Here is a 72,089-nt window from a genome sequence, read left to right as displayed (position 1 = left end):
ATAATTCCACGCATCCAGGCGGCTCCTTCTCCCTCCGTGGACTTGTGCGGGTAGCGGCAGTGCTGGTGATGATTGGCTGGCACAGTTCCCAGGAAGTGGGAGAAGAGTGAATGCTATGCGTGGCCCTGCCCCCAGTGGCTCGTGACACTCATCGGCTTTTCTGACAGGCGTAGGCAGCCCCTGTCAGGACCTGCCAGAAGCCACGCAGCTTGGAAGAGGCTTGTGCTGCTGGCTGTCTTCGTGCAACAGCGGTTCTTCAGTTCAGTTCCCTGCCGGCCGCCCCCCTTACAGGACAGCATGGCACCACAGCATAGAGAGTTACATATTGCTATGCACAGAGTGAGTAGCTGCCACCTCTCCTTTCTGTCACTAAAGTCCCAGACCCCTTTATTCCACCATCAGTGTTCACAGCACCAAATGCTCAATAACACCCCCCTCTTCAAACAGACAGCACTCCGATACCCCCCCCCCCTCCCCAATCAGGTTGCCTTCTCCTCTCTCTTCTGTCTATTACTTATAGATTGTCCTGTTCAGCCAGGACTGTGGGTATACATGTTTCTGTAATTATCATAAGGTACCTGCAGACGCTCTAAAGATGGGCTTTATGTAGCAGAATGCAAGGTGTAGGCACAATTCCGCCAATTCAATGTATATTTTAAAAGTGTCAATAACTTAAAAGACAAAACCAATCTGTTTTGCTTTTGAATGAATGGCACTTGAAAAATATACACTGACACTCCAGAATTGCAACCCATGGCTGCATCTCATGATGCAGTATATAAGGGTTTGTGGAGTTTAACATAAATGTATAAGGTGGTACACAAACATAATACAGTATATTTATGTTATATCTTGGAATGCGCCATGGCCTTGTGCCAGCTAGGCCACAACCCATTTAAAAAATGGGACGCGGCCTCTCAGGAGCTAGGCCACGCCCATTTTGCATGGCTTCGGCTCTTTGTCTTAACCAAACATATTTTTTTTTTGTCTCTTTGCCGCTGATTGGTTGGCCACTACTGTACTCGACATTAGTATTATATGTCAGGAGCACAGGTGATCTAATACTACATCCTAGGAGATGATTGCATGCAGAAGGCATCTATATTTTTCTAAAAAGGCATATGAAACCCAAATGCATTCAGAGCATAACCTCACAACATCATTTAGAATAATAAATGAATCAGAAAAGACCACAGAAAACCAAAAAGAACTAAGATACTGTTATACATGTTGTGGGGTCCCCTGGACTCCTGGGAAATCGCTGCAATCTCCTGCATCCTACCCACTATCTAGTTAAATGGGTGGCATCATTTGAGTCATCATGGCCCGGTACCCCAGTGCTGGAGGACACAATGAACAGTATTATGCTGTGGAGGGAGTGCTGGGACAAACAGGAGTGTCACCGTGTCCAGTACAAAGTAATCAAACCTAAGGTACTATTAACTATTTCTGACTTTATGATTGATGACGAGTACTTTATTTCAGTAGGCTTAGAGTGCCGTGGAAAAATGCGCCGCTAAGGGCCTTATTCATAAATATGCACAAACACCTTGGTTTGATATAGCTCCAATGTATGTGGGACTACACATGTGAAAAACGAGTCCTGTGAGATCGCATTGAGTGCCCCCAAGCCACAGCATGATTGTCATGCTGCAGCCCTTTACTAGTAGGGTGACACTGCCTACGTTTCCAGAAAATGCATTGGAGCGTTGTTGGTGTTTGTCAAATCACACTTAATTTTGCAACACAAATCACACAAATTACCTTTAATGGGAGATGCCAGTTCCCCCACACATCTGTTAAAAGAATTTCACGCTACTGCGCAGACACCGGTCTTTCTGTTCATCTGGGGTAGCTTCATGTCCTATTCCAAGATGGCTACATAAATTTCTACTTAGCATGTGCAAGAGTCATTTTGACTTTACTGTGTGAGGCTGTATTGTGTAACTGTATGGGAGACAGAAGTCTCTTGCTTAGCTAATGTGAGAGCCCTGGTTATTACCTGCTGTATATGTTCCAGCGGGATGCAGTTAAAATCCCGGCGGTCGTGATCCCGGCGTTCAGAATCCCGACGCCGGAATCTCGACCGCCGAAATGCCGACACATTCTCCCTCCTGGGGTGTCCACGACACCCCGGGAGAATAAATTAGTGTGCCGAGCGTAGCGAGGCACCGGGCCCGCTGCGTGGCGAGCGCAGCGTGCCCGCAAAGGGGGGCGACCCACGTCCCCCCCTTGTCGGCATTTCGGCTGTCGGGATTCCGGCGTCGGGATTCTGAACGCCGGGATCCCGACCGCCGGGATTCAATACTGAATCCGTTCCAGCATCCCTGCACCGCTACCCATTTGCAGTACACTGGTAAACTGTATGAAACCCCAAGCTGCTCTCCATCCTGACTAGTGTATATCACATTGAGTATGGCTGTACCTCCTATTTACTAATAAAACAACATCACTGGTTAAGTATCTGGGGCCAGATGCACTAAGCTTCAAAAGTGATAAAATGGAGAGTGATAAACAGCCAGCCAATCAGCTCCTAACTGCCATGTCACAGACGGTGTTTGAAATATGTCAGGCAGGAGCGGATTGGTTGGTTGTTTATCACTATCCATTTTATCACTTTTGAACCTTAGTGCATCTGGCCCCTGGTCTGTTGATAGAGTGAGTCTTCCGCTGGTGTGACTCTGGCATTGTGCATGCACCTACTGCGCATGCACAAGTCAATGGGCAAATGGGCACAGCTCCATTTACACAGTGATTTCTGCTGCTGCAGCAATGAAACAGGTCCTCAGAGATGTGAGGTTAATTGTATGGGTGCAGAGTGCTCAGTGCTGGCCATTATACTGTAAAGTTATTAACAAACACACAGTTCCTGAGAGTAAATACACTGTATTCCTCCTTATCTTAGTCTCCGAGGCCTTAGACATTAATTCCATGGGGTTTATTTAGTAAGATGGGAGTTCTGTTGAAGATGGTATGTTGCCCAACCAATCAGAATCTATTATTATTATTATTATTAAATTTTATTACAAGTGGTTTGCAGTGCCGTACATAGGGCACATATTAGAACAATACAGCATAATGATCACCACATAGTTGGCCATAAATCATACAGTAAGTATTGAAATTACATTTCTATTTTCCACACTGAATTAGGCAATTTTTGTACTTGAATATTTACTAAGATGAGAGTTCTATTTCATATGGGATGGGAAACCAATCAGAATCTACTTCTTATTTATCTATCACCTTCTAGAACAGGGCTGGGCAACACCGGCCCTCCAGATGTTAATGAACTACACATCCCAGGATGCTTTGCATTAGTTTTGCTATGTGGCCATGCTGAAAGTGATGCAAGGCATGCTGGGATGTGTAGTTCATCAACATCTGGAGGGCCGGTGTTGCCCAGCCCTGTTCTAGAAGATAATAGATAGTATATAATTGGTTGCCCATAGCAACATCCCATGTAAAACAGAACTCCCATCTTAATAAATTGCACCGATTGTATCTTATATATGCCTACATCACGGCCTCTACTTATCATAATGGGCCCTTCAACATTTTCAGCTTTGGGCCCATTAGGCGCTTAATATGGCCCTGCGTATAGGCTGAGTGACTGGGCCTAAGGAAGGGAGGCAGCGCCCTGCGGGCAATAGCATACAGTACGTTCTAAAGGGAGCAGTGGTAAAGGGGAAAAAACAGCGGGTTAAGGAAGTTGGAGAGACCCGACGAGCCAGAGATGAAATAGGTTAGTGTTAGTGTTATTTCGTAGGTTTTGATGCAATGGATGTTAGGGGGAGTCTAATAGAATGAAGGAGAACATTCTACAGAGCAGCACAGGAGAAGTCTGGAGTGGGGAGGTGGCGATTGCTGGCTGACCAAAAAGAGCGGGAAGGGGCATGGTAGAAAACGTGGTTGGAGATGTAGGAAAGAAGTGTAAGAACTCCTAATTATTACAATGCGTTATACATACTGAAGGATTTCCTAGGTGTCCCAGTCACACTGTCGGCCTATTTTGAAAGTTCTCTAAAGTATATGCAATTTTATACCGCTTTTTTTAATCCTCTTCTGCAATGTGATCCATTTCATTGGTGTATATCTTAAGGGAGCAGACCCTTAGATTTGTTCACTTTAATCTGGTTAAAGAGCACTTTGAGGATCATAACTCCATCCCCATCTGTTTAGAACCTGTTATGTTCTACTGTGACCGTAAAAGTTGTCGATGCAATTAATCTTTCAATTAATCTTCAATTAGCTATATCATTGCGTTAGCAATGCAAAAATAAGAGAAAATGCTGAGGTACAGCAGACTGGAGGAGTATGTAGGTCTCTGGTCTCCAGCTGTCCTAAAATATGATGATTATACACTACAAATGACTTTTCAATAATGTGCTTTCAGTTTGTATGAGCTAAATTGCAATGCCAGCATTAACATTTGCAACATAATCTCTTTCCCCCACCTACTGGGCTCTGGAGATTCGATGCATCTGGTTGCCCTGTTCCGTTCTCAGCATCTACAAATTATAAAGTGCACATTTCAACAAAAGCAAAACACAATTACACAGCATATCATCCTGCCCTTCCGTCTCTACCTCCAGCCGAGCTTTATTTTAATTTTAAATCCGACTTTAATGTACCTTGACAGCATTTGAAGTACTTTGCACAACGCAGCTACAGAACATAGAACATACAGTAGGATATTTGATATTACTCGGGCACCAGAGGGTACCTTACTTACAATATATCCAGAGGCCCTTTCCCCCATGATATTTACTGATGTTAATTTGTCTGTCAGTTTGAATTCCTTTTGAATGCATCTATAATTCTTTAACCCTTTGAGTGTCAAGGGAATTTGTCAAAATAGGTGTGAAAATTGGCAAGCAACCAGTTTTATTCATTATCATATAGGAAATATAATCTTTTCTTACACAACATATTTTATTTGAATTTATATAACAAATGTGAGCGACGTTGGCATTTTTAGTGGATATTTTCCACATCTCTCTGAGCAGTGTTAAGCTGTGTACACACTGTGCAATATATTGCTCAGTGTCCCGTTTTCATCAGCGACCAGTGATGGTCGCTGATGAAAAGGAGACTCTGCCGGTGGAGCCGTAGGGGGAAATATGGTAGCTGCTCGCAGGAGGGCTGAACCCGGGCACATGTTGGCTCAAAATAATTAAAAACCCCATGTCAACCTTTTGACTTTCAACCTTCCCCATGTCGACATGATGCATGTATAGACCTAATGACCCTGTCAACCTAAGCACATGTCGACCTTAGATGTGTCAACCTAACGACCATATACTGAGCAGCAAGGGCTTCATGGAGATAATTATACAGTTGATGTATTTTCTCCTTGGCATAGTGTTTGCTCCAAAACACACAGCAGTTTTCTCCAAAACACACCACATGTTCTGATGTTACACAAAGGCAGTAGTTCTTCTTGATGATTGTATATTGCATTAGATTGTAAGCTCTCACAATCACAAATGGGTGCTGGATGACTGCCCGACAGTTGGGATTCCGCCGGTCAGTACTCAGACATTGGAATCCTGACTGTTTAAATGCCCGACAGTCAGGATCCCGACTGACAGGGGCTATTCTCCCTTGTCTTCCAATTGTCAGACCTGCCATACCACACCCCTCACAAACAAAGCCCTTTCCTCATGTGATAACCCCCCCCCCCCCTCAATTATACCACCATCTCCTCCTCCTCCTTGCCAACAGTGGCAGTGAACCTTTAAGCTCAGCTTTCTGGGTGATTGTGATGGCATATGCAGCAATGGTTACATACTGTAGCTTGTATCCCATATTATGAAAATATAGGGTACTTATTTCCTAGCACGGCGCCCACGATCTAGATTGTATGTGTGGGGCTGATATCTCAAGCATCTCATGCATCTTATGTGTTTGTGCGGCATAAGATGCATGAGATGACGCAATCGACGAGATTTTTACATTGGAATCAATGTGAAATGGTCCCTGAGAGCCAATTTTACATTTATGGGTGAAATGGCCCCCCCCCATTGTTAACGCCACCCCACTATTGACGCCAACCCGAAGCGTGGCGAGCGCAGCGAGCCCGCGAGGGGCGGCGGTACGCGTCCTCCGACCTTTTCATACCCCCACTATTCACGTCGGCGTGGAGTTGACTTTATATAGTGTGGAGAGCGCAGCGAGCCACCGCGCCCGAACCATGGCGAGCGGACGCGGAACACATGTGAAGTAGTCCGCGGGGCTCGCCTCGCTGCGCTCGCCTCAACTCCACGCTGACATAGATAGTGGGGGTATGAAAAGGTCGGAGGACGCGTACCGCCGCCCCTCGCGGGCTCGCTGCGCTCGCCACGCTTCGGGTTGGCGTTGATAGTGCTGGTGGCGTTAACAATGGTTATTGGGGGCTCACGATTTTTTATCTTATGGATGCATAAGATCCATGAGATGCATAAGATGAGATCCATACAATTAAAAAATAGTTTCAATTGTATTGATTGTATGCCTTAAGTAAGGCATACAATCAATGAGACGGGCGCCGTGCTAGGAAATAAGTACCAAATATAGGGCCTTATTCTGATCGGTGCGGATTTCTCCGCATGCGGTCGTCCCGCCGATGGTTATCGTCTGCGCGTGTGCAGAGGTCACTCTGCGCATGTGCAGGCGATTTCGCCGCACGTATTCTTTACACGCCGCACAGGGGGCGTAGAGGGGCGTGAGGGGCTACTTAGCCTCATTACCCTATGCATACGCCCCGCGTTTCATGGGCGTTCCCATGCAAACGCGGGGCGTATGCATGGTAATGAAGCCGTGACGCGTGTGTAGGGGGCGGGCATCTGACATCACCGGATGTCAGCTGCCCGCCCCCATACATGATTTCACACGGACAAGTGTCCGTGTGGTCTTGGGTGGCGGGACCTAGTGGAGCGTGCGGCCCTGCATTCGATGTTCGGCGACCATCGAATGCAGGGGCTGCTCCCAAGACGGAGGAGGCGTATCCCCGTCCACTTTCATGCGGATCGCCACATATCCGCGTACGGACGGAGGTGGCGATCCGTATGGAAGGCGGGGATTCGCCTGCACGGTCGTGGCCGCATATTCTGATTGGCCCGCACCGATCAGAATAAGGGCCATAGTGTTCATTCAAGCACCCTGCATCTTCAAAAACCCATGTAGTTCTTATTTCCTCTGTGGTTTTGCTTTCTGCTTTTGGGCTTCTAGCAGATTCTGATCTGTATGCCAGCACTGATATACAGACCAGTCTGTGCTAGAATCACTGGAACAGAGAGAGATATCCCAGGCAGGAAAGAGGAACTGCAGAATGCCATGAACAATAAAATATACAATGTTGCAAGTCTTTTACAATTCTTGTTTGTTTGTGCTGCTTCTGCACTTAGGAATCCTCTATGGACCATATAAATAAAGGTCAATATCAACGCATGGCAATTAGCTACTTTACAAATGAGCACACATAGCAAGGGGATTTCCTATACATAATTATTTCAGACAATCACAAGTCTACTGGGAAGATAATGTATTCAAGAAATAATAACAAATTGCTTACATGACTACACACCCAGCTATAAAGGGTCTTGGCACTGTCCATAGCACAGGTTCTCAAACTCAGTCCTCCGGACCCCATGCAGTGCATGTTGTGCAGGTCTCCCCACAGAATCACAAGCTCCACCTGTGGATTTTTAAAATGTGTCAATGAGTTATGAGTACTCAGGACTGCGCAAGGCTCCTGTAACAGGCTTCACCTCCAAACATGCTTGCCTGTAAGCCCGGTAAAATGGCGGGGCCATCGCGGGTGAAAATGGCGGGGCCATCGCGGGCGGGTCAGTCACCCATGATCTCCCTCTAAGCAGGGAGCCGGATCAGGTCTTTCCCCAGGGCTCAGGAGACCTCTCTATAAGAAGGTCAGAGCGCTGTGCTGAGAGACCAAGCTGAATTTCTCAGCACACAGAAATCTGACAGGACGCGCTTCTGTCAGCCTCTGAAAGCTTCACACTGTGACCTGCACGAACTAGGAGAATATTAATAAAAAAACAATCCCCTAGCTTCTCCAAAAAAAAAAAAACGGCTGCAGTCCGCAGCCCATCAGCATAGCACCCACTCCTGTGGGCACCTAAAAGGAACTGAGGAATGCTGGGATGCAGAAGGGAGGAGCCTGCCTCTCAAAGATGTTAGCATCAGAATCCGCTTTATTGGCCAGGTATACTTTCATATATGTGATTTGAATTGCTGTGCAACAGCCGTTAAGGTAACAGTTAAAAAGTGACATTACAGATATACACAACACATACAGGTATAGATGCAGGTAACACCTACGTGCCAAGCTGCACAGTGCCTAGGCAGCCAACAGCAACGCCACTGGTCATTGCAACAGCCAGGTAGGTAACAGTTAAGCAGGGACAGTACAGTTTTAGGTTGCTATGCAGTGTTCGAGACAGGGGAGACACAGGGGTACATATGGCTGAGTGGCACAGTTGCTAGGCAGCCATTTGTGGCGCCATCTTGATCATGCTGCTCAAAGGCAGCAGTAATAATAATAATTTTATTTGGTACAGCATACAGACTTTGCAAAACAGTGGTTGCGGAGGTACATGGTAAAAGTCATGGTAAAGAAACAGTAAACAAAAAAGTAATACATAGCTTTCATCAGCTTAGAGGCTGAGAGAGATGGTAATTGGTGAAAAATAAAAATAAAATGATGCAATGTGCGGGTGTAAGTCCAAACTCATGCTTCAGCTGACATGCTTACGATGCAGGCTAAGATGGCAGGCAAGCCTTTGAGCAGGCTTCCAAATATTTCCAATTTTAAAGGAAAGTTTGGGTCAGCTGGTACAGGAGGAGGGGATGGTGTTTGAACAAATTGCTCAACAAGCTAATTAATGGTGGGGGAAGTTGCAGGCTCCCAGTAACAAAACAATTTACAAATGCAGACTGTTCTTTAAATGAAAAGCATCAGATGTTCAAATTGGGATTCATGTACCTGTAAAATAGGAGAGGAGATGATTTTAAAACTTCTCTCCAGTCAAACTCATGCTTCAGCTGACATGCTTATGATGCAGGCTAAGATGGCAGGCAAGCCTAGGTGCCTGGCTCCTGCGGACCCTCCTACATCCCAAGGTTGAGCCATGTCACCAGGATGGATGAAAGAGAAATAAGCATTGTGACATTTTTAAATCAACATAAGCTGCACTTACTAATGTTCTGTCCATGCAATCTTAACCCCTTCACGACATATGACGTATATATACGTCATATGTCGGTTGCGGGGGAATCAAGCCAGCTCACGGAGTGAGCTGGCTTGAAAGAGAGCAGGTAATGGCTGTATATTACAGCCAGGTCCCTGCTCTCACGGCCACGAGCGGCGAGTTCGCCGATCGTGGCCGTTTAACCCTTTAAGCACCGCGGGCAAAGCGCCCGCAGTGCTTAAATAGCTGATCGGAGGGGGGGCGCCCCCCTCCGGCGCCGATCGGGGCCCCCCACAGCGAGATCGGAGGGTGCCGATCGGTTGCCATGGTAGCCAGGGGTCTAATGTAGACCCCTGTGCTGGCCGTGTATGCATACCTATTACATCCTGCCTCAGGCAGGATGTAATAGGAAGTGCATAAAATCACTACGTTCAGCCATAGAGCTCTATGGCTGAACCTAGTACAGGCGATCGCGCCCCCTAGTGGTCAAGTACACTAGGGGGCCTTGTAGTAAAAGTAAAAAAAAAAAAAAAAAAAAATAAAGTTTAAAAATAAAAAAAAAATAAAAAAATATTAAAAGTTCAAATCACCCCCCTTTCCCCATTTCCCAAATAAAAATAAATAAAAAATAAAAAAAATAAACATATTTGGTATCGCCGCGTTCCTAAAAGTCCGATCTATTAAAATATAACATTAGTTATCCCGCACGGTTAAAGGCGTAAACGGAAAATAATCCCCAACGCCAAAACTACGTTTTTTGGTCGCATCGCGTACCCAAAAAAAAATAACTAAAAGAGATCAGAAAGTCGCCCATATCCCATAATGGTATTAATTAAAAAGTACACTTCAGCCCGCAAAAAATGAGCCCTCACCCAGGTCCGTAGGTGGAAAAATAAAAAAGTTATAAGCCGCAGAACATGGCGACGCAACGCAAATTAGAAAAACCGTAAAAGTTGCGATTTTTTTTTTTAGTGGTAAAACATAACGAAAACTATATAAGTTTGGTATCACCAGAATCGTAACGACCCATAGAATAAAGATAACCCATCATTTTAAACGAACTATGAACTCCAAAAAAAACGTAACCAGCGCAAAATTGTGCAATGGCGTTTATTTTTTTTTTTACCCCACATTGAATTATTTCCTGATTCCCCAGAATATTATACGGTATAGTAAATGGTACCATTACAAAGTACAACTTGTCCCGCAAAAAAAAAGCCCTCATGTGTCTATATAGCCGGAAAATTAAAAAAGTTACGCTTATTTGAACGCGAGGAAAAAAAAAAAAAAATTACCTTAAAAGGCAATGTCGTGAAGGGGTTAAGGAATTCACAATATAGTTAGTGTGGTTATGATAAACATCACATAACAAAAATACAGGTGACCTTTAGTTTACAATGACATTTTAATTTGGGGTAAAATAGGTGGTTTTGTGCTGATTAACTTTTTGGCCAGTATTCAATGCCGGTGCGAGCGGCCGGCGAGGGGGTTAAACTGCGAGGATCACAGAAAACCAGTGATCCTCGCAGTTTAACCCCCGCGCCGGCCGCTCGCACTATGCAACGTTCCGGGGGAATCCTCGCAGTCACAAAACTGCGAGGATTCCCCTAAACTGCGAGAGCCGCGGCTAGTGCAGCAAACTCGCTGTAATTAGCCTCGGCTCTCGCAGCTTTTGGAGGCACATTCGCAAATTCCCCCTCGCTCAAAAAACGGAGCGAGGGGGAATTTGCGAATGAGGGGGGGTCAGTTGAATACTGACAGGGTGAGCGGTGACTGCGAGCAAAAAGTTCTGCTCGCAGTCACCGCTCGCCCACGGCATTGAATATATGCCATAGTCACAACATATATGTTTTGAAGATGCTGACCACAGACGCTCAACCATCCACATATTGCACTGAGCAGCTTAACAGATATGTGCAAAATGGTTGAGGACTCTGCTGGGCTTACTTACTAAGAGCTTGGTTGTAAATCAGACACTTCTGAGCGTGTTTATTCCAATGTTTATTCCCAATATTTGAGTGCAAAGTGAAGTTGTCAAAATAGGTGTGAAAATTGCCAAGCAAACATTTTTATTCATCATAATGACCTGTAATGTCACCTTATATAGGAAATGTTATATTTTATACACAACATTTTTTATTTGAATTTATCGAACAAATGTGAGCAACGCTGGCCTTTTTGGTACTTGTGGAGTATCACGGCTCCCATCGTATGGCATCGTATGCCATATGTAGTGGCATACGATGCTTACCGATTTTTGATCATTTTTGTTCAAAAATCGTATGCCATACGATGCGATGGCACCCGATTTTGCACGGAAATGCATCAAAATGCATTGAAATGTGTAATAAACATGTTAATTGGCCCCCAACTGTCATTTTTCACTGTGTACCACCCCCAATATCAACGCCAACCCGAAGCGTGGCGAGCGCAGCGAGCCCGCGAGGGGCGGCGGTACGCGTCCTCCGACCTTTTCATACCCCCACTATACACGTTGGCGTGGAGTCGAGAATAGAAAGTGTGGCGAGCGCAGCGAGCCACTGAGCCTGAAGCGTGGTGAGCCCCGCGAGGGGACGCGGATACCTGTGAAGCCCGCGAGGGCACACGTATAGCTGTGAAGGTATCCGCGTGCGCTCGCCACGCTTCGGGCTCGGTGGCTCGCTGCGCTCGCCACACTTTCTATTCTCAACTCCACGCCGACGTGGATAGTGGGGGTATGAAAAGGTCATAGGACGCGTACTGCCGCCCCTCGCGGGCTCGCTGCGCTCGTCACGCTTCGGGTTGGCGTTGATATTGGGGGTGGTACACAGTGAAAAATGACAGTTGGGGGCCAATTAACATGTTTACTACACATTTCAATGCATTTTAATGCATTTCAGTGCAAAATCGGGTGCGATCGCATCGCATGCGATTTGATCGTATGCGATGCGATTTTTTTTGCATACGATCAGCATACGATCAAGGTCGTGGGAGCCGTGATACTCCACAAGTACCGCCTTTTTTAGCGGATATTTTGCACATCTCTCACAGAGATGTTGGCAGTCAAATGGTTAAAAGGGCAACACTTCTACTAGTTGTGTCTTGGAAGTTAATGCTCTTTTTTAAATCTTCCTCTCAGAAGTGTCGGTTTTACATACCGACTTTTTGGAAATAAACCCCTGGATATCTGGAAGTATCTACGCTTTAAAGCCCGTGACTATTAATGTACGATAGGCAAACGGGTAACAATCTGTTTTTGTGAAATCCATTTTGTTTTAAACCAGATAAACCTGACAGCACATTACATATACACTCTGTTATCAAAAGGCACACTTCACAATAATAAGTAAAAAAAAAAACCCAGATAAGGATAAAATAATAATTTAAAAGCTTTATTTAGCAAAGAAAAACACATGTAATGAAGATTTTGGCAATTAGCAAAAAGGCATAAGAGGAAAAAAAGGCACTTGAATGTACTGTTATGTCAGCACTGACTGAATTAAGCATATTCAGTTGAACTTTGAAAATTAACATTTACCTTTGTTCAGGTTAATAAAAGGTGTGATTTGTTAACAAAGTGGTACTACAAGTTCACCCACAAGAGGGCTCACTTACTGTACACATTTAAACAGCATTAAATAGAGCAAAAGGGATCTTAGCCCAGATCTAAATAAGAAAAACGCTCCTGGTTGGTTTTATAATCCACAGAGGTTTCAATAAACCGTTTATGCACACCGTCGGTTGGAATTAAGTGTGTTTCCAACATTCTCACTCTCCTCGTAGATTCGATTGACTAAAAAAACAGGACCAGTCCGACTGCATTGCAATTTTTAGAAATATCCTTGTATCAAATTGTTCTCGTCAAGTCTCAGCCTCACTTGTGACGAGACTGAGCTTCTGTGTTAGATCAGCAACACTGTCCTCTGGTGCCTGCTGAGCGCCTTTAGCTTCCTCCCCCAAATGTTTTTCTTTTATACATATCTTCAGGCACTTGTCCAGTCGCTTGATGAATACGTCAACATCTTGTTTTTTAATGCCAATGGCTGAAGCCGCATTCAGGTAAGCACACGGATAGTCATTACTGTGAGACATGAAGCCTTTAAAAACGTATCCGTTAACGGTCTGTGAAGTGCCGAGCGGCACCACCCTGGAAGAGAAGTAAGAGGAGGGAAAGGTTACTTCTAGGAACGAAATCCTTCCTGTATTCTAAATATAAGAAACATACAGTTACAGAGTTGAAGTTTAGTATCATCTACTGTGGTTAAGTATCTCACGGAAGGAAAAAAGTATCAAGCCTTGGGGCCAGATGTATCAAGCTTCAGAAAGTGATAAACAGCCAGCCAATCAGCTCCTAACTACATTACAGGCTGGGTTTGAAAAATGACAGGTAGGAGCTGATTGGCTGGCTGTGAATCTCTCTCCATTTGATCACTTGTTGAAGCTTGGTACATCTGGCCCTTGGAGAGAAATATAGATACACAGTCATATTGTACAAAATATTTCTGAACATTAGATACCTACTGCGTAACAACTGCTCTTTACAACACACTTATTTTAAATAATACATGTTTACTGAAAAAATAGGCTCTACTGTACATAGGAAACCTAGACATTGACATTGCAACATCGCTATAATGAGGTATTTGTAACCAGATTCAGAGGTGGGTGCAAATGTTGCTGCACCTTTGTACGCACCTGCGCTGCAATATGCTGGTGCCAGAAGGGTCAGGTATAGAAAAAAGATGCCCACTGCTGCCTTCTGTGATCCACTGTCTGCATCTGCAGAAGCAGCATTGGCTCAACATCACAACCTAGGTTGCAGCATTGGACGTCAGAGCCTGAACTGCCGCATCCAGTGAAACTGCCTCATAGGTCTCAGCCACCGAATTTGCCCTGCCCAAAAAACATTGCCGACTTATCTATATTGCAGAATTATACTCACCTGGGTCCTAATTCAGACTTGATAGCAGGGCACATTTGTTCTCAAAATGGGCAAAACCATGCTGCACTGTAGGTGGGACAGATGTACCATGAGTAAAGGGGCATACACACTGGGTGATTTAAGCCACATTTCTAAGCAATCCTACTAGATCGTTTAGAAATGAAGCACGGATCGCTCCCGCGTACACCCTATAGCGATAGTGATGCGCTGTCCTGCTCTTTCCTTCTTAGCTTTCAGTGGTTTTGCCTATAAGCATAGGCAAAACACTGCTCCATACAGATCACAGCACACATCGCAGGTGCACCCCGTGTGTGTGCAGCGATATGTGCTGAGCGATCTATAGTAAGGCAGCTCACTCAGAGTGGGGCACCTGTCGCACTGTGTACAGTGCTTTAGATTTAGGTGGGGTGTGTTGAAACTGAAATCTAAATTGCAGTGTAATAATAAAGCAGCCAATATTTATGCACAGAAACAAAATGATGCCTGAAGAAGCAGACATTTTGTGAGGTGTATATTAAAAGCTCTCATATCACAAAGAGCAAATTATATTAGTAGTATGCCACCCAGCTGCTTCATTCTCCCTGTGTCAACAGGTGGAATGTATCAGACATTGCCCATAGCAGCCAGTCAGCTTTTAACTATCATTTATAGAATGTACACAATAAATATTACCTCAAATCCGATTGATTAGTATGGACATCTCCGCTCATTGCACTGTTTTATAAGCATGGCCCCTTTTTTTGCTCAACCCCATTCAAACTTCTAATTAAATAGGTTCCTAGAATCACCTACCTTACATAGCATCTACAGCAGGCATGGCCAAACTCTGGCCCTCCAGCTGTTGTGAGACTACACATCCCAGCATACCTTGCCATAGTTTTAGCATTCCCTAATAGCAAAATTGTGGCAAGGCATGATGGGACTTGTAGTTTCTCAACTGCTGGAGGGCCATAGTTTGGCCATGCCTGATCTACAGAAAGTATGAGGTAGATTTAATAATCAAATGTTGGGACCTCCTAATTTCTCGGTGCAACATGATCAGGAATTACAAATTCAAATGGTTTTGTGCCAGTGGCATATCTATAATGGGTGCAGGGTGTAAAATATATATGGGCCCCGCGGTGCAGGGGGCCCACACACCGCACACAGTGTACCATTGTACACTGTATCCGAAGACTAAATATACACATAAGACTCTGGCAGGGGGACATCATTTTAATTTCTGCATATTATGGTATATTCCTTGGGGGAGGGAGAATCATCCACAGATCATTACCAAGGGACATTCCCCTGAGGAAATGACTGAAAACTGCTTCCAGAGATCAAGGTTTGTGTTTAACCCCTTCCCGACATTTGACGTACATTTACGTCATGGCCGGGATGTACTTCCCGACACATGGCATAAATGTACGTCATGCCTTTGAATTGTCACCGCGTCTACAGACGCGGTGACAGAGGGACGATGTCTGCGGTCCCGGACAGCAGACATCCTTCCTCATTGCCCAGGGGGGGGCAGCGATGCCCCCCGTCATGGGCGATCGCTGCGATTGGCTGTTCAAACGTGAACAGCCAAAAGCAGCGTTTAATGTGTGATGTGTAACATTTAGACTCTGCTGCCCCCTAGTGTCCCAAAAAATTAAAGGAGGTTGAAATAATGATGTAATAATAAAGTTTAGATATGGTTTATGTTAGTTATTAACTATTTTGAGTGGTATGATTAGTTGTCTCACAAGCAGAAAATTTTACATTTTGCAAATAGCAAAATGTTCAATTTTTTTACGACATTTTGGTATTTTTCACAAAAAAAAAAAAACTATCGACCAAAATTTACCACTAATTTAAAGTACAATGTGTCACGGGAAAACAATCTCAAAATCACTGGGATAAGTAAAAGCAAAAAAAGTTATCCCCACTTAAGTGATACATGTCAGATTTGAAAAAAAGGCCTCTGTCAGGAAGGCAAAAACAGGCTGCGTCGGGAAGGGGTTAATAATGGATGAAGCCTTACATGAGAGAGAGAGTGGAGCTCCTTGCTACTTGTACCTATAGATAACATGCTGCAGAGTTACAGAATAGCCCTACGGTGTCCTGTATCCATTTACCAGCACTGAGGTAGGAGGTGTATCAGCTGCTGTGTTTCCCAGCAATACAGAGACATTATCACCTCAGCTAAATATGATCTGCAAGGCTGCTAGATGCGCAGCGATGGCCGACCCGTGGATACAGCACTTCTGCTCAGAGCTGGCTAGGGGAACAGAACAATCCCGAGTAATGGAGCATTTCGCCCTGAAGTACGTTTCTGAGGCCATCAGAGAGCAGGGAGCCGCTCAGTCTTGCAGAAAGCAACACACTACAGCAAGAGGCAACTCCTCAAGATCACAGTCAAATGTTTCCTTTGTATTTAGAAGCAGAAGTTAAATAATAATCAGTGGATTATGTAATTATAACTCAAAAAGTCCAACTATAGGAAAAAGATGTCTTATCTGAAAAACGATTGTAGTTAATAATACACACTTGTCACATGGGGAAACCGGAGACTTATGGTTTTACAATTATTTATTAATTCTTATTAGAAAAAAAAAATCCTTTCTTATTTGTTTTTCCATTAATAATCTCTTGGAGGGAACACACTGAAGAGACGGCTGGGTAGAGCTGTAGTTCCTTCATTTCTTTTTCTGGGGCGTCAAGAATTCCTGACTGGTCAGGGCAGCAACGACCTGGGGCCTATAATCTTCATCAGCATTCCTATTAAGCACGCATGGCAAAGAGGGTTGTGTTGCCGGCCACAAGGGCGTGGCTTAATGGCACACCCCATTTCTCTGCATGCCAACTGAGCAGAAAGCCAGACTGTCAGTCACAGTGGCAGATTAATATACACATGGGCCGGAAGCTGAAATGTACCAGGGGCCTATTGTGTACTACTGCAGGGGGTGTGACCAATGGGGCAGTCCCAGATAGCGCCCATCTTCAGCCACTTTATATAGTGCTATAATAAAAAATAAAAAAAGCTTATTTTTTTGTGAAAGTGTATTAAAAGTATTGGCATTTAATGTATGAGTGTTCGTTAAGCATAGTATTGAGAAAAAAAAAGGGGGGGGGGGGAGAATCCATAATTGTTCACTGATATTGCCATATTTCAAGTGTTCATGCCACATTTATAGCAACTGTAGTAAATGAATAACTAAACTGCCATAACTGCAAAAAGTCAAATCAAGTTTTAAATAAAACAAAATATCTTAAAGTTTTAACATTTTAAAAAAGTATATCTTTATAGCCCTAACAGTACAGGTGTTTCAGAGGGGTGTGGCATGCACACCCCTGTGGGTTCGCTGCTCTAGCCACAGGTTCTATTCTCCCTCTATGGGGGGTTGTGAACCCCCACAAGGGAAAATAGCCTGTTAGTCAGGATCCTGACTGTCGGTCATTTAGCAGTCGGGATTCCGTTGTCGGAAAAATAACAGTCGGAATCCTGACTGTCGGAGTATAATAGTTTAATAACAGTGCTGCTATAGGGGATAATATAAGCCTGGTGTAGCCTGGTGCTGGTTACAGCTTTTTTTCGAGGACCCTACAACACTGCTTGTTCCCTTGTATTCGCTATAAGCAGACCATGCTGTGACTGCTGGTTTCCTTTTTTAATTTATTTACTTATAATTATTTTAGTTGCTAATCATTAACATCAATCGTGCTTCTTTTGCGATTGAGTTTTACATACTAATAATATAAAGATGCCTCTTTGCATGTATTAAATACATTGTAGGTTTATCATTTCTTATTTTGCTTTCCTTTTTAGTGTGTTTAGTGTTGATTCTGTGGCTGGTTTGGCCTACATAAGATTTATTAGTACTGTGGAACTATGTATCCCAGCATGCCTTGCCACGGTTTTAGCATGTCTTGACAGAAAAACTGGCAGTGCATGCTGGGATGTGTAGTTCTCCAGCCGCATGTAAAAAAACATCTTACAATGAAATATCATGCACAGCGGATGATGTTGCAGAATGGGCTAAAGCAGTTATGGGACCTTACAGCTTTGCCTGCATACTTTACTGCACAACTCTCCACCCATCACAACAGAATCTGTACACTATTTTCAAATTGGCGTTGACAGCAGATTCAGATGTGTGCAGATTAGCTATGGCTGTTAGATGGAAGCAGCAGACAGCGCTCTAATATAGTAATGGAGCAGGTGGTGCCATGCGTCCTACATGCATTACTGATCTGAGCTGCATCCCACATGCAGTGGCATCTGGGCTACCGATCGGAGGATCCTATGGATGTGCAGAGTAGCACCCTAGCTACCCAGTGAAAGCACCCTTGTCCAAACTCTCCATGGGGCACAGATTTAACCCTTTGAGATCCGCACCACAAAAAAAGCAAAGGAAAAAAAAAATTCTTTGAATTTTTTTATACACTGAGGATAATGGGGCAGATGTATTAAGCCTTAACAAGAGATAAATGCAAGGGTGATGAAGAGAGAAAAATGTCCAGCCAATCAGCTCCTTACTGACTTTTTTCAAACACAGCCTGTAACATGGCAGTTAGCAGATGATTGGCTGGACGTTTATCTCTCCTTATCACCCTTGCATTTATCTCTTTTTAAGGCTTAATACATCTGCCCCATTATTAACAACAACCAACAACAATCAATAGGTTTTTTTTTAAATGAGACCCACAGTTTTTGAGATATATAGGCCTCCACCACTTGAGAAATCCGTTTATAATAAACTTTTTTTTTTGGTGCGGACCTCAAAGGGTTAAGGGCACTGCTCAGTGGGAGTCTGCTGCATAGGGCACACTGACACCTTGTTATGGGGCTGATACACACAAATACATACATACATACATACATACATAGACAGGGGCCAGACTTTACACCGAGCTGTGGGAAGGTGCTTTGGGTATGCCTGCGGGTTTCTCTACAGCTGCCTGTCCTTCTCTGCCGGGCAGCTCATACTCTGTGGTACACTCACTCCTGATGTGTCGACATCTGAAATTCTGTAGAATGCCAACATCAGGTTTAAGCTGTAAGGGTGGAGGGTTAGGCACTAGGAGCTAGGTTAGGGTTACAAACTAGGGGGAGGGTTAGACTGCAGGAGAAGAGGCTCAGGTTTAGGCACTAGGGCAGTTTTCTTACTGGTAGATAATACCTGGAAGTCATCATCACCTGACCTCCGTACCCAGTGATAGCTGAAGCACCAGGACAATTTTGTGAAAAAATAAAAAAAAATGTAAAGTTTAGAAACTAGGGAATATTTACTAAAAGGTGCCGATACACTAGTGCGATTTGGGCACTATTCATCCCATTCCGGTGGATCGGCCGATAAATTGCATCAGAGCTGGAGATCGCAAGGCCTGCGTTATAGATATAGCGGATCCTGCTGGGATCGCATATGATACATTGTAGGCAAAAGGACCACAGACAATGCATATTATGCGATCCAGCCGCCTGGGGATCTGCCTGGTGGTTCAAGGTGGATTCTATGCGCCTTCCCTCCTAGTGGCCATAGTGTATGGGCGACCTAAAGGTTCTAAAGATGAAAAGTAGTGGTGTTACCCAATTATATGCTACAGCAGCTATCATATCTCCATTGCATTCTAGAAAATGATAGACATAATCTGATTGGCTGCTATGGGTATCGCCATCACTTATTGGTTTTCTTTAGTAGATGTGCCAGACTGTTCACATTTTGTTTTGAACATAGCTATAATAACCTGCCAAACAAAAAAGACTATCGAGAGGACTCACAATACACTTTTAAATGGGGGAAATCATAATGTACTGATGAAGAATGAAATAAACAACAATCATCTAATAGGACAATATTGATATTTTATTAATAGATTTGCGTGCAAAAATAAGGTGTCGTGATCAATTGAGAATTATTATTTATTATACTAAACATCATTATTAATAGTTTGGGTAAGAATTAGTTGGAGGAAGGGAATAAAATAGCAAATGTTGCCCCCTTGTAAATGTTTCGTACATTTTTAAATAAGTTTTTCTTCGCTGTACAGATTACAGATTATCAGCATGTCATGTGATGCAAGGGAGGAGGATAGTTTACAAAGCAGACTAGACTCATTTGCAATGTGACTGTGGCTGCCATGGAAATAATATTTATGTTTAGAGATAAACTAACCCTACCTTCTTTTATCATGGGCGTTATGAGCCGAAGGACGTGCCAGGGAATAGATTAAATAGGTCAGTGGTTCTCAACCTCGATCCTCAAGGACCCCCAACAGTGCATGTTTTCCAGGTCTCCACAAAGAATCACAGGTGAAATAATGAGCTCCGCCTGTGATCTTTTAAAAATGTGTCAGTGAATAATGAGTGCACCTGCCAGGTGACCTTGAAAAGTGCACTGTTGGGGGTCGTTGAGGACCGATGTTGCAAACCACTGGAATAGGTCATACAATTGGCTCACATTTAACCATGTGCTGCAACAACCCTTGTGTGATGTACAATCAATATACAACATTTCCGCCATAACATAAATAATAATATAATAATGGAACGTTGATTAGATCACGGTCATCTCTGTGAAAGTAGGATACAATTAGGGATGTACAGGCAGAATTGTGAAACAAGCCCCTATGGGTAAGACAGCACTCACCTAGCACCAGACACCTGTCTAGTAAAGAGCATGGAACCAAGCTGTGTGATGGCTTCTCCACCTTTCGCATTCAGATTCCCCAAAGACATTGCTGCATTGTGAGACATAAAAAAAGGGACGGAATGATGTATGCTGGGACACTGTTCCCTGCCAGCTGCTACAGATGGTAATTTATCAGTTGTTACTACAATTACAGAAATTGTGCCAGGAGAAACAAAACAATGCCATACAATACAGTTTGCTTACACAAAGTAGAGTTCTAGAATAAAGAACAGAAATGGGTCTGTGCATCCATCTCACGTTACTATGGATACAATGCTTCCATTTACTGGTCTTCATAAAAAAAAAAAAAAACCACACACACAATACAAAAACATAATAAACAAAAGTTGCTATACTACTAATCATGTTAACTAAATAAGTCAACACAAAAAGAATAACAAAGTTATCAATTATCTCAAAGCACTACAAGGACTGTAAATTTTCTTTTAATACAATCACAAAACTCAGAGAATTGCATTTTATAGGAGAGGGTACATTATAATCATCAACACTTCTCTACTGGGGGTGCCGAATGATTAATTCCACTTGGTTCCTTGGGGGATGTGTAAACCCCTTACTATATATATGACACTGTATCACTACAGCACAGGTGAGAAATACAGTTCATATAACGGAGCTTATTTATCAACGTGCGAGAAAACTTGTGCATGAAAAAACACATTGTGTATGATAAAGGGTGCACCAGCCAATCGGCTCCCAACTGTCATTTTTCAAACACATGACAGGAGGAAATCGCATGACCGAGCACCATTTGTCATTCGCTTCTCGGCCTTTTGGCTAAGATCAAGTGTAGTATCTGTTCTTATCAGTTGGGTCTGGAACGCCCCCTGGCAGAGAATAGAGAAAAGCTGTACCGTAGTATCCTGCTACTGAGCATGAGGTGAGCAATCCACCTCATGTTCTGGGTAAGGGCTAGGGAAAGCTGAGTATCAATGCCCTGCTAGGGAGGGAATACCATTCTTTACCTGGTAGGGAGGGGAGAAGCATCGGGCTTTGAGATGGGGCTCTTGTTCAGGGGTCTTTGCCTCTGTGGGAGAGTCACTCGAAAAGCCCGGTCTAGTATCCACTCCCAGGAAGAAGGGAAAAGCTGGGACCGAGTAGATTGCTCTCTGGTCCGGGGGTAACATGTCGCCCTCGGCCAGGGAGACAGCGAAAAGCCCAGCCCAGTACTCAATCCCTGGGAGAGGTGAAACGTCGGGACTGAGTAGGTGGTTTCTTCTTCCTCAGGTGGTCTATTTGGGCCTCTGCGGGGGAGACTCACCGAAAAAGCCCGGTGGAGTATCCATTCCCATGCCGGGGGTCGGAAAGGGCCCACTGGTTGAGCAGAGAAACACTTGGTCGGACGCTGACTGGCTGGCTGCTTGGAGTCCGAGGCTGCACTGTGCCCCCAGGGAAACTCGGGGGTGCCGAACATGCACGGGTGATCCCAAAATCACCATGCACTAGTATGGCACTAGCACTGCGCACTTTCCCTCTAGGTATGCGCTTCACGTCCTTACCTCGTCCTTTTGGATGGGGTAGGACAATTTTTCACACCCCCACCCTGGCCTTCTGGCTGGGGTCCTCTTTATTATTTATTTCTCTTCTTCTTCACGTTCGTGCACTTTTCACGTTTTCTGTTTTCTGTAGTGTGTCACTTTTTTTGGGTTGTGTGGTCGTCCCTTACGGGCCTTCCATTTCCCCAACGTGCCAAAGCTCTCGCCTTTTGGGGAGAGCTGCGGTCCCCCCGAGGACGACCCCGAGCCGCAAGGCGGAGGGAAGTCCACTGCGGGTCTCTCCAAACCATGGGGTGCGGAGGACCCACCGTCCTAACCCTTTCGGGGGTTGAGGAATGAGGGTCTCTCTAAGCTTCGGCGAAGAGGACCCACCGTTCCCTATTTTCCACTCGTCGGCCTTATGGCTGAGAGGGGTTAGGGGAAAAACGGGGCCCGTCTCCTTCGGGAGATAAGCCCACTCGATCGCACGGCCGCTTTTGCACGTGTTTAGGCACAGCACTGGTGGTAGGGAGCACACCTCGGGCTCCTGAGTTTCTTCAAACTCATTTGTCATTCGCAAATATTTTTTTAAAATCGACCACAACCCGTTTTATCACTCGTTCATATATGAGCCCCAATGTTAAAATATTGTCATCTATGTTTAAGTTATAAAAGAATAAAGTAGGAAAAGGGGATGAGCTTAAGGGAAGGTGTTGGGAGGGGGGTGTGTGGCCTACTATTACTACACATAGATTAAGGCAGCAAGATAAAATTGAACGAGACAATCTCAGATATAAATTCTTGGCGCAGAAGGCTATGTGTCGAGGTATAATCAGAATATTTACAAAATAGCGGATCTACTCCGATAAACAACTCAAGCGTTATACCCAACATAAAATGAAACAGTGTTATTGCTAATGTGCAGAATCCCAGGATATTCTGAGACAACTATTACCTGGCAATTGAATACTTTATTGCATTAATAGGCTTATTGTCACGCGGAACAAAGCAGGAATCAGAGACCATTTGTACTATGCACTCACACTGCGCCATAGAGAAAAGAATCCATTGATTGTACAAAGCCATTATGTACGGCCTAAGTGCTTACAGTAAGTATCCCTTTGTGCTGATAATACAGATTCATTGTAGGCAGAAGCAACTTACAGAGGACACAATGTGCCTAATAGAAAGTTCATTTCACACAACCTTGTGATGTATCTCAGTGTGTATCAGCAATGTGATATTGCAAACTGATCTGCCGTCACCATTTCATTTAGAGATAAGAGTGTGCATCCTCCAACACTGCATTGAATGCAAAATATACAGAACAGGCTTTATTATTTTAACATAAAAATAAGCTTTCCCTGAACCTTGCTTAGATGACTATATTTTGGATTTCCTAAGAGTGTTATGTATTATTTGCATATAATAATATAAGCTCTCTCTGCAATATCTTACATGTGCCAGTCCAGGCTCCGCACAACTTTCAAGATCACAGAGATGATGGCAAGGAGGGTATCAGTTAGGGGATTCCAACATAAACCTGGCCTCAAGGCAATAGCTTTCCAGAAATGGGTGTGGTAGAATAGGTCAACAGTGCCTAGGTAGGTCGCAGCAGCATTGTCATGTGATGGTTGACGCGGAAATGGTCGACACAAGTTTTGAGGGTGTCAATTTGTACATTTCATTACATGAAACCCTAAATTAGTGTACCGCTTCGCTCGCCATGCTTCAGGTAAGCATGACTGGCCTCATATTCACTTGTCGCAATATCGATTGACTGGCAGCATGAATAATTCATTTCGGATTGGCTGTTCTACTGTGTGTACTCCTTTCTGGAGTGACGACCATTTAAAAAAAACATATAGAGGGCCCAAATGGCCAACAACAGTCTTGGAAAGGATTTATTGGCTGGCAGCATAAATATTCATTTTGGATTGGCTGTTTTACTGTGTGTACTAACTTCTGGAGCAACTACCATTAAATAAAAATGTCTTGAGGGCTAGAATAGCCAACATAGGGCTGTACTAGCAGCAGTGTTGGAAAGGATATAATTATTAGTGCTCAGTGGGTAAGGATCCCAAAGGATCTGTCTGCTGGTGGTGGCGTCGGATGGGTCTGCTGTCTTACTCCAGGGTGCCCTGTCTGCCACATACCTGGTGCTGCCTGGTTGACCTATAATTGGGTGCTGCCTGTCTGCTCTATCAGTCCTGTGTGGCCATGTAGAAATCCAGTAGTGCTGCCCTGTGTTACTACTTGGATGCGGCCACTGAGATAATCCTCCACCATTTTTCAATGGTGACAGCATCATAGGCAGGGACAGTAGACATGTCAGTAATTGCAGTGGGTGTGTTTGGAAAATCTAGTTTCCGGAGAAAATAAAGGAGGAGATGTTGCTAGGTCATGTTCTGCTTGTGCTGACAGTTTTCTCACCAACATCTCTTTGCACCTCTGCAGATTTAAGTCCATTGGAAAAGAAGATACACGCTTATACCTAGGATTAAGCACAGTGGCCAACATACAGTGATCTGATTTCAACAAATTGAGCACCCTTTTTCGGTCCACCAACAACATCTCCTGCACGCCCCTGTCACTTAAACAAAAAAAATTCAGCACCACTATCAAATTAATTGTGTCAGCAAAACATGGCACTTGTTGGAATTTTACCAGATATACTGCCCTCGCCACATTGGTGGCATTGTCAGATAGGGCAGCACGGACTTTGTAATGGTTACCATTACTCCTCACAGAACTGAGGTCAAGGGTTAGATATTCCATCAGGGCCCTAACTGAGTTTGTATATTCTCTTCATGCTTGTGAAGGGTTTCCTCTGTGTACTCCTGTTTTCTCCCACAATTCAAAAAATATACTGGGAAGTTATTTGGCTCCCAACATAAATGATCCCTACAATGAATGTGTTTGCGTAATACATGTGGTAAGGGAATATGGATAATAAGCTCCACTGGGGCAGTGACTGATGTGAATTTGTGATGTGAATCTTTGTAAGTTGCTGCGGAGAATGTGTGTTCTATATAAATAACTGGTAATGAATAAAAATAAATAAATATCACATATGCCCAGTAGAGTCCAAGTGGGGTAAGCCATTGTGCAATTATCAGCTTTCTCCTCTTACTGCCACCGGTGATACCCAGCGTTGCCTGCCTAGGAATGAGTTGGTGTTTGTGAAATGCTGCTGATGTTGGTGGTGGTGGGCTGTAGCCCTTAGTTTGTCCGGTTTTACTTGTCCACATGTCAGTGGTTAAGTGGACAGTGGGTACAATGGCATTTCTGAGTGAGGACACTAATAACACTTTTTTAAATTTCCTTGTACAGTCTGGGAATTGCTTGTCTAATGAAGTACTGTAGAATCTAGAACGGGGACACAGTACGTCAATCAATCCTACTGCACTAATGGTGGCACATCTTATGCCAGCATACTATAGGTGTTATAGCCTCAGTATTACTGCTTTGCAACTGGGTGACTGCCGTCATACTTCATCTTCCTTGTTCCTTGAAAGCTTGAACTCGATGAACTGACTTCTTTTTCAACTTCATAAGCTATGTCACTATGAGTCAGTCATGCCTATGACATTGCTTACAGGACTACTTCCGATCCTGATTGAGGAGGCAGTTGATGATGAGGGTGTTAGTGGTGTGGATTGCAGGCGCTTGGATACAACTGAGAAAAGGGAGCTAGGTGTCGCTGGACTGATTACGCTTTCAGCCAAAGTTTATGAATTTGACAATTTCTTTTGAGTTTTGATGAACGTGCTGCAAGTGACATATACTTCCTTTCCCCTGCTTACTATGGCTTTACAAAGGCTACATATGGCTTGACAGTTGTAGCCTGGATTTGGGTAGAAAATAAATAATTCCAGACAGAAGAGGTGGATTTTTAGGTCTTTTGCCCAGGCATGACAATGGGCTTTTCATCACATGGGCAACAACTGTTGCTTTACTTAAACAAACTACATCCCCTCTACTTTAGTCTACACTGCAAATCACCCCATTTTGTGTAATTTCTTCTACGGTTAACCTATTCTACCCAGGGCAATCCTACACAGTGCACCCAAGATGGCTGCCTCACCTGGTACCTTGTTAGTGTGGAATAAGCAACTGGTGGAAGTTATTTTTCAAAATGCCTGCACCAATCCTGCATTTTGCTTACTCTCAAGGCTTTTCTCTTATGTCTATGTGACCTACCTATTGCTGTACTTCCCAAATCTCTGTATTATGTGCATCGTTTTTATGTCTTTATAGAGCCTTGAGTTCTGTTGGAGAGAGTGCGCTATATAAATAAAACTTACGTACATTCCCATCATTAAAATCCTCATTGTCAACATTCTCATTAGCGCCAGCTACACCAATATCCTCCTCATCCTGCTGTACTTCTACATTAACATCCTCAATCTCACGTTGACTGGCGTTGCTCCTCCCAACACTTGCATAGGATGTGCAAATAGTGAAAAAAGCCTTCTCTTCCCATACCGTATTGGTGGAGTCAAGCCTATACATCGCAACTGCGGACACACTTGAACTCTCCTTGGGGATTTGTGATATCTTTGAAAACATCTTCATGAGAAGCTGAACCACCATTCCATGAACATAGGCCAAGGCCTTAGCCTTTCCTTGCCACTTTGTGTTGTTAATGGCATATTGCCAATTTTACGTTTCTCCTCAAATAATGTTAATTTTTTGTTTATTATTTTCAACATTTTTTTTTTTTCATGCCCTCTACAACATTGGGCCTCGGCCTTAGCAGGCGACGTTGATGGACTTGAATAGTCAATGTCATGACTGGTGGCAGCAGCTTCAGCACTAGTAGCAGGAATTAGTTCCTGATCTTTTAATTCACAGGTCTTCAACCTGTGGCCCTCCAGATGTCGTGGAACTACATTTCCCAGCATGCCCTGACAGTTTTGGCATGCTCTTATAGGACAAAATGTGGCAATGCATGTTGGAACATGTAGTTTCACAACATCTGGAGGGCCATAGGTTGAAGACCCATGTTTTAATTGTTTGTCCTCCAATACAAAGCACACCTAGACTTATACAGCAGACGCAGCAGCACCCCTGGACTGATATGGCAGACAGAGCAACTCTTTTTTTTTTTTGTGGGGGCCCAAATGAACAAATTATTTCAGCCACAATTGTGGCAGACCCTGTCCCTGATTGGTTTCTTAGACTGTGCATGTCCTGTTAATTCAACATAAGGGTGGGTGGGAGGGCCCAAGGACAATTCCATCTTGCACCTCTTCTCTTTGCATTATGTGCCTAGTTTTAAAACTGCCATGTGTTTGTGCCACCCACTTAGTCATCCAGCTAGCTTTGTGCAACCTTTTGGCCTAAAAACAATATTGTGAGTTGTTCAGAATAGACTGTAAATAAGTGGAAATGAATGTCATTGAGGTTAATAATACTGTAGGAACAAAAAAACAAAAACAAAAAAAAATCCTGTGAAGTTAGCGGTTTATGATTTAAAAAAAAAAAAAAAGAAAAAGAAAAATACAGATCCAAAACCCAAAAGATAGGATTTGGCAAAGCTAATCCAAAACAAGAAAAGTTTCTGGTGCACATCTCTAATAATTATACATACATTTTAATTATATCACAATAAAACATACATTTAGTATTAAGCCTATTTAAAAATGTCCATTGCACTAACACAAATTGATATACCTTACCTAATGAGATGGGATTATGAGGAGTTTTCAACAGCTGCTCGTTATATTTTCCTGCCAGGACCGTTAGCTCATTGGAGAGATACGTAAACAGTTCCTAGAAGAATCATTATTTAAATACTTACAAGTTATAACATAGGAGGCTTTTAGGCAACAAATAATATTCATGAGTATTAATGAGAGAGAGTAAGCGTTTCTTATTGTATCCACCATTTTTCAATGCAGATTTATCTATTAGTGTGTTCCCAGCTTCAGTTGATGTTGGACTTCCAGGACTAGAACATACATTTACAAATTAATATAAACTAATCAGCCAGTAAATGTGGTTTAATCCCTGAAAGCCCAACATCAATGTAGATTGATTTTAAATTGAGCAGCACCAACCAAAAATTGACCTTTAATAAATACAGTATACTCCGTGCTCTCAACGAAAGAGATTAGGGACACACATTTATTTAGCCAGGACGGATATAAATCACTGCATTTGCTACATTGTATCTACAAGCATATATCTAACAATTAGAGGGCTGTTAAAATTGAGGTATTCCAAGTTCCAGTGGTTCTAAGGTTAGTGAAGAGAAGAAATACGATTAACCGCGACTTCAAAAGATTCGGCAACCATTTCTTTTTATAAATTAAAAATAATTAGTAACGATACAAATCGCTTGAAGAGCAGTATAATGCCCAGGGCTTTTCAGAACCGCTTTTTCTTTCCCAATGCATTACTCCTACTAGGGCACTTCTCATACAGAATCCAGGAAAAGTTTCCAGACCTATGAGTTAACAGGTCTGAGCCATCCCGCGATTATGCCATTTAACGTGGGTTTCTTTTTGAGCGTGCTCAGGCTCGAAAAGAAATCCTTACTAGCCATAAATACAATTACTGCATCTAATTGAATTCCCCTCTAAATACACTAGGCCAAGATATCGAATGCAGCCTCACATTCTATACCTAGGCGGCTCCACGGCAGCTAGCTCTCATGCGATCATTTTGCATATGATTTATCACGTGATCCCAAAGGGTCATATCATATAAATGTACGTACACCGTAAGACTGATCAACAAGTGCATCTCATTTTTACATCAAAGCTACCACCACTGTATTAAGGCAGAACTCCGGCAGTTGGATCTGGAACATTTAGGTTTTTGTTACCACCCTCCCAAAGAGAAGAAGCATTTGCTATTGACAATACTAAGCATTTTGGGGGTTATTGTAGTTCATTCGGTCCTATGTTGTGCGCAGGCACGTTTCTGCGCATGTGCAGACGTAGGGTGCACGCACCCTACATGGAGTGCGGGGGGCTGAGAAGGGTGGGGGCCACCGGGCTGCCCCATTACCACAGGGGAACACCCAGCGTTACATGGGCGTTCCCATGAAATTACTGGGCGTTCTCATGGTAATGAGGTGACGCGGGTGTGGGGGGCTGGCAGCTGACATCACCGGATGTCAGCTGCCCGCCCATATCTGACCCAGCGTGCACGCATAGGTGTGACTTGAAAGTCACTTTTATATGTGTGAACCTTCCACAACTTTCGATGGTCGGCGACCATCGAAAGATGTGGGAGGTTACCCACGGCATACGAATGGATTTTTTATGTTTGGTGGATTTGCAAGGCTGCAAATTTGCAGCCTTGCGAATCAACCAGAAGAACCCCCTTTTGTTGCTACCTTCACATACCTTATGTATGGTAGGTCAAGAATTAGGTTGGGGCAGGTATGGAATTCCCAGAGTATGGGGCAGACTGTTTGGTAGGGGTCCTCAGTCTCATACTTGGGAGGGATACAATTTTTTTTAATTTAATATATGTGGTGTGAGTTTCTAGGTCTATGAAAGTAGCATTGTAAGCTGCACTAGGTAGCTGGTCCCTCTCTACAGTATACATTGTACAGATACACCAGAATTTTACAGTTAATTTTATCATCATCATCATCATCATCATTAAGGCCGATACACACTGGGCGAAACTACTGTTTCAGCTCAAAAGCCGCCCAGTGTGTACGGGCCAGCAATGAGCGCTGATGTACGTTCCCGCATCATTGCCGCTGCTTATCTGCTTTCCATAGACTCCTGCAAACAAGTTATTACATGTGTGTGTTAAGGGGGGGGGGTGGGGGGTGTTGGTCTACAAACCCACATTTAATATATGGAAAAGTGCTTTACCACTGTGATTGGACAAATAAAATGCAGGCTCACACTCAAGATTTATATACCTTTCACACTATCACCTAAACGTGAACATGCATTAACAACACCACGCCATTAACGATATAGTGCCTACACACTCCTTATCGTGCATATTGTAAAAACATATCTTATAGTGTGTACGCAGCTAAAGTCGGAAATAAGCATTACTAATCTAAGGGGAATGGGTAAGCTGTGCAAGGAATAGCTCTGTGCTTCAAGCCCAGAGGTATTTAATTGAATATCACCCCCCTGTTTAATCAAATTTTCACCATAAAAGTGTGAAAGAGTGTATGGGTTGCCCTGAGCACTAAATACAAGTGAGGGAATTTTAACCGGGCTTCTTGTTACAACCCCCACAAGAAGCTAGGAAAAGTTTTCTTCCTGCAATTAACGCACAGGGTAAACCCCACTAAATGAATGGAGATTTTATTGAATTGGGATTTTGGGGGTTATTTTGGTTCACTCTTCTGACAAAATCCTTCTCAAATGGACAAAACCATGTGCACTGCAGGGGGGCAGATGTAAAATGTGCAAAGAGAATTATATTTGGGTGAGTGATTTTGTTTCTGTGCAGGGAAAATACTGACTGCTTTATTTTTACACTGCAATATAGATCTCACTTTGAAGTAAAACCCCACCCAAATCTAACTCTCGTTGCACAAGTAACATCTGCCCCACCTGCAGTGCACATGGTTTAGTCCATCTAAGACGGATTTTGTCAGAAAGAGTGAAACAAAATAACCCCCTTAGTTAGGATATGTCCCTAAATGTGAAAGTCCCACATACTGTAACCTGTGATGGTTCTAATATGTTGCATCTCACTACACGCTATAGATACTGGTGGCCTGAATCTTAAATAGGCCACAGTAAATGGGCATTTAGAAATCAATCACAATGTGCAGCAATAATCTGACATTCAGAGTAGATTTACATATCTCTTGGGCAAAACAGAGTAAAACTATACATGACACAACCATTGTGCAGTCTACAGTGACACCCAGAGGAACAGACTACAAGCTACATGAACACTATGCTGCCTAGACATTTCTATACAAACACATAGGCCCTTATTCAGATCTGATCGCAGTACAAATTTGTTTGGAAAATGGGCAAAACCATGTGTACTGCAGGTGGGGCAGATGTAAAATCTATAGAGAGAGTTTGATTTGTGTGAGTTATTTTGTTTCTGTGCAGGGTAAATACTGGCGGCATTATTTTTACACTGCAATTAAAATTTCAGTTTCAACACACCCCCAACCAAATTTAATGCTCTCTGCACATGTTACATCTGCCCCACCTGCAGTGCACATGGTTTTGCCCATTTTACAAACAAATTTGTACTGCGATCAGATCTGAATAAGGGCCATAGTGTAAAGGCCCCTGGGTAGTGCATTCTAGGCCAAATCTTGACTCTGACAATTAAAATAATTTGTACGGCAAACTTTTAAAAAGGAGTCAATCTGTAATTAATTCACCTGCAAAACTGGAAAGCATGTACCTCTCACAGCCACGGAGGACCGGCCTTTACAGTTATACTGACAAAACCGCAGAAATTAGGGGTACAATGCACAGTCCCTTCTTTTCTTCCTTTTTGCACATTCTTCTGGTCATCTGTATGAGGATTACAATCCTCATACAGAAAGTAATACACTGAACTAGGTAGCCTATACTATATGGAAAGTAAATTACATCTAAGGGTGGCTATTCAATCCCCAGCTATTTTTTTTGGCAGGTGAAAAATCTGCCTTTTTCACCCATTTTTAAAGGCAAATTCGACTTGCCCTATTTAATCCTTGTGCCGATTTCTTCGTTTGCTCGAAAAATCCATCAGCGAAAATGAAATTGGCTGCGAATTTGCGCGGTTTCCATAAAAAAAAAAAAAATGAAATGGCAAGGCCGAAATTGTACTTTACCCATGATTGCTTACATTGAGTAGAGCAGAAAGACAGATGCTATACATGTAAAACACAAGACTGCTGTAGGATTGCTACACTTTATCACAAGGGGCCGGACTCATTTCTAGCTAATCAAAAAAAGCAACTTACTGGGAAAAACCATGCAGCACTGCAGGCTGAGGCAGATATAAAGCCTGCTATATATTATTTGACTTCTCCAAGGAGAGAAGATGCAAACGATCCCCCTTAAACTGCCCGGCAGCTTCCTAGGTGGCAGGACCGCATATGAAGCGTTTATTTATTAACAGTTTCTTATATAGCGCACACATATTCCGAAGAGCTCTGCAGAGAATAGTTCAACATTCACATCGGTCCCTGCCCCAGTGGAGCTTACAATCTATATTCCCTACCACATGTACACGCACACACAGACATTCTAGGGTTAATTTTGTTGGGAGCCAACATACAACACATGTAATGTAGCTGTATAGAATTAAGGCAAAGATACAATGGGGTGATTGGCACATAGAAGGTGAGACCTTTGGTTATCGCTGATGGAAGGTGATTGGTTACATAAATATTACACTAGGTTTAATCAGATAGTGAGCAGATAAAGATGTACTTGAGATTTTCTACAGCTGACTAACGATGAGCGTACAGACAGTCGCCATGGCGCCAGCCCATCTATAATACACGCTACGTATCAGAGGAAGGGAATATCATTCAAGTCCTCCACATCAATCACTTGAACTTTTTTTTTCTAACTTCTAGCTGTAAAAATAACTCCCCCCCCCCCCTCCCCGCCTCCAAAACACATGTATGCATCCAGTTTACTCTAACATATACAGGCGAGCATTCAATTTAATGCAGAAGAGATTAATAGAGCTTTGGGGCTTGTAGCATTCTTTTTTTTTTTTTTTTTTCAAGGGTCAAATCAATAACAGGCTTTATTCCAGAGATACATCTGTGGGTGACTTAATAGCACCCCAAGCAAACACATACAGTAGTTCAAGGATTCAGAGAAATGAGATGGCAAATGCATTGATTTTTATGTACTATATTTAACTCAATTTGTACACCTCTTCTGTGATGAACAATTGTGAGCGAGCCGGCGCGCACAGGACACCTGCATACCAAGCAGTGGCTGCTTTATATTGGTTGTAAAAATCTGCAAAATAAATCAATGTGTAACGGCAGAAAGGTGCTGCGGAGGTAAAGGCTAGATTTGATTGAAGAAATAAAAACAAATTATCCTTTGTATTGTTTTTATAGCAATTGATTCTCAATATGATACAATATATGTTTCAAGGATAAACAGAAGAAGTGAAGGTTAGTGCTAGATCTGGCCACTGAAGCAGCAGATTCTTAAAGGCACCTTGGGACAAGACATCCCCACATTCCAATGCACGCTTCACTAATCTGAGCCAATTTGGCAACCCCTACTTTATCTCCGCTGCTATATAAAATGAGGGATTGTGATAGCTGGGAGAGCAAGGTGCGGGCCAAGTCAGACTGTAAGTGTTGCATTGCTCAGACGCAGAGCAATGGATCTTTGAAATCTAAAATAAAGCGGTTTCCTCTTACTAAGCAGAGGAAATTACTGATCTTGTTCATTGAGCCTCTACACCGGGCATGTCCAAACTGTGGCCCTCCAGCTGTTGTGAAACCACACATCCCAGCATGCCTTGCCATAGGTTTTGCATTCCATAATAGCAAAACGGTGGCAAGGCATGGTGGGACCTGTAGTTTCACAACAGCTGGGAGGGCCATAGTTTGGAAAGCCCTACTCTACACAGTTATCACCGCATCAGTTTATTGAACAATGACCGCACCTTGATAGAGCAGCAACTGAGTAGCAGAACCCCTGAGGAAAAAAAAAAACTGTGCTATGGAAACGCAACAAATATCTTACTAACCAATTAGTACTGTCCCTGCTGTTATGGAAGTTCTCAACCAAATGGTACAGTAGGAGAACTTTGTGAAACTAAAGGTGACCGTACACGGTGCGTTTTAAACTAAATTGCATTGCATCTATATCACAATGTATGTGATGTGCTAAAGCGCCATGCATTTTGAACTAGATGCAATCTAGTTCAAAATGTATGGGCAGCACACACTTTATGTGCTGTGCGTGAGAGCAAGTATCGCATCACACCCGTACATCGCACCGTGTATGGGCACCTTAAAGTTTTCAACCAAGCGGAATATCTAATTAGCCCTGTTAGATGCCACCTGTTGGGGATTATGCTTTTCTTCCCTCATAACTAGCCCTTAGAGACCCATTTTTCTGGGGAAAGTTAATTATTTTTAAATGTAAAGCTTTAAAACAAATAATAATTCAGTGAGGAATGGAGTCAGGGGCTTTTAAAAGGACTTCCTCCCATTCTGGATTAGACTATCAAGAGAATCTAAATCAGTACAAAGTGGTTAACCCTGTGATTCATACTGACAATGTTAATATTTATTTACCCCAAATTTATTTTTACCTCCTGTCAATTAGTGTATCAGGAGGCTGATAAAGATAAACTCCAATGAAACTAGCAGTGCCATTAAAAAATAAATACACTCCATGTAGGCCTAGATGTCAACCATGGTACGCTAAATTAACAAGACACCTACAAAAACTCTCATGTAAAGTTGAACATCAGTGACATAAGTCTTGTACTCCAAGCTATTTCCTCACACTGTATAAGACTTTCTACCACCTTATCACTAAGCAAAGGACACTGCCAAACAGACATATTTCCAAAGTCTCATCTCTGTTTAAGCCTCTAACCGCAGATGCTTAATACTGTACATTTAACTCATTGTCAACCCTCTCTTACCCAACCCAACAGACACTATAAATGCGCATGATCTTACTTCCTACTTGTAGATAACCTACCTAAAACCTCCGATGCCTTCTCTTTATTTGATCCAACAAATGAAGATGAATTATCAACACTCTTCTCATCCTACTCTACTCCCGCTCCTCTTGCTCCTATACGCTCACATATAAATATACCTCTGTCTCCTGTGCTCATACCAACCAAAACACGTGGACTCCAAATGAGTGTCCTGCTTCACTCGACATACCTCCCAACTGAAACTTACATAGATGGTAAAAGTATGAAAAAAATATTCATTAACTCCCTCCTAAAACTTACGATGACCATTGCCATTTCAACCTATCGTCTGGATACCCGTCCAAGCTACTGGAAAGACTCGCCTCACACACTTTTTTAAATCTTCCAAATTATTGCACCCACTTCAGTCAGGCTTTTACTACCAACACTCCACAGAGACAGCACTGACTAAAGTAGTGAATGATCTGGTCTCTGCGAAGTCTAAAGGCCATAACTCATGTCTTATTCTTCTAGATCTCTCTGCTGCTTTTGAAACGGTTGAACACTTTCTTCTTGCACTAGCATTACAACCCATAGGTCTTCAGGACACCGCCCTTTCTTGGTTGTCATCCTACCTATCTAATTATTCTTCCAGTGTCTGCTTCTCTGGGGTGTATTCAATGCCTTTGGCGAGCTGCGACAGCGAGCAGTACTGCTAGCTCGCCGTCACGGGTCAGCATTCAACTTACCCCCACACACTCGCCGTTTCCACCTCCCTGGAAAAACCCAGCGAGGTGGAAATGGCAAGCGCGGCCGTTAAAATGGTGAGGGTCGCCGCTATGTGCAGCAGGCTTGCTGCATTAGTGGTGAACCTCACAGTTTGAGGGAATCTTCGCCGGCGAGGATTCCCCCGGAACATAGAATAGGATGAGAGGCCGGCAAGGGGGTTAGATGGCGAGGATGGTTTGTTTTTTACTTTGATGCATGATATAAAGCAATGATTACCATTTAATACAATAAACAGGAACTGTAGTAGTTTTGGGAGTTGCTCATTTTGCTACATTCCATTTTATATGATGGTATTGAAATATATCATGCTTGCAGTACGGATGGTGTAATGGTTAGCATTACTGCCTCACAGCGCTGAGGTCATGGGCTCGATTCCCACCATGGCCCTAACTGTGCATAGTTTGTATATTCTCCCCGTGCTTGCGTGGGTTTACTCCGGGTACTCCGGTTTCCTTCCACAATCCCAAAAATATACTGGTAGGTTAATTGGCTTCCAACAAAATTAACCCTAGAATGTCTGTGTGTGCGTGTACATGTGGTAGGTAATATAGATTGTAAGCTCCACTGGGGCAGGGACTGAGGTGAATGTTCAAAATATTCTCTGTAAAGCGCTGCGGAATATGTGTGCGCTATATAAGAAACTGTTAATAAATAAATATTTTGCTTTATTTATTTTGCTGGAGGTTTCAGGTGTCACAAAGGCAAAGAGACGACTTTCAGGAAAATAGAACAATCACTGCAGCAAAACTCCAACAAAAAATATTCATATAAAAAAAAATAAAAAAAACACATTTCTGTTTATAGCGCAGCTTACCTTCCTTTCTGTTAGGAGATTCTTATATCCGCTTGCACCAAGTGACAGCAGCGTTATTAGGACATCCAGAGATGGAGAGGCAGATGCTCTCCCTGGGTACATTTTACTAATCTCATCAATAAAAGAGCTGTTAAAACCAGCTATAACAGCGCCACCCACTGGAACCATGAAATTCTTGTCTAAGCTCTGCACAAAAGCATCGATTCTGCCCTTGCAAGCACCCTGGACAAACAAAAGAAAAAAAATTAATTAACTCAGTTACAGATGCATAATATTGAGGCAGCATCAGGACATATACAGGCAAAAACGTATGGGGAATCACAATGAATGCCTTTTCAAAACAGATACACAATAATGTAATAATAAAGAATAATAATTTCATTTATATAGCGCTCTTCATCCAATAGGACTAAAAGTGCTTAATAGATAGAATAAACATAAAACAATACAGAAATAATGAAGCACTGAAAAGCTTTGCATCAAATAAAGAGAGCATGGAGATACTAAAAGAACAACTATGGAAATGTTGAGGGAACAGGAAAAGAAGAATTCTAGAGTGGGACCTGTTCCAACTGTACAGGGAAGGGAGTTCCATAGAGTCACAGTTACATACTAGTTTATGTTGAAAAAAAAAGACTTGCGTCCATCAAGTTCAACCTTTGAGTCGTAGCAACATGGCTAAACGCTTGACTGCCAGATGAATTATGGGAAATTCTAGGTACTAATAAGAGACATCCTACCTACCTAGATGAAAGATCTACAGGTCGCAGTAATCGAGCAGGGCAGTATGGAATTAGAAGCTGTTTCAGCTATCTGGGGCACTGCTCATTAAACAAACCTTGAAGACAATACATAATAAATCAAATACATTGAGGATAGATACCAGAAGGTATCTAAGGATAAGACAGTAGGAAGTGAAGAATTAAATAATAGACAAAGGAGGTTTGACTTCAAAGTGCAGGGTTCTGGGTGTCCAAACCTTAACCAAGTGTGCTGGGGTATCAGGTAAAGTGGATGTGATGGGCTCAATACAATAGGCTGACCAGACAGCGTTCAAGGTAGCTAACATGCAGGGAAATATGATATTTTGTTGTGTCCCGAATTTCTTTTGTTTCTGAGTAGGACATACTGTAAGATATGGCAGTTTGGAGCCTGAATACCATGTACCGCTTTCCTTAGATCTTTGGACAGGACCAAATTGCAATAATTTATTGCAATTTGGCCCAATATGATGTTATAGAACGTTACAAGAGAAAACCAGAGCGCTATTAACCCCTTCAGTTAATAACTTCTAATTATCTGGTTAAAATAAAATGCTTGTTAAAACATAATGCTAACCACAATTCAACTACAGTATTCAGCTACTGAACGTACGTACTGTACGGCGAGCCACAAGGGTTATTTACTGTATGGTGAGGATCACCGAAAAGAAGTGCAAATGGGTCATGAGATTAAATAATATATGTCCAGAAAAATCATTGGCTGTAGAACAGCAGAAGCCAGCAAAAAAAAAAGCAGTATCAGGTCAGGAATCTTTGCGCACCACCACCCTGGATCCACGCCACCATCTATTACCTTTTGTAAAGTTGTGGCGAGCGAAGCAGAGCGAGCCACAAGCCCGAAGCGTGTCGAGTGAAGCGATCCCACGAGGGGACAATCTTTTACCTCAAAAAATGCCTCTAGAGCAGATTTGTAATGGTTCCCTCACCAAAAATCCTTACGTAGCGGCAATCGTAACTGGCGAAGCGGTGGCCGAAAAAAGATGAGGAAGTACCGAAAGAGCTGCTACAGGCGGCCATATTACATTTGTTGTTCTATTATTTGTACACTGTATGTGTTCCTTAATTAAAATGATTATGCTTTTAACCAAAGTTACTGGAAAAACTCCCAACCAAATAAAAAATAAATAAAATCTGAAATTGGCAGTTAAAGACTGCGAAAGTGCTAGTGAATTCCCTCTTGCTGATATTTGACAGTTTAGCTGTGTAAAACTGATCTCCTTAAGGTGGCCGTACATCTACAGATCGATTGTCAGATTGGGCTGGTTGGAACAAAAACCTGGTAATAGCTGAATTACAGTTTTTGGCAGTTTTCTAGCATTTCAAAGCAAATGGTCAACTGTCATTTGCTCTCATCCATTACCAGGATTTTTTTCCAACCAGCCAGATCTGACAATTTATCTGCAGATGTATGGCCAGCTTTAGATTACACTAAGGGGTGTTACCAATAGCAACCAATCAGATTCTTGCTAGAATCTTCTAGAAGGTGCTAGATAAATGATAAGTAGAATCTGATATGGGCATCATCGCTATTTCTACACACATGTAAATATACCCTTAATTATTTCAATGGTTACAAATTTTGCCAAGAAGAGTGTATGTTAATTACAACTAAAGCTGGGCATATGTTATGCAATTATCTGTAGATTATTAGCTTCAGAGCGTATGATAGCAACCATGATGGGCATAAAAATTCTTCAAACATGAATGACAAATCTGATCATTGATTGGCTGCACCTGTCAAGTGTATGCACAACCATGGCCGACTGCTCAACATTTCCTGGTCCTTCACGGGAACGGAACAGGGAAATGTACCCTCAGCAGTGGAGGAAAGCAGATATCGTGGTCAATTCATTGTGAATTATCGCAGTATATGGCCACAATATCTGTTGGTTTCAGGCTGTCTGCACATTGAAATGAACTGATTTAATCTTTAAGTATCAGAGACGTAGGAACTGATGAGGTTCAACTAGTCGGGGTGGATGGGGGCACACATTATGATTTGCAGAGCTTATTAACCCTTTGTATTACAGTATGGTTTGTCCTTGTGCAAAGTTACTTGGTGATATGTGCTTTACTCTCACCTCATAATCAGGTACATAAGTCTGCCCTGCCTGGAGCCTAACATGCTTTGCTCCCAAATTACAATCTGCCCCTATGTGTTTCAAGAACACATCAGTGAGTAGTTTTATAAAACAACCCTTAACCATCTGCAATGATGCCACGATAGGCTAGTGAATGAATGAGAGGTGTCTCATGAATGTTAGTTCGGCCTTACCCTATAGCTGCATACAGTACTGTGCCGTACATGTAAGCAGCATGTGTTTACCACATATTGTATAATAAGGGCACAGATTAGGCACATTACCTGTTGGATAAGATGCATACACTTTGAAGACTGCACGCCGTAGGCATTGTTGACTATATGTGGAATATCATACTTTGCACAGATCACTGCCAATTCTTCCAGCCTAAAAAGAGCACAAATAGGGAATTAAGGACATAGCTACATGAATTACATATTAGTAGGTCAGGCATTCTTCTAGAACAGTGGTCAGGGAACTCGGTCCTCATTACCCCACACAGTGCATGTTTTGCTGGTAACCCAGCGGGGTGCACAGGTGTACTAATTACTCACAGACACATTTTATAAGGTCCGCAGGTGGAGCTAATTATTTCACTTGTGATTCTGTGAGGAGACCTGGAAAACATGTGCTGCGTGGGGTAATGAGGACCGGGTTCCCTGACCACTGCTCTAGAAAATACCATCAAAAACATGTAACATGGACTGCAAGAAGTTTTCCTAAGGCTGAGGATGTCCTCACATATGGGGTGTTCTTTATATCACCAAGACTCCGTTTTGGGAATGACTGGAATGAAAAAGTATCTGGGAATATTGCTGAAGGAAGGATCGGGTGTGTGTCAATTTTGCTACGCAAGTATAGGACAGTGATGACTATCCCGTGACACTTCAGCTTTTGTTGAACTACACATCCCAGCATGACCTGCATATCGGTTTTAGCATGGCCAAATAGTAAAACGGTAGCAAGGCATGCTGGGATGTGTAGTTCAACAACAGCTGAAGTGTCAAGGTTAGCCACCACTGGTATAGGATATACTGAAATATTGCTATTGAATGATATATACAAATACATGGGGTGATTCTGGTTCCCTCGCCATTTAGCGAGTTTTGCCCTGTCCCCATGGTGATTCCCCGATGACGCTGGTGCGGGTACCTGACGTCAGTGGATGTCAGCGGCCCGCCCTGTCCTCGCACAGACGCTCGCAGCTCTGAGACACCATAGAGGTGTCGCAGATCTGCGGGCGCTGAAGAAATCCATACCCAAGGCTGCAAATGGATAATTATGCAAATTCTCCATTCGCATGTCTGCGGGGGTTCGGGAATGGGAGGGGGGGGGGGGCAGTTGACGGTGCTGGCGGCATCTGGGGGACTTGCAAGGCTGCAAAATTCCCACCCTTGCAAGTCAACCAGAATAAGGACCTGTGTGTAGGATTATGCTACTAATGGGTGAGAAAAGTATATTATTTTATACATACACATTACACCCACATAGTGGGCAAGAAATGCAATTCTCGGAGGAGTAACATGAGTAGTGAGAGAGTATAGTAAGATCTTATTTCTGGCATATAATGTGGATTACATATTGCTTTAGTGCATTAATAGGGAGTATGGTCTATTAATTAATATCAGTATGTCATATTCTTTTACACTCAGATAAACAAAGACATTACTTTGGGAACCAGCTATGACCACATTTGCAATACAGATGACTGAACTCTATTTTGTCTTAATCAAATAGTCTTCCACGACAGTGCAGAGGGTAACAGCAAACGTGTTACCCAAAGCTTAATAATGCTAATATATGGTAATGAGAGGCAAATAGCTACAGGGACATAGGTTGATGGTCGTAGTGGGAGGCTAATTGGGAAACATAGGAAACAATGGTTAATTAAAGAGTTGCAGCTATAACCCTTGTGTTACTGCGCTTGCTGCGGAAGGACGCTTTCTTTTCAGCAATTTAGTACTGCTTGGTTTCCACCCTTTCAAAGCCAAACTAAACCGCACATCTTACTTACAATGTGATGGACGTATGCTTTTATTTATTTATTACCAGTTATTTATATAGCGCACACATATTCCGTAGCAGTGTACAGAGAATATTTGAACAATCACATCAGTCCCTGCCCCAGTGGAGCTTACAATCTATATTCCCTACCACATGTACACGCACACACAGACATTCTAGGGTTAGTTTTGTTGGGAGACAATTAACCTACCAGTATAATTTATACACACAAGGGAACGGGTCATTTTGTCATGATGGATAAGACTTTCTTTGAAATAAGCATTTTTAGAGTCTATGGAGGGTATTCAATCCGGGATTCCGACTGTCAGAACATCATGGAATCCCAGGCCGTTTTCATGTGATCCAACAGTAACAGTGGGGTAAATGTATGAAGCAGTGATAAGGGAGGAGAAGTGATAAAGTGACTTTTTCAACGTCCAATCATCTCCTAACTGTCCTTTTGAAACCCAGCCTGTAACTTAACTTTTTCAGTCCAATTTGTTTTTGCAATTCAAACAGTCTGGTTTAAATGTAAAAAAAAATTCTATTGAAAAATGGTCTACATTAGATGTTGAACGATGTTAATGTTCTTATTTTAAAGTGGCTCACCATAGTTTCTGCTACTAGCCCTGGGGCTGTTGAGCACAATTAGACGTTGGACCTGAAAGTGTTAACATTCAGAAGCTGATTGGACGGTGATAAAGTTCCAGGCACTTTATCACTTCTCCTCCCTTATCACTGCTTCATAGATCTACCCCAGTGTCTGAAAGTGCATGGATCGATGAAAACTGCTGTGGATTGTCGAAAAATGGCTGTTATTTTGACAATCCGCAGCCGTTTCTGACAAAACCGATCAGACATTGCAAAAAAAAAAGTCGGATCTGACACCCTTCAATGCAATACAGGATGACTGTCACCGGGAGCGCACTCCCGCGACCAGCGGTCACTCCAGGGACTTCCCCTGGCAGTCAGCTGTTTCCCTGCCTTATCCCCCGGCAGTGTCTCATTTTCATCAGCGAACATCTCTGGTTGCTGATGAAAATGGGACACAGAGCAATATATTGCTCCATGTGTACAGAGCTTAAGGCCATCTATACTAAAGAACATTTGGTAGTTATACTAAGACAATGAATATATTAGAGAAGTTTTACAAGTTAAGAACAGACACCAGTGGGCTGTGAATAGTGCCAGGAGTGTTCAGATCAGCATGCTGTTATGGTGGAGAATGCTGGTACTCTTAGGTGCTTAGTAGGGATGGCCATCAGCCATTCATGATTTGAAATCACTGATTGTTTATGGTCGATGTAGAATAGTTTTGCCACCTATGGGGGGAGAACCATATGGTTTCCATCCGTCAATGTCAAGCATAAACAAATAGAGTTTTTTTTCGGTTTTTCCTACGGGCCAGGACACGGAGCATAGCACCACCCCTGACATATGTGACGCCCTGCCCCCATTTTTTGATTGGCCGCCAGGCCAATCAGTCAAAGAAAATGGATGACCATCGATAGGTAAAAACATTGATGATCTTCCATTCCATAGTATGCCACTATCGATTGACAGTTGCACTATTGCCATCGATGGCAATGATGGGCATCCCTAATGCTTAATCGTGAGAAATGGCATTCTCCGACTTAAGTGTCCCGCCACAATCCTGTTTGCGCTACGCTTGTGCAAAAAACAGCAACACGGATCTAGTTTTGTCGGATTTCTGCTCGCAATTCTAAAAACTTTTTAACAACGGAAATTATTTCCTGTTCAATTGAATGAAAAGTATAAATAACTGAAAAACAATCTCTGCAATGGACATAAACCAAACTTTACAGAGATTACCATGGAGGCCATACCTGTCAGGCACACGAGGAGCGAAGCAGGACGTAGTAGAGTGGACACACAGGATATTCTCAGCTCCGAGTTCATGGATTCTAGATTCTACACTGTTCAGATCAGTGCGTAATTCATCTCCTTCCAGCACATTCTCAATCACTACGGGCTCAAAACCTTAATAAAAGACATTGCACATAGGATCATAAGAGAAAGAACTAGAATTTGACAATGCAATTAATAATCATATAGGAAAGCTATTATGTCTGGTATGAAAGGCATAAGTAATAATTTTGAAGAGAAAACTCCCCAGTATGTTCTACCTGCCGTAATCATAGATTTGAAGCAAGACTTCTGGTCTATCCTTGGCCAAATAATGAATTTTGCCTTCGGCCTTTTGTGTCGGAGAGTAAGAAAGCAAAGGGTTAAACTCATTCCAGTTGCCATGGGAACCACAAAGCAGCTTGTTGCAGTACGCACACCTGAAACGATAAATAACGGTTACAACGGGCCGCTGTGTTTTGAAATGGGCGGATATGCAGTTGTTGAACCTATCTCCGTACCTGCAATCTTTAGAATATCCAGCACTATAGAATTTGTGAGCTTGTTTAGTATACTTGATCCCGCAGCTTTTGGCTGGACAGCAGATATATCTCCAGACCTTCCAATTCCATGCATAAGACTACAAACAAGATATGAGTTTCAATTGTATATAAGTTAACTTTCTGCAAGGGGTGAATGCATATTCGGTAAAAACTGAGAACCAAAGTATAGCTACTGAATATAGGGGGTTATTGTGGTTCTCTCCTTCTGGAAAATTCCTTCTCAAATGGACAAAACCATATGCACTGCAGGAAGATGTTACTTGTGCAAAGAGAGTTAGATTTGGGTGGGGCTTCAAAGTGAGATCTATATTACAGTGTAAAAATAAAGCAGTCAGTATTTTCCTTGCACAGAAACAAAATAACTCACCCAAATCTAATTCTCTCTGCACATTTTACATCTGCCCCCCTCTGACAGACAAGATGTTATTATATCTTGTCAATGTAGCTTCCTGAGTCACCTCGGTAATGACGCATAGCTGGAAGTACTATCATCGACACAATACACCCCACCCTTCTAGCTGGATAACAAATTTAAAAATCTACAGTACTGGCTTTTACTGTTGCCTAGATCCAAGTTTGTAGTGCCAGAATCTTCACATTTCCAAGTACTTTTATACAAATATTATTTAGCATAAACGTAATATTAATAATGTTTTAACATACTTTATTAATACAAAAGAGAAATACCTATAGTGCCGACGGGCAACCATGCCCGAGGCAACTCTTCCTTCTCTTTCCCCAACGCCACAGTTGCCGAGAAAATTATTGCTGTCCATCACTGCTAATTCATGGAGGAAGAGTTCGATTGTGCTTTCATCCCAAGCATCCCGAGGACATTTTTTCTAAATTGTGAAAAAGTTCAAAATATAAACAAGAGAGCAAAAAATAATAACAACAAAACAACAACACACGTATTTCTCTGATATTTAGTGATATGTCTGAGATGAGATTTTTCATTGTAAACCCATAGAGCCATTCCAGTATATTTTAGGCACTGTAGGTGTGATCATAGTAGGGCTAACTTAAAATTATATTTTTACATGTCCTTGGCAGGAGATTTGTGAGACAAGGCCTACGTGTATCTTTACAAAAACTCATTTTTTAAAGCTAAGAGCTGAATTTAAAAGTGCAACATTGATACCCCCCCCCCCCCCCCCCTACTGATTTTGCATGTGCTACTATTACCCTTTCATATACAGCCCACAGAGTCACCAAGAATACTTGGTTTTGAAAAACCCACCCTTAGTCAAATAAACCACATTGAGAAGACTATGGGAGTACCTGTATTAGTTCATTGCAGCCTCACGTTATCACATTTGCTGGGCAAGCTGTTAATAATTTGTACTAAGGATGCATGTGTACCAGATATTAAGCTATACTGTGCAAAATGTGCCACATGGCTATAAACCATGTGGCAAATCAGCTCCTACCTGCCATGTCACAGACTGTGTTTGAAAAATGTCAGGCAGGAGCTGATTGGCTGGCTGTTTATCACTCTCTATCTGGCCCTATATGATGGGAGAAATATTGCTCCCAAGACCATCTACAATTATCAGGCATTGCATGCTGACATGGGCCCTGTCAGGAAGAAGTCCATTTTGGATACCTCTCAATAAAAATAAGTTACCGTTATAGTGTATAGTAAATAGGGATTTCAGACTGCATGAAACCAGATGTTGGACTGTATGTGGAATCTGTTTTTCTTATGCACAAATCTTTATTTAAAAGATTAAGATGGAACAGAGTGCAAAACCTCTGGTACATCCCACTCCCATTGAGTAAAAGGTACTTTGAGAGGTTTATGGGCCGGATTCAGCTTAGATCCCATATAATAAGCTGCTTTCCCCCATCTACGGTCTTCAATTCCCCCAATATCTCCATCACTGTTGACAACACCATCATCAGCATTTTGCATTGCAAATGGATGTGTACACTCAAACATCCATTCGCATGCGAGTGTACGGTTGAAAAACCTTTCGATGGTCGCCGACCATCGAATGATTGTGCCACCAGTTTGTAACTATAGACTGACTTATTTGCAAGTGCCTGGATGCAGACTGGGTGGGCGTCTGTCGTCCTGTGACGTCAGCTGCCCACCCCGAGCAGGCTACTGCACGCCTGTGTTCACATGTGGAAGCCCAGCGTTCTTCTGGGCGCACACACTGGTTTTGTGGGAACGTCCCCATGCTCCAGCCCCCTGTCCGCACCGCTGTGTGTGAACGTCTTAGTGTTCATTCTAGCACTCACTATCTTTGAAAAGCCATGCAGTTCCTGTTCCCTGCCTGGGGTGTCGCTGTCTGCTGTAGTGTTTCTAGCACAGGTCTGGTTTGCATATCAGTGCTGATATACAGACCACACTGTGCTAAAAGCACTACAGCAGACAGCGACACCCCAGGCAGGGAAGAGGAACTACATGGGTTTTCAAAGATAGTGGGTGCTAGAATGAATGACCATGAGTCTTGGTGAGCATATTACTCGCTGAAGGCATTTGCTCTGTGGGCCTGTACATGTGTATTTTCACCCATACGCATGCTCAGACCCGCAACAGCAGAACCGCTACGAATTCGGCTTGTTATGAGCCAATGTCTCCAATCTCTTTTACCTACATACTGCTCCTCTCTCTATCCAGTCAGCCTCTCCTTTACCATGGTCACTGCATCCCATGCGCGTATCCGAGATTTTGTCCATGCTGACCCCCTTCACCGGAATAAGCTCTCTCACTTTATTAGACTCTCCCTAAACTTGCAAAGCTTCAAGTGGGAACTGAAAACTCACCTGGTTATCACAACGTACCCCTCTGCATAACCTAGTACCGAGGCCGCTCGCTCTAGCTGCCGCCTCATGTCTTAGCCTTCCCTGTCATGTTCACTTCTCGACTTCAGGCCTCCTTGCCTGCATCTCATGTTGCCTGTCTGTCTCCCTCTAGATTGTAAGCTCCTTGAAGCAGGGCCCTTTTCTCACAGCCCTCTTTATTTTCTCCCACGTCAATAACAACTTTCTTCTACGCCGCATACCTATAGCCGCATCTCTATTCATATTCGTTCATCTCCTCCAATGGCAACCCGCCCACAATAGTACATGGACAATTTATTTGCTTCCCTACATCTCAGTTGTATTGTGTTCTGAGAATTGTGGTGTTGATTGTTACCTGTGCCATTTTAATTTTCAGTTACTGTAATGTTTAGTTCTGGGTATCCTGTGTTGTTCTCATGTGTCCCCTATGTACAACACTGCAAACCACTTGTGGTGCCTTATAAATAAGATATAGTAGAATATAACCCACTCCCCCATCCTCTTGGTGGCCCTGCTTAGTCCCTCTTTCCAGTGAATAGACACTGCATGCAAGTGCACGGCATCTGGTACACATTTAGAAAGGGGGTGTGGCCAATGGCAAAGCAGCATGGCCACAGGCAAAGGGGGGTGTAGCCACATCCCCTTTCTAAATGTGTACTAACCATTTTTTTCCCCACATATGTATTTAACTTAACAAATCTACCCTATGCAGCTTTTTACCCCAATCGACTGCCCATGCCCTCCCTGTGTTTATTATACCCCCTCATGGCTCTGCAGCACCAATTATATATCCCATCTACTGATAATACCCCACAGCACCAATAATGTACGATTTTGTCTGCCGATGCGCACTCAATCAGCTTCACCTGCCCAGCTCTGGACACGTTCCCCCTTTACCCCCTCCAGCGGCATTGGTGGATTGAAAGGCTACAGCTACACAAGCCCTGGCCTTCCTGCTGCGGCGCATAGGCATTAATGCCAGAAGCGCTGCCCTGCCACCAATGTGCAGATAACGTGACATGCAGCTCCATCCACCTATTTGAGGTAAGACATATACACACGTGTATTACACACAGCCATTTGTATAGCACAAGATATCACAGCCAATCCATCAGCACAGTTACTAGCAATTTATTGCTAGTTATCTCATTCTCTCCCCTTCCAGGTAGCTGCCGCCGGTAGTCATTTTTCGGGGGCGTGGCCTATACTAGCGGCTCTCCCGCGAGGCCACGCCCCTGTTTTGACGCTATGGGGGCATGACCCAGAGGCTCTGTGAGCCACTAGCCATGCCCCCAGCCCCCTGGCTGCGGCAATAGACGCTGCGCGCATGCGCACAGCGTTTATTCACCGCTGCTCAGCAGCCGACAGGGGGACTCCCAACAGCCCCCCCGACACTGCCGGCCGCGGGAGGGACGCGGGAATGTCCCCGAAAACCGGGACATTCCCGCGGTTTTCGGGACTGTTGGGAGGTATGCCAAGACTTGTCTTAGTACTCCACAGTATGTAAATGCTGTTTATGTATGTACTGAGTGTATTGCACTGTGATTTGTCTTGATAAAGGGCATAACAGCCCGAAACATTGACCACAAACTTACACTTGTTTAGTGTCTTGTTGGATGAAAGTCTCTTTAAGTGCCAGCCAGCAACAATATATATAGTCCCCAGAGCCACAGCTCAATGATCTGGCACTCCCGACAGCAAAAGAAGAGACCTCACACTGTCATATGCAGTAAACGTTTCAGGAGCTTTATTTTTGTTCTCATCAGGACATTGGATGTCCTGATGAAGGGACCAAAAATAAAGCTCCTGAAACGTTGACTGTGTATGATCATGTGACGGTGTGAGGTCTCTTCTTTTGCTGTTGAGAGTGCCAGATCATTGAGCTGTGGCTCTGGGGACTATGTATTATTTGGTAGATCTTGGCACCCGATCACACAAATTAGTATAAATATAATGTATGGGCCCCACTATGCTACCTTAGCAAAAACCGACAGCCAGGTGTAAATTATCAAAAAATGTGCACACCTTACAACACAAGATAATATAAAAACTACAATTCCCACGATGCATTGCGGCGCGGGTCTGTCACGTGACATAGCGCAACATCTAGCGCAGGCTGTCACCTACCGTCTCCAATAGCAGCCTGATGAGCTGCTCGTGACCGCGCCGGGCTTCCCTCCCCTGGCGGATGTAAGCCGCGGAAACGAGTCGCTCAGCTGCGCTAAAGCTGTCGCTATTCATGGCAGTGAAAGGAGGAGAAGACGGACGTATGGCAACACTGCCCTTAGGCGCGTAGGGTGACACGGCCGACGCTAGCCTTGACGCTAGCCAATCACGAGCGCGCAGTCTGACCCAATCACATTGGCACAGCAGAAGTACGCTGTTTAGAGCCGACTCAGCAGCTTGACAAACCACGCCCAGCAGGCGGTGCTTAACATGCAGCAAGGCCGAGAGCGCGTCATCATTAGCCGTCCTCTATAAAAGGATGCACGCTGCAGACGCCATGTTTACAACGTGCGTTGTTGGGGAGGTTGTGTGTGTTACTGTTAGCTGTTTAAATAGGCCCACGTGAGGGCATGGCGTTGTAGTATGTAGTTTCCAGGTTGTAAGGAAGCAGTATTTTTGTTATACTATTTTTAAAAATGATAGCATAAAGCCACATCCAGCAGGAAGCTGTAGGGTTCGTTTATAGGCTGTATGTACAGTCTGGAAAGTTATCCAGACGGGTGATAAGTGGGAACATATACAATGTTAGGGTGAGGAGACAACTGTATTAACTGCTAGGGTGACGAGATAACTGTGTACTGACCATATCATTCTGAGAAGCTAAAGTAATTTTCTGTACTTTTATAAATTCTTTACCAATTACTGGCTTGTTATCAAACAGCCATGCAGCCTTTAATGGACCAGAGGGGCAGTCTGTTTGTCTCATTAATATTTTCTTTCTGCTGCACAAGAAGAAAATTGACCAGTAATTAAATGTATGTATGTATGTAAGTAAGTTTTATTTATATAGCGCACTTTCTCCAACAGGACTCAAGGCGCTTTACAGACAATAAAAATAACAATGCACATACTGCAATACAAAGGGTTATCAGTACAAGGAACAGGCAACAATGGCAGTACAAATGTACATCACACATACAGATATGCACAAGACGCATTCTAATAAGGGACACGGACATGGGGAACATATTTACCGAGCTGTGCAGTACCCAGGCAGCCATTCAGCGGCGCCACATGGTGATTGCACAGCCAGTAACAGTACTGATATATATAAACTAGATGTACTCTAATGAGGAGCACAGACATGGGGACCATATAATTACTGAGCTGTGCAGCACCCAGTCAGCCAATCAGCGGCGCCACATGGTGATTGCACAGCCAGCTAGGTAGCCAGTAACAGTACTGATATATATACTAGATGTACTCTAATGAGGGTCACAGACATGGGGAGCATATCATTACTGAGCTGTGCAGCACCCAGGCAGCCAATCAGCGGCGCCACATGGTGATTGCACCAGCCAGTACTGTACATATAGAACACAAAAGAACAGTACAGGGTACACAGAACTAGTCATAACACAATTAAAGCACAATTCTTAGTACACAATACAGCTGAGATATAAGGAAGTGAATGAGAATAGATGCAGGTATAGATTGTAGATGAGTAAGAGAGCTGTAGTTGAAATACAAGAAGAGTGCAGTGAGAACAGGAGGGAGGAGGGCCCTGCTCTAAGGAGCTTACAATCTAGAGGGAGGGGGAGACAGACAGGTGACATGAGGTGCAGGTAAGGAAACCTGAGGCAAGAAGTGAGCATGGCAGGACACGAGGCAGCAGGTAAAGAGAATGGACAAAGTAGTCCTCTCTCTCTCCTCCTATCCTCTTCCCCCTCCACCTGCACCCTTGTATGTATGTATGTGTGTATGTATATGTATGTATGTATATGTATGTGTATATATATATATATATATATTCTAGACCAGTGGTTCCCAAACTGTGTGCCGTGGCTCCCTGGGGTGCCTCGGGACACATGCAGGGGTGCCGTGGCTTGGTGGTCCAGGACCAACTCAAATTATTAATGGTTAATTATTTAGGAGCAAAACCAGTGCTGGTGGCTGCCAATCATAGAATGTGTAAAAACAGAAGCAAATCCTGCCCTTTACAACATAACTGCCGCTAAGAATCGCATAGAAACCCAATCTAATTAATTTTTTTTGGACCTAGGGGTGCCGTGAAAAAAATTCTGACTCTCTAGGGTGCCGTGAATCTAAATAGATTGGGAACCTCTGTTCTAGACACCCTCCATTGGCTGTTATTCAGCTGGCAGTTTGCTGTATTTTAATGTGCTGTGGCTAAAGCAGGCTTGGCAGCATACACCAAATATGCCTAATTTGTGTGGATGTAAAAAGTTCAATTATGGCCACATGCCAGCCTCCAACACAGTGTATTTATTTAACAGTTTCTAATATAGCGCACACATTCTGCAGTGCTTTACAGAGAATATTTGAACAGTCAAATCAGTCCCTGCCCCAGTGGAGCTTACAATCTATATTCCTTACCCCATGTACATACAGATATTCTAGGGTTAAATTGTTGGGAGGCTCCTGGAGGCAATCCACGCAAGTACGGGGAGAATATACAAACTCTGCACAGTTAGGGCTATGGTGGGAAGCAAACCCATGATCTCAGTGCTGTGAGGCAGTAAATCTATGCTAACCATTACACCATCGGTGTATAAAGATGAGTGTTGTTAAGCAGCAGCATATGCTCCTCAACATACACAGATAGTCATGACTGGTAAATCCACATCATAAATTAAACAGAAATACCATTTTTTTGTTTGTTTAAACTGTCACAAATATGTATTATGTGCATAGTGACAAAGATCTCTTTATTTGTGGAATGTTTTACTACTACGTGGTGGCTGACAACAGCATATGTACTAACTGTTAGGTGTCATTAAAACTGCTACTGTATATACACTAAATAGTAGAAAGTCTTGTGCGTCACAAAAAGTATTTTTTGCTTAATACCATGTGCCCAAGTGACAAATGACCACTTGTTTTCAGTGGAAAATTCACAAACTAGCCTGTCACCAGTCCATGACTACCTATAAATATTTGCACAAAGTGTATTTCACTCTGCCTGAGCACTAATTATTTTTACTGTCTTTGGATAACTCTGATGATACGCTGGTAATAACAGCCATGGGAACCATTGTCCTGTCTTAACAATAAGTGATGTGCAAAATTTGGTTACTCGTGATGATACAGCAACACTTACTGGATGTAGAAAACTAATAAATGTTCTCCAGGTTTACAGTTTTACTTATTTTTTTAAAAAATATTGAAATCTTTAACAGAAATTTTAGCACTTTTTTTTTTTATAATGGTTTTTAATTGACCCAAAAAATCAAACCATGATTGACAGAAACAAAGAACAATACATTAAATGACATGAGACAATGGAATGTTTAAAGGCAATATTTCTGCACATATTTTAAAAACTGTATCTTTCAACCAAAAGTAGACTAAAAGCAAAAGTCAGTTTAAATGTCTAAATATATCAATGCTGAAGGTTTAAAAAACAACAATAGATTCCCATGAGGTATATATGTAGTTAGTAAGTGTTGTTGCTCATGCAGCTTGCAAGTGGTGCACTTTATACTGTATATGTAATTGTGTGCTCATTTGTTTATGTACTTAGGTGGTATACAACCCTTGTGGCACCATTTAAAAAATAAAGGATAACAAATTATATTGGTGGATAGAAAATAATAAAAACAGTTTTTTTTTTTACCACTTTGTAAAATGTAAGTATTTTTTATGTGAAGTGGAGTTTCATTAGGGATTAAATTCATAAACATCTTGGTGTCATGTTTCCTGATACTACAATGCCTACCAGATCAAACTAGATATAATATATATATAGAGAGAGAGAGAGAGAGAGAGAGAGATAGATATATATATATATATATATGAGAGAGAGAGAGAGCTATATACCAAACCCCTTTTTCTCGCTAAATTCTGAAAGATTATTAGTTTGCTGCCTCTTTCCACAATATCCCTGTTGGCTAAGGGGAGTTAGAAAAGATACAAGAACAAGTGTGGAATGGCGCACTTCTCAACTTCAGTCCATAATATATTAAACAAAGTCCATGACTTGGGGTTATTCTCTTTTTATTAAAAGTCTTTTAAGACAAAACGTGCTGTGAAAACAGCAAGTTTTGTCTTAAAAGACACATATATATATATATATATAATATATATATATATATATACACAGACGTATTCCCAAAAGGGAAAAAAGCACTCACCAGACTTCTGTCAATATGTTTATCAGGATCAATATCCAGTTTAATGCAAATAGCCTGCAGACATTTCGGTCACCAAAGACCTTTATCAAGGCAGCATTCAATGTAGCAGTAGTCACAGCAATAATTCAAGTGTGGGATAGGGAACTGGGGCAGGGAGACGCTGTCCTGGGCCCTGCTTAAATAGGGGAGTGTACACTCCCACCTCTGGCATGCGTTCCACAGCGTGGAACGCATGACATCACTTCCGGGTAAAACCCGGAAGTGCCGGCTGCGTTGTATTGCAGCTACGATCGCTGTCACTGACAGCGATATTGCGGGGTGCCAATATGTCACTGTAGTAGTCTGGCACTAGTGCGCCCAAGTGCCTGGTGGATAGCTGCACATAGTAGCTTACTGAATGTGTTATATGGTGCCGATTTGTGAAAGTCACGTGGGTATGTCACATGTGGGGGTAGCCCAGGTCACTCATTGGCTGCTAGTGAATCCCTACATGTCAATAAACAATGTGTAATGCAGAGTGTGTAGGTCTTCATTGGCTATTTGTCAGTGACAGTACTGAGCAATGTGTAGTGCAGTGTTAGGCAGATCGGGTGTCAGACACATTGCAAGCAGGGTCCAGGCAGGTTGTAGGGGGCGGGTTACAGGATCATGGTATAAAAAAATGCATATGAATTGGGGCACATGTGTAATAAGGGAAAAAATACAAAGGGAAAATACAAACAAGTTTCATACTGCACTCCCCACTGTTTAGAAATATATAGAAGATGTGCCAGCGCTAGCTGTTCCAATGATTAAGACAAGACGGTTCTTAATTGATAATATTTAATAATTAGTCAATTCTAACATACTAAATGTACAAAATAACATAAAAACATGGTTAAGAAGAGCAATATGAAAGCGAGTACTCAGAGCTGAATATATGAGCAAATTGGAACCTCCAACTTTTGGAAATATTAGAAATTGTATAATCAGTTACCATCCGTTTAAATCTGCTGGAATTTTGTGAGTCCAGTAGGTGGTGACTGTAGGTGTCCTCGGGTGCCCTATGATTCCAAGGGCTCAGGCCTCCCGATTTGGTGTGTTAAACCTCCTTTTGGCGCTGGATTGTTTGGATTAGGAACATACAAAGTAGCAAGGGTCCAATAATGGAGTACAAAACATCGATAGGAGATAGGACAGGTCACTTTAGATAGGTGGATGGATGGGTCCAAATGGAGTAAATTAGCTCAACGCGTTTCCCCGGCTAATTTGGAATCCGGCTTCCTCAGGAGCAAGTGTAGAATAGTGGTCTGAGGGCCTTATTCTAGTTCGCTCTTTCTGACAAAATCCTTGTGCACTGCAGGGGGGCAGATGTAAAATGTGCAGAGAGAAATAGATTTGGGTGAGTTATTTTGTTTCTGTGCAGGGTAAATACTGGCTGCTTTATTTTTACACTGCAATATAGATCTCACTTTGAAGTAAAACCAAACCAAAATCTAATTCTCTCTGCACATTTTACATCTGCCCCCCTGCAGTGCACATGGTTTTGTCCATCTAAGAAGGATTTTGTCAGAAAGAGTGAACTAGAATAAGGACTGATTATCAGTATATATATAACAGTGCTCTAATTGCTCAATGATTACACCTGTGCAAATGTGCACATGTCAAACACAAATATATGAATAAAAACACAAGGAACCGTCTTGTAAGGATACTAAAATAATTTCTAACATACTAGGAGGCAGTTTAGAATGTTAGATCATATGAAATTCTATGAATAAGAGAAATATAACCCTTTATTTGTTCCAATTGGGGTCACATGACCCGGAAGTGTTGGCTGAATGGTAAGTCTATATTTATTTATATATTTGATTCCCATTGAGGAAAATTATTAAGGAGGTCCCAATGCGGCTGAGGATGCCCGAGGGACCCCATCTTCTGTCGCCGATTGCCGGTATCGGCCGGACAAGCATCAGGATCCCCACAGACATTCATCGCTAGGCAACGGACGCTCGATGACGCGACGATCACGTGTATCGGGCGCCATGTGCCTTGTTGATAGGCCACGGACGCCCGATGACGCGACGGTCACGTGCATCGGGGCGCCGTCCTACATCATCGAGAATGCCAGCCCGGCCCCCCAGCCACCAGAGGACGCAGATACGGCGTGCTGACATGTAAGCACGTCGGGCCGTGCCCCCAGTGCTGCTAGGAAACACAAGCTGGCGTCCCCTGTGACATCATAAAGATACCACTGGGCAGACAATCCCTATGGGATAAAAGGGACCGCCCCATCTGTTCATATTCATATCAGAAATTCTGTATACTCCATTATAAGGAGGGTTATTGAATTAATTAAATCTAAAAATACAGATATATAGAGAAAGATAAATTAACACAGTGGTCTGTACTTCAAGCAGTACTTTAGGCAGTAATTAATCCAGACAAATAGATATATACACATGAATAGGGAATATTGTTAACCTTATAGAAAAAAGGGGGTACATAAAAAATATGAAAAATAAAAATGTAAAATATACACAGATACACAAGAAAATATATAAATAATGATTCTTCAATGGGTATAGTTGACACCACATGGGTGTACTTTCATGGATGATCACACATGAAATATTCGTCTTATTTGTTAATGATTGATGTCCACATATCAAATTGTACATGTTTAAAGATTTACAAAGCAGATTGTATCTATCTCCCCCTCGTGCAGTACATGATATTTGTTCTAAACCTATTATAGTTAGGCATGTCGGGTCCGATTTGTGCTTCACATTATAATGTTGTGAAAACTGTGTTTCAAAAAACCCTCCTGGATGTTTCTCCTATGTTCCATAAACCGAGTGCGAAGTGTTCTTGTTGTTCTCCCTATATAGGGGAGATTGCAGCTACATCTAAAGAGATAAATGATATATTCAGAATCACAATTAAACTAATGTGGAGGGTCAGATAGGGTTATTAGGACTGGGGTGTTATTTTTAGGTATGTGTTTACATGTTATGTTGTACACCTATTCTTGCCGCATTTAAAGAATCTGTTGGGTCGCCATGATAAATGGCTAACGACTTTTTCTCCCTTTTTAAGGTCCTTCTTTTGTAAATGACTTGGTGCCAGTATGGTTTTTAAAGTTCGGTTCTTTTTGCATATGATCGTGGGTTGTTTTGGAATGATCTCCGATAGAACCTTATCTTGGTGTAGAACCCTATAGTTGTGTGTCACTATCTTCTTAATATCGTTTGCATGGCTGTTAAATTTACTTATAAAGGTGACTTCTCTATTGCTATCATGTATTTTGTCTTTAATTTTTGGTTTTGACTTGGTTAACAAAATTTCTCTGTCCATCTGAAGAACTGTGGAAAGGGCTTCTTGTAATAAAGTTTCTGGATATTCTCACGGAAAGAGTCTATCATAGTTTGTGCCTGTATAAGAAATTGATCAGTGTTAGTACAATTTCGGCGGAGCCGCATAAGTTGGCCTTTAGGGATGTTAGTTTTCCAGGGGGTATGGTGTGCACTCCTGGAGTGAATATATGAGTTAGTATTAACGGTTTTTACATAATTAGAGGAAATGATCTTATTAGCTTCAATTTCGAGGGTGACGTCCAAAAAATTCACCGAAGAGTGACTGTAGGAGTGGGTGAAGGACAAATGATAAGAATTGGAATTGAGTGATTGAACAAATAGTGAAGCTGAAGAAAAATCCCCATCCCAAATGATAATAAGGTTGTCTATATAATGGCCATAGAAGACCAGATTCTCCCCCCATCCACTCCCCCACACATGGGTCTCCTCCACCTCCCCCATGTATAGGTTTGCATAGCTGGGGGCGAACCTGGTCCCCATGGCCGTCCCCATCACTTGTAAATAGAAATCACTGTGAAAAATAAAATAATTGTGGGTAAGGATGAAAAATATGCTATTCCAAATAAACTCCCTATGGTCCAACCCTAACCCCTCATCTAGATTTAGACTTCTCCTTATAACATCACACCCCACCTGATGTGGTATGTGTGTGTATAGGGCGTTAACATCCAGAGTGAGGAAGGCATAATTTTCCTTCCACATGATGGGTTGAAGTTTGGTTAATAGATGCGTAGTATCTTTTATATAGGATTTCAGGGTCGGAACGTAGGGTTGTAAAAAAGAATCAACATAATGGGACAAATTGGCCGTGAGGGAACTCATACCAGAGACTATGGGATGCCCAGGAGGTGCTAACAGTGATTTATGTATTTTGGGTAAAAAATAAAATGTGGGTGTGATAGGATGTGTGGGTAAAAGAAATCTATATTCTTCTTTGGACGTCACCCCCGAAAGAAGGGCTTCTTCCAATAATTTGTCAAGATCACTCAGAAAATCTTTTGTAGGATCTTTTATTAAAGTAGTGTAGAAATTATTATCTAATAGTTGCCTATATGATTCATTTAAATAATATTACTTCTTCAAGAGAACACCCCCCCTTTTTCCGCTTCTTTGATGATCAATTGATCATCTTTTTGTAGGTCTTTAAGTGCCTCTTTTTCTCTTCTAGTGAGGTTAGAGGGCCTTTAGGATCTATTCTGTTCTTTTGTACACAATTCTTTAAAATCCTCCAAAGTAATTTTATAGAAGGATTCTATACTTGAACTTTAAGATGGAAAGAATTCGGATCTATTTCCAAAAATGGTCATGGCGGTTTTACTCAGATCGTAGATCTGTTTGGGGGGACTTTCTTTATAAATATGGTTTTGTTCCCATAATTCCTCAAGGTGGGACAGAAGGACTTCATCCGTCCGATCTAGGACAATCGGGAGAGATTCGTCCTCTTTTTTATTTAAGGTTTTAAGGGCAAAATAATGTTTTCGGCTCAAGGTACGTACAAAACGATTCAACTCAACAAATAAATCAAAAATATTAGGTTCACTAGTAGGGCTAAATTTGAGACCTTTTTGTAAAACTGAAAGAAGATTTTCGTCTAGTTTTTAAATACACAAGGAATTTTTGGTGGTTTTAATTTACCCTCATATTTCTTTTTGAGGCGTTTGCCTCCGGTTTCCCCTGTACTTCCCTCTCTTCTTCTTTTGGGGGAGTCCCTGTTGTGTTGGGGATTGTTTAGATCCCAACGAGAGGTTTTTGGGCGTGCCCCCAAAAAAGAGGATGATTCTCGATGGTCACATGGATCCTGGATGGAGTCTAAACGTGGGGTCTTTTTTGTGGTGGGACGGAATATCTTTAGCTACTGTATGATCATGACTTACATTATAGGTGTTACATTTGTAACTATTATATGAATTCCGGGGTGAATATTGATTCCTGTCTATCTATTTTGATCATTTCTGATTTGGTATTTTTTTGTTTCTGTGTAGTTCTTATTATTGTCTGTATGATTCTTAAAAGATCTTACTTTATAATTTTTATAGTCATACAGATCTCGTTTGAATTTTTTCTGCTTTGTATATACCAGATCTTTTTCGATTTCAATACTCTATCATCGATCAATTTATCCTTCTCTACAAAACTTCCCTCTTTTAAATTTCTCAAGTGATTTTTTTAAGGTCCTCAATATCCTTTTCTAATTGATTGACCTTGTTCATTCTGTATTTAACCAGTAGTCTCATTAAAGAGAAGGAACACGAATCTAGAATTTGGTTCCATTCTGACTGAAATTCAGGATCATTCCGGAAGATTGAGTTTTTGAATATCCTCAATCCTCTGGGTATCATTTTTTATCCAGATATTGTTCTAAATTGGTGGCATCCAACCAATTTCTAGACTCGGCCTTAAGAAGGTCTTCCATTTTATATAAATCTTTAAACCATTCATTCTTCTCAGGTTGAGAAGTGCCTGAATTCTGATCTGACCATTGAGATATAAGACTGCCTCCTATCTCTACGGTGTAAATAATTGGAAAAGCAGCTCATAATTGCAGAACCACTCTTTGACTATATCAAAAAAAGAGAAAAACAATGGAAATGAGATGGTGTGCTATCAATAGCAGCTGGCACTGGGTTGTCACACCCAAAAAATAGTAAATCCTAACATATTAAATGTATAAAATAACATAAAACATAAAAACATATGGTTAAGAAGAGCAACATGAAAGAGAGTACTCATAGCTGAATATATGAGCAAATTGGAACCTCCAACTTTTGAAAATATCAGAAATTGTATAATCCGTTACCATCCGTTTAAATCTTCTGGAATTTTGTGAGTCCAGTAGGTGGTGACTAGGTGTCCTTGGGTGCCCTATGATTCTAAGGGCTCAGGCCTCCCCACTGTTTGTCTGGGCAATAATAGCGTTTGCAAATATAAGCCACTGTGGGTAGACACTCCATGTCGACATATCCACTTGCTGGGTGTATCATGTTGTATTTAACTACAGTATATGGGGTGGGACACCATGAACCCCCAGGTATAAGACCAATGTGTCACGTTTTGGGTGACTTGTGGAGAGCCAGCTGCAAAGTAACGGAAGTGGGGCTCTTTGATGTAACTATGTTGCATGGGTGAACAATAGTGACAGTTATCGTAATAAATGAGACCTTGAGAATAAAAATACTGAAAGTTTGGGGTTTAATGAGCAGTCCTTATAAATACACTGAAAGATGAATTGATGGAATGATATACTGAGAAAGAGTTGAGAAATGAGTCAATGATAAATCGATGATGAGACGATAATAAGATGAAGGTGACTTATTGTTGAAAGAATGATGCAACGATGGTTCAGACGATGCCGAGTAAGGTCGTGACTGTCGGTAGCGCCAGGGAGCTCTGAGACCAAAGGAGAGGACCACCGGTCATGCGGTGACACCAGACACCACCTGTGGGATGATGCCTAACGTCAGCCTTTGTTCCTTTTAGTGGCTGAAGAGTCTTGGATAACTTTAGCTTGAAGCAGTAGACGACCAGCAAGGTCTGGAGTAGAGATACTTCCGGAGAAGGTAGGGGAGTCAGGCTGCAGCAAGGGAATACCGCAGTGAAGCTGCTATCAGGAAGACAACATTGTACTGACTGGTTTGCAGGCCCAGGGGGTTTTACGTGCTGGGCTTAGACCTGATTGGATCTTCAGTGATGACTTCACGATCAGGACTGGCTTGAGGATTCAGGGTAACCAACAAGATGGCCTCCACCATACAGGAGACATGTGCGGACGGCAGAGAGACAGGCTACGCGAGTGCTCCCAGGCCAGCGTTTGTCAGGATTGCGGCCTAAGAGAGAGCAGACGCCATCCTGGTGGACTTCACCTTGCGCCCCTGTACACTAGGATGCCACAGGCCAGGACCAGCGCCGGGAGCGGAAGAGAGCTCACCAGCGGGGGATGGCATGCCACCCCCTCCTTTATGAGGGGACTCAGGATGCTCACTGGGCTTAGCTGGAAACTTCCTATGAAAGTCCTAAAACAACTTGGGAGCATGAACTTTGGAGGCGTTGGTCCAAGACCTCTCTTCAGGACCATAACCCTTCCAATCAATAAGGTACTGTAATAATTTATAACAAATGCGAGAGTCCAGAATCTGGGCCACCTCATTACTTAATACCTCTGTGAGTGAAGACCTTGGGAGACTTGGGTAGCGCAGAATGAAATTTATTCAGAATTAACGGCTTTAATTACGAATTGTGGAAAGAACTTGGAATCTTTAAGTAACAAAGTTTTAATCTGTAAGCAACAGGATTGATGATCTGAAGAATTGGGAATGGACCGATGAAACGATTAGCAAACTTCATTGATGGCACACAAATTGTGATGTTACGAGTTGAGAGCCACACTTTGTCGCCAACCTTCAGAGTTGGAATAGGTCTTCTTTTCCTGTCAGCAAATTTCTTACATCTTTGCGAAGCTTTTACCAACGAATTCCTGATTTTCCTACAATGCTGATGAAATTGGCGTAAAGTGGAGGCTACTGCTGGTACCGCTATAGGGGGTAGCTGTTGGAATTCAGGGACCCTGGGATGAAAGCCGTAATTGATCAGGAATGGAGTGGAAGAAGTGTGGTATTGATTATTATGACAAAACTTGGCCCAGGGAAGCAATTCAGACCAGTTGTCTTGTGAAGATGAGATATACAGACGAAGAAAAGTCTCTACATCCTGGTTGACCTGTTCTGTCTGGCCATTAGTCTGAGGATGGTATGCATTACTGAAGTTAAGTTGAATTTGTAAAGCTTTACAGAGAGCTCGCCAGAATTTTGCCACAAATTGAACCCCTCGATCAGAAATTATTTCTTTAGGAAGGCCATGAATCCTGAAAATTTCTTTGATGAACAAGGAAGCTAACTTTGGAGCTGACGGTAACCCTTCTAGGGGAATGAAATGTGCCATTTTTGAAAATCGATCTACAACCCACCCAGATGGTATTATGAGAGTCTGATGGTGGGAGATCTGTGATAAAGTCCATGGATATATGGGTCCAAGGACTTTGAGGGATGGACAGTGGCCTGGACCTTGACGGGAAGACTTGTGTTGGGCACAGCGTGGACAAGAAGCAATGTACTCTGTGATGTCTTTTTTCAGATTAGGCCACCAATAAGATCTAGCCAGAAGGTCATAGATTTTTTGAATTCCGGGATGCCCAGAGAGTCATGAGCCCAACGGAGAATTCCCTTTCTCGAAGTTGGATTGACGAATGTCTTTGCAGGAGGAATAGATGCTGTAAGTCTTGTGGCAGGAAATGCGAGAGGATTGATTATGGGATTCTCTTGGAAAGATTTGTTCTCCTCTTCTACCTCCCATGATCTGGATAGAGCATCGGCTTTGCGTTTTTTTGCTCCTGGGCAGAAGGACAATTTGAAATCAAATCTGGAAAAGAATAGAGCCCAGCGGGCTTGCCGTGGAGCATTCTTCAAATACAATACATTTTTATGATCTGTTATGATGTTTATAACATGTGCTGCCCCCTCAAGTTCTTGATCTCCGATGGCGTAGTTCTGCGCAGCAGCGGAGAACTTTCTGGAGAAGAAGCCGCATGGATGCAAGCAGCCATCAGGTTTCATTTGAGAGAGCACTGATCCAACTCCGATGGAGGAAGCATCTACTTCTACCGTGAATGGTAAATTAATGTTGGGCTGTGCCAGAATCGGGGCTGAAGAAGAGCTTCTGATGGCCAATTGGAAGGCTTGGCACCCTTCTGAGTGAGGGCAGTGATTGGTGCCACAATGGTAGAGAATCCCTTGATGAACTTTCTGTAGTAATTTGCGAAACCGGGGAATCGCTGAACCCCTCTAAAGGTATGAGGAATGGGCCATGACTGGATTGCTTGCACCTTTGCGGGATCCATCTCGAGACCCGTGCTGGACACGATGTAACCTAGGAAAGGAATGGAGTAGACTTCGAAGATACACTTTTCTAGGTGGTTATTGTTTAGACGAGAGAGGACCTCTTTCACCATTTCACAATGTTTAGACAAGCAGTTGGTATAGATCAGGATGTCGTCTAAGAACACTACTACATGTTGGTACAGTAGGTCTCGGAATATCTAATTCATTTGTGACTGAAACACCGCGGGAGCATTACTTAACCCAAAAGGCATAACAAGGTATTCATAATGCATATCTCTAGTGTTGAAGGCGTTTTCCATTCATCACCTTTTCGGATACGGATTAAGTTATAAGCACCTCGTAAGTCTAACTTGGTGAAGATGGTAGCTCCTGTCACTCGATCGAACAATTTGGTGATGAGTGGTAATGGACAAAGAAGAAGCCGGCACCGGCAGGTGAAGAAGAGGGAGGAATGAACCTTTTGGCTAAATTTTCTTGGATGTGTTCTGACATGGCCTTAGTCTCTGGGAGAGATAATGGATATGTACGCCGTTTGGGTGGAGTTTTCCCGGGCATGAGATCAATGGGACAATCCCAAGGACGATGCGGAGGTAACACCTCCGTGGCTTGCTTGCAAAAGACGTCAGAAAATTCATGATAATGAGAGGGTAGGCCCTCTGGATTTTGAAGAGTAAGTTGACACACTGGGGTGGTGGTTCTAAATGAGCCCGATGCGACGCGATCGTAAAGATGGACACAATAAGTATCGGTGGCGCCGTGCTAGGAAACAAGTACCGTTTTTTCCAATGATATTCCGATAGGAATTGGCCATGGAGGGAGAGATCAACCTCCCGTTTTCTTAATCTGAGCAATCGAAAATACAGATCAGAGGCGGATTCACTAGGCAATGTGTTAAAGTCTAATTTGTCAAATAGGAAGGTGTGTGTATATAAAATGTGTTGCCTATTGCCATAAATCTTGTCACTACAGAGTGAGAGAAATTCACCTAGCATGGAAATTCTGCCACCCTGTTGTATAGGCAAAAGTTTATGCTTATGCATTCTTGTTTGCAATTATGGTCATGTGCCAAAAATAACCCACGGAATCAAGCGAGATGTTGACAGCGCAAAAATTACTGTTGGATTAGTAAAATCAAATATTAAACTGAAGCACAGCATGTCTCCCAACTATTTCACCTACCCTTGGCAACTACAGCAAGGCTGAAGCTGCTGCAGCAGCCAGAGCAAGTCTCCCAACTATCCACCTACTATTGCCAACCACTATTGCAGCTGGTACAGAGCTCCCAAAAGCCTTAAATGAATAAGAAAACAAGAGAAAAAATAACTGGCTGGGTTCCACTTAAGGGAGTTTGTTTATTGTATTGTATTCAGAAAGTCATACGTTTTCAAACGACATATCACAATGCATGAAAGCAATAGAAACAGCATGGACCCTTATGACAGCACCCTTCAGGGCTTGTCCGACTAAACCCATCTTCAAACTTAGATTGTCTTTTAAGATGATTAGGTAGTGCTTTGAAGAAGATAAGTTCAAGCATTCAAGAGTTATCGTGGAACATCTATATATATATATATATATATACACACAAACAAAAAAGACTTACTGTAAGTCCACCAAGTTCAGCATATAAGATCTCTTGAGGTTTAAAAGACCAGCATAAGGTTTTTGCTTATCGATAACAATAAACCAAGATCACATAGGCCCAAAATGGTTATCCAATTCATTGCTGAGAACACTATAGCTCCTTATTAGTATTTGTTACCAGTTACTTATCTAGCGCACACACATTCCGCAGCACTTTAAAGAGAATATTTGTGCATGTAAATCAGTCCCCACCTTTTTGGAGCTTATACTCTATATTCCCTACCACATGTACATGCACACACATTCATTCTAGGGATAATTTTGTTGAGAGCTATATTCCCTACCACATGTACATGCACACACATTCATTCTAGGGATAACTTTGTTGAGAGCTAAAAAACGTACCAGTTTATTTTTGGATTATGGTTATAATCGTGTATGCTTGTTTTCTGCTAGAAATTCTTCTAACCCTTTGTTTAATCGTATCCATTGAGTCTGCCATCACAACACTCACAGTCAGAGTATTCCATAAAGTAACTAACCTTACTGTGAAGAAACCCTTGCTTCGCTTTTTACGAAACTTCAACTCCTCGAACCTTAACGAATGACCATCTGTCCTATGTACAGACCTAATGTAAACAGATCACATGACATCTCTCTGTATTGACCCTTAATATATTAATTAATATTCATCATATCCCCTCTTAAATGCCACATTTCTAATGTAAACATATCTAGCTTGGCTAACCTTTCCTCCTTGCCCAATGACTCTATAACCATTATTTAGTTGCTTTTCTCTCTGAACCTTTTCAATTTCCACTTGGTGCCCATAACTACAGTCCTGCCCCCCCCCCCCCCTCAATATATAATAATCAAATATTGAGTCAAAATTGTAAGCAAAAAATCGCACCTGAAATATACAGCTGTTATTAAACTTAACATACAGTAGCAGGCAATAAACCAAAACCCGGTAATAAACAAAGCTATCATTTAATACTTCTGTGTGCCACTTAAAGACTTTTTTTTATTTTTTTTATTTAGCAATATACAGAACATACTGTACTAATACGCACCATACAATGTTGAAACAAGAGAGAAAAAAAGCATACAGTATTCAACAAATATGTTGAGAAACAAACAACATTTTTCAATTATTTTATTTTCTGTCTTCGTTTTGACACATTATTGTGCATATAGAAAGGAACATCACATAAACAATAACATGAAAGTAGTCTATTTGAACAATATTAAAATGGGTAAATAAAGGAAAGGACTATTTCTAATCAATGACCAAAGTGCAAAATATTTAAAAACAAAGGTACAATAATAATAACAAATAAAACGCAGTATTACTGTATATGTGACACAGTTTTGCCGTCTGATAGGCCAGTTTTGTGGAGGGATGGGGCTGAGACTTTGCTGAAAGGCTAATGTTAATGAGGATTGGAAACCTAAATATTTAGAAGTGTATTCCCTGTTATTGTTTCTGGTAGACCCTCCTTTTGCAGCAATAACTTCAACCAGATATTTCCTATAGTTGCATATTAGACCTGCACAATGGTTAGGAGGAATTTTGGACCATTACTCTTTACAAAACTGTTTCGGTTCAGCAATATTCTTGGGATGTCTGGTGGCGAATCCCTCTCTTGAGGTCATGCCACGGAATCTCAATCAGGTTGAGGTCAGGACTCTGACTGGGCCACTCCAGAAGGTGTAATTTCTTCTGTTGAAGCCATTCTGATGTTGATCTATGTCTGCTTTGTGTTGTCCTGTTGCATCAATTGGTGGGCAGATTGCCTTAAGTTTCCCTGCAAAATGAAACAGAATTTGATGGCAGATAAGAACCACTTGGCCCATCTAGTCTGCCCCTTTTTTAAACATGTTTCCTCAAACCATATTCGATCCTTTTTTTTTTTTTTAAGGATATCAGTATGCCTATCCCAAGCATGTTTAAATTGCTCTACTGTATTTAACTCTACCACCACTGATGGGAGGCTATTCCACTTATCCACTACCCTTTCTGAAGTTATTTTTCCTCAAATTTCCTCCCTCTAGTTTCAGTGCATGTCCTCGTGTTTTGCTGCTCTTCCTGTGAAGAATGTCTCCCACCTGTACCTTGCTAAAACCCTTGATATATTTGAAAGTTTCTATCATGTCCCCCCTTTCCCTTCTCTGCTCTAAACTATACATATTAAGTCTTTCCTGGTACAATTTGTGATGTAGGCCATGCACCATTTTAGTTGCCTTTTGTACAGTCTCTAATATATTTATATCCTTCTGGAGATATGTCCTCCAGAACTGAACACAATACTCTAGGTGAGATCATACCAATGACCTATACAGTGGTATTATTACTTTTTCTTTTCTACGGTCGATACCTCTCCCTATGATATTCATATACAGTTCTACAAGACCTTTAATAATTTCTGGTTTCCTTTTTGATCCATAAATCTCATCTTTTATATGGTTTAACAGAAAATTTACAATTTTCTGCATATGCCCTATATGTTCCCGCATCCTCCCCATAACCGCATAATATTGTAATTCAGCATCTTGCCCTAATTGTTCTCCATTTTTTTCCCCGTCAGCTATGTTGGGTGATACTACGGGCGGTGGGGCATCCGAATCATCCAATCTTCCTATGTGGCACTAACCGGAATTCCTGCTACAGCTGATACCAATACATCACCAGTCTGGGGAATGTGAGGACGACTACACTAGGGATAGTAAAAAACACTTGCGCATTTATGGCCTCTTCATTAACTGATAATGCAACATCAGCAGGCGTGTTGCCAACCATGTGTTGTGTTTCTGCTGTAGGACGCTCCTGTGTGTCTGAAATTACAATGACATCATCATCCGTCAGCCGGGTAAACCTTTTTCTTGAGAGTCGTGAAGTTTTACGAATCTTCACAGTCCTTGTATTACCGGGTATGTCGCAATGCCGGATGATGTAGGTGATGCAGATGAGGTAAATATGTGCGGGCCAACAACCGCGTCCTCATTACTCACTGTTGACATGGTTTGTAATGCAATCCTTTTTCGTTGAGATTCAACTTCAAAATATTCCAGCATTCTTTTAAGATCTGATAAATCGGTCTTGTTTTCTTTTTTTGTTCTGGGTTGTGCCACCCTGCGTTTGTTTGGTTTGAAATCGTCGCGCTCAGCGGCCATAACCACGGCCCTAGATACAGCCTTTTGGTGATTGCGCTCGATCAGTGGTGTAGCGCTTTGTCGGTTCCCCGTTTGCGTTTCTCCAGCGCTGACCCCTGATATTATTTTTGCATATTGTAGCGGATCAACTGTAATAAATAAAACATTGTTTAATTACACATTCACGGCCGCCCCCAAAAAAACAAAGTTTAAAACTATCGCTTTATAACCACTTCTCACCTTTTCATACAAAGGTTTGGGCCTGCCTGGTTCCTGTAATCAACTTCCAGATAGGTTGTTCAGTGGCTGATCTGACCCCTGATGTCAGGGCGCTGTATCGGAACGCCCCAGCTTAATTCGTACCGTACCTTGGTATTGTTGGTTGATATCGCAGGGCTATAGCATCCTCTGTAATACATATATTGTCAATTATTACACATTCACAGACGACCCATATCACCGTGGGTATAACATCATCTGTAATAAATATATTATCAATTAATTACACATTCGCAGACCCATATCGCCATGGGTATAACATAATCTGTAATACATATATTAATTAATTACACATTCGCAGACGTGTGAAAAACACCATTTTGGTCATGCTAACAACAACAACAAACCATGATTGCACTATTCATTAACAATTGGTGAGATAACAAGCGTGGCCACTGCTCATTAATTTGTGGTGAGATGCAACATTTAAGACAAAACACAAAAACCTGTGGCAAAATTCACCTTGTATAGACGGGGTCTGTAATAAAGGATTATAGAATTTCAACGGTGGCAAATTTCATCCATTATAGAATCCGCGTCGGCTTTGGACATGATCGGTGGCACTTTTAACAGAAAGAATAATAAATTAACAGGAGATATATATATATATATATATATATATATATATGTATGTATGTGTGTCTGGAAGAATTGTGGCACTCAAAGGGTCTTGTAAATAAAGTTTTCTTTTTGTATTTAGATCAAATTGCAGACATCATACAAGTCAAATATTTTACAAGCATAGGTTAGTGCCCCGACGTTTCAATGCCGTTATAGGCATTTTTATCAAGGGCCCATGTTGTAAAGGATAGATGCAAACAGACTGTGAAAGAAGAAACAGTTTAAATACATACCGAGCCTTGTGCTCGGCGGGAGCCGGGACCATCGTGGAGCACTCACGCACGTTACCGTTAGGGATGTGCACCGGCCACTTTTCGGGTTTTGGGTTCTGATTACCTTGAGGTTTTGGGTTCTAATGGGTTTTGGCAAAACACTTCCTAACTGTTTTGTGTTTGGATTTTTTTGGGTTCTGATTTTTTGTTAAAGAAGCATAAAAACTGCTAAAATCACAGAATTTGGGTGTTTTTTTTTTTGCTCCTATGCTATATTAACCTCAATGACATTCATTTCCACTCATTTCCAGTCTATTCTGAACACCTCACACCTCACAATATTGTTTTTAGGGCAAAAGGTTGCACCGAGGTAGCTGGATAACTATGCAAAGCCACACAAGTGTACGGCACAAACACATGGCTCATGTAAGAGTGGCACTGCAGCGGCAGACAGGATGGCAGTTTATCTGGCTTGATCATGCACTGTTTACCATGTGCAGCCAAGGAGCAGTGGGCATTACATGCAGCACAGAGTTTGTCTGCAAGTGTGTAACTGTTTCGATCAGTTTAACATCCAACAAGACCCCTATCTGGCCAGATTGTGTGATTATGATTAATTAATGTAATCTGATTGTTTAATTTTGTGATTAATCTGATTGTTTAATTTTGTGATTATTATTCATTTATTACCAGTCGTCTCTTAAATCATTGCCTAATGGGTGTAGGGGAGGGGGCTAATCAATTTAAGGTGGCAGATGGAAGATGTAATGTAAACCATCACTAGCATTGGTTGCAGCAGTGGCAGTAACTGATGGACCCGGCTGTGCAGATAAGGATGCTGACAGCGATGATATCACAGGGAGAGCCAGCGAACTGTTGCTCCATGCAGCGCTGGAACACTTCGCTGCCCGTGGTGATGCCATAGGGCATGCGGAGGAAGACGTAGCACCCAATAGGGGTCATGAAGGCAGTAAGCATTGAAGAGGCTCTGTCCAGAGGGATCTGCCAAAACCCACACTTGGCATTCAGGGTGCTAAAGACAGTTGCACCTAGCATGTCAGCGAACACCTGCTCGATGGTGCAGAGTGTGTATCTGTTTTGGTCAGTTGAATATTTCATAAGACCCCTATCTGTCTTGATTGTGATTATGATTATTTATAATTAATGTCATCTGATTTTTTATTTTGTGATTAGTAATTATTCATCTATTATTTATTACCATTCGTCTCGTCAATCATTGCCTAATGGGTGGAGGGGTTGGGGCTAATCAATGACTAGGTGGCAGCTGGAAGAGTTCTATTTCGCTGCGACTTCTGTAACTATTGATCGCTAGGGTGGATTCAGGTGATCTGGCTCGCTAGGCGGGTGTTCCCCATGCGTCCCTCGTGAAGCTGCGCGCTATGTCGAGGAGGATGTCCTTTGCCGGTAGAGAAGTACTGATCTTCGCTCAAGGTGTTACGAGTAGCTGCACTCCCCTGCTACAACCTCAAAACAAGCACCAAGACCCCTATCTGGTTTGATTGTGCACTGTTTACACAGTGCAGCCGAGGAGCAGTGGGCGATTGGTGCGGCAATCAATTACTCTCATGAGTGGAATGCAATCAGTTATGTGCATTTAAAAGACAAGTTCCTCATACGAATGACTCTCAGCAGTGGGCGGCAGTACAAGTTGTGTGTGTATCTGTTTTGGTCAGTTTAATATTTAACAAGACCCCTATCTGGCTTGATTCTGATTGATTGATTATTAATTAATTTAATGATGTGATTGATTCATGGTCGAAACCCTGTTTAACAACTTGCAAATGGTAGACTGAACAACCTGTGGATAGCCATATTAAAAATAATGTGAATGGTCTTGTGTGGCAGCCCACTACAGGATACCCCCTGTGCCCCTGCAGTGCCCATGTGCCCCCAAAGAAGTTTAATTGCAGCCGCCCCCAAAGAAGTTTAATTGCAGCCGCCCCCAAAGAAGTTTAATTGCAGCCAATTGCAGTCCACGTGCAGGGAGCCTGACACCCCCTCATTGGCTTCCCAGGGAGACGCTACCGGCCAGAGCCGGCAACAGCAGCAGAGTACAAGGGTGCCCTACCCCCACTCAGCCTGAACCCTTCCAGCCCCAGCCCTGACTCCCACAGGGTACCGTGCTACAGGGACATGGTGTGGTCCCATTGCTGGCCTGCACCACGGATAAATCCCTAAAGAAGACTTGCAAGGCACGTCCAGCACCCAGAGGCCCCTAGTACTCCTACCTGCAGTATCGGGGATAGTACTGGAGAGACTCCCTTTGTTGAAGGCCCTCTATATGGGCGGAGTGTTTCTGAGGCCTGTTGCTATATGGAGGTTGCCCCAGGAAAATTCCTAGTGTGCGCAAGCATACATGGCCAATAAAGTTAATTCTATTCTATTGAGGGTCAGGGAGATCACATTCTCACCCATGAAGATGGTGATGGTGACACAATTCTAAAAGAGGACAGAGCACAATCTCATGCACACGAGAAAGTGAGAGAGGATGTGTGGTGCGCAAATCAACAGCGGCTGGCACAGGGCGGTCAAGCCCCAAAAAGTACAATGTAAAAAATAGAAAATAGTGCCTGCGCTGGCTGATCCAAATAATTGTATCAGGCGTTTCTCAAAAATATAAACAATTTATTAAAATACATTCAATAAAAGATAAAAATCACACTAAACATGCAACTGACTTATAGTCCATATTATGGGGTATATATAGATCACTGGGATAGCGATTGTGCAAATAGCTGAGAATTTGTGTGGTGTTACGAGATTATATTACCATCCTGGTCGATCTGGAAGATATTCAATTTGCCAGATGTGGGATCACAGTCCTGAATTGCCCTGTGAAGGGTGGGGGCTAGGATGTTCCCCTCCGATATATAGGTCCTTTGGAGACTGGGATTAGGGATCGTGCAGATATCCCAAAAGCAGGAACTCCAGTTTCTTCCAATTTGGACGTCGGTAAATGGATGGTAGCTGTGTCCCTTGGTTGTAACAGCAGAGTTCAATGACCAATTTTGTGGATGGATCCCATTCAGGGAAATGCAGGGTCTCAATCACCGGATCTCAGCGGCACAAATGTAGTGATTTTGAAAAAGCTCAACGCGTTTCCCCGGATCTGACCTCCGGCTTCCTCAGGAGCAAGTATGTCAGTGTGAGCTCCTGGCTCACTATTTATACCTGAGGACTAATTGTCCATAGCGTGCACCTGAGTGTTATTACAACATTTAAAAAATCAAATAATATGAGAAACGTCTGTATCTATACAAAAAATATTTTTCCTTTTTATAAGGGAGGCAGTTAAATATACATAGGTACTTTTTTATACAAGAAAAAACTATTTTAAACCATAGTTGGGTGTTTCATTTGCGGTCACATGACCCGGAAGTGGCATTCATTTTAATAATAAACCTTTTATCTGGGCATCAGTTATGGTGAAACAACAGGCTGCGTTTCAGGGTGTCCAGGGGTCTGGACTGGGGCGCGGCTTCACGCACTGATTGCCGGTATCGGTAGCGCGATCGCCGCGGGACCCGTCCACTCACCCGGATGCTACTCGTCGTTGCCCGGCAACGCTTCCGGCCACATGCACATCACATGACTCGGGAGCGTGCCGGACGGTGCGCATTGACGTGTCACCCTCTCCTCATCAGGTCGGGGAGTATGACGCCCTGTTCACGCACAGCGTATCGCGAGAACATGCTGTTCCCAGGTTTAGTCGCGCGTGCCTACAGAGGAGAAGTGGCAGCGTCGCTGCGTCACCTAGCAACCGACAGAGAATGTGGTCAGAGACCAAAACACAGCCGCAGCCTGGTTGACACCAGTAAATACATTTATTGTGATATAAATTCATGTATTCTTCACGTGCATTTTTCTTATATGCATGACATAGTTGATTCATCACTAGATACATCCAAAATAATGTTTTACATGGGTCACAGAATTTCTATAGAGAAAGTATGCAGCAAATATTAACGTTTTTAGCAATTATAAAGGATATACCTGATTTTTTTAGGACATATTTTATTATATTTATATATCCTTTATATTTGGACAGAGAACACAAAAAGGGTCACATACACAATCAAATCGTTTGAACAATGATTTGCAATATTTA

At 42.5% G+C, this 72,089-nt stretch overlaps 1 protein-coding gene and 1 pseudogene across 1 annotated transcript; one reads left to right on the top strand and one right to left on the bottom strand.

The window, feature by feature from the left end:
• Nucleotides 1-12,543: 12,543 nt before the first annotated feature.
• On the bottom strand, nucleotides 12,544-48,897 carry SEPSECS (Sep (O-phosphoserine) tRNA:Sec (selenocysteine) tRNA synthase). Its single transcript, XM_083160617.1, has 10 exons — nucleotides 48,672-48,897; nucleotides 44,439-44,593; nucleotides 43,710-43,828; nucleotides 43,470-43,628; nucleotides 43,170-43,323; nucleotides 39,603-39,705; nucleotides 36,456-36,677; nucleotides 27,949-28,042; nucleotides 20,727-20,817; nucleotides 12,544-13,317 (listed from the first exon to the last, which is right to left on the bottom strand). Exons 1-10 carry the CDS (start codon nucleotides 48,783-48,785, stop codon nucleotides 13,032-13,034), a joined length of 1,497 nt encoding a protein of 498 aa, XP_083016743.1. The 5' UTR covers nucleotides 48,786-48,897; the 3' UTR covers nucleotides 12,544-13,031.
• LOC146045145 (U2 spliceosomal RNA) lies at nucleotides 21,547-21,687 on the top strand (annotated as a pseudogene).
• Nucleotides 48,898-72,089: the final 23,192 nt, after the last annotated feature.

This window comes from Crinia signifera, chromosome 1 (genome assembly GCF_055691185.1).
Source record: "Crinia signifera chromosome 1, ASM5569118v1, whole genome shotgun sequence".
NCBI classification, from domain to species: domain Eukaryota; kingdom Metazoa; phylum Chordata; class Amphibia; order Anura; family Myobatrachidae; genus Crinia; species Crinia signifera.
This window is presented reverse-complemented; position numbering and strand designations above follow the sequence as displayed.

What these genes read in the sequence shown, in the direction of transcription:
- SEPSECS (XM_083160617.1), bottom strand. Translation starts at nt 48,785, where the DNA reads ATGAATAGCGACAGCTTTAGCGCAGCTGAGCGACTCGTTTCCGCGGCT. An exon ending in CAAATCTATGATTACGGCAG is followed by an intron (nt 43,324 to 43,469) that starts GTAGAACATACT and finishes TCTTTTATTAAG; the next exon opens with GTTTTGAGCCCGTAGTGATT. An exon ending in GTATGCATCTTATCCAACAG is followed by an intron (nt 36,678 to 39,602) that starts GTAATGTGCCTA and finishes TTGTTTGTCCAG; the next exon opens with GGTGCTTGCAAGGGCAGAAT.